The 72,089-nt window shown below is 42.9% G+C and overlaps 2 protein-coding genes across 2 annotated transcripts; both read left to right on the top strand.

Annotated features, from left to right (window-relative positions):
• Window positions 1-24,000: 24,000 nt before the first annotated feature.
• Window positions 24,001-30,235, top strand: API5 (apoptosis inhibitor 5). The gene is made up of 14 exons (XM_053449084.1): window positions 24,001-24,195; window positions 24,999-25,160; window positions 26,442-26,535; window positions 26,735-26,800; window positions 27,404-27,555; window positions 27,667-27,873; window positions 27,969-28,073; window positions 28,175-28,264; window positions 28,563-28,744; window positions 28,972-29,065; window positions 29,362-29,418; window positions 29,496-29,572; window positions 29,729-29,865; window positions 30,023-30,235. The coding sequence occupies exons 1-14, from the start codon at window positions 24,127-24,129 to the stop codon at window positions 30,100-30,102; spliced, it is 1,572 nt and encodes a 523-aa protein (XP_053305059.1). The 5' UTR covers window positions 24,001-24,126; the 3' UTR covers window positions 30,103-30,235.
• Window positions 30,236-33,630: 3,395 nt separating this feature from the next.
• TTC17 (tetratricopeptide repeat domain 17) lies at window positions 33,631-52,364 on the top strand. The gene is made up of 25 exons (XM_053449176.1): window positions 33,631-33,904; window positions 36,960-37,049; window positions 37,172-37,341; window positions 37,473-37,584; window positions 38,275-38,406; window positions 39,270-39,379; window positions 39,724-39,871; window positions 40,005-40,144; window positions 40,573-40,733; window positions 41,015-41,127; window positions 41,723-41,860; window positions 42,227-42,342; window positions 42,590-42,758; window positions 43,356-43,433; window positions 43,976-44,200; window positions 44,498-44,684; window positions 47,852-47,989; window positions 49,033-49,286; window positions 49,539-49,701; window positions 50,127-50,247; window positions 50,453-50,612; window positions 50,860-50,943; window positions 51,353-51,472; window positions 51,636-51,779; window positions 51,990-52,364. Exons 1-25 carry the CDS (start codon window positions 33,668-33,670, stop codon window positions 52,119-52,121), a joined length of 3,642 nt encoding a protein of 1,213 aa, XP_053305151.1. The 5' UTR covers window positions 33,631-33,667; the 3' UTR covers window positions 52,122-52,364.
• Window positions 52,365-72,089: the final 19,725 nt, after the last annotated feature.

Raw genomic sequence — 72,089 nt, 5'->3', positions numbered from 1 at the left:
AAATGGAGTTAATGAGCTCATTTAAATATTGTAATTATTCTAATTTGTCGATGTAACGCGTACAGAACCAAATCACTTAGATATCCAATACCGGAAGGAGAAACAGATGCTTTCGCATCATTTTGTCTCGCAAGGTGAAATGGTGAAAGTAAATGTTTTTATTTACGGAAAATACAAGCAAACTGTCTGTTCAAGCCAAGCTTTTTTTTTTTTTTTTTTTTTTTTTTTTTTTTACAGAAATCGCATTATATTTAAGGCTAATTCTGAAAATAACAATAATGTTGAATTCGGAGGGGAGAAGTGTTGTTGATGGCTACATTTGTCAGGATAAGTGATTTATCAAAACAGCAAGTGCAGACATTCTATTGGGTCAACAAACACTTGTTTTAGGGGTGTGGCTAGAGGCGTAACTGGGGAGGAGCCTAATGAAGACTTTATGTCACTGTGCAACCTGTTATTCATGTAACTGAGGCCATTTGTAACATGATGGGAGTGCTGTATTTAAACAAATTAATTTATAAACCCATTGTCTGTGGTTTCTGTATATGGAAGGAATGCAAGGCAGATGAGAAGTAAGGAAAGAGAAAATGGAGCACAAGAAGTGGCAAGAAAGGAAAGAAAGGATGAAGAAGGAAAGAAAGATGAAGTGGGGAAGGAAAAAAGTGAGGTAGAAAGGAAATAAGGAAGGAAGGAACGACGGAAGGAAGATAGAAGACGGGTGACAGGAAAAGGAAGTGAGGAAGGAAGAAAAGAAGGAGGAAGGAAGTGAGAAAGGAAGAAAGGAAGAAAGGAAGGAAGGGAAGTTGAAAGAAAGTAAGAAAGAAGGAAAAAAGAAAAGGTGGAAAGAAAAAAGGGAGGAATGTGGAAAGGAAGGGAGGAAGGGAAGAAAGAAAGAAAGAAAGAAAGAAAGAAAGAAAGAATGAAAGAAAGAATGAAAGAAGGGAAAGAAGGAAGAGAAGAAAGAAAGAAAGAATGAAAGAAGGGAAAGAAGGAAGGAAGCAAGGAAGGAAGGACAGAAGGAAGGAAGTGAAGTCACCTTTACCAACTCAATGTGAGTATCTGAAAACCCTAATTATACCTAAAAGCCAAGACGATTGTGTGAATCAAGAAGTCGTCACTTTTTATCTCATTTAAAGGCAAATGATATCACTCATTTTCTGCCAATACATGCGCGACTTTGTGTACTTTTCTCTTTGTGCAACAGACGGTGATCTGAGGGAAAACAGCAGGAAGAGTTAGAGGGGATTTACATGTAATTATGAAATGTGCATAATCCTGTGTCACTGGAACATTGTATCAACGATGAGATGAGATGAAGCTTTCCTTGGCGTGTGTAAATATATTGATTTCTATCACCAATATTGAATGGTTCGTTAATATACGTTATTTGTAACCAAAGGATGAATGTGAACGGCGTTCCCAGAGGCGAAGGGGATACACCTTTGGCGCTCGGAATAAAATTCAGAGGATGCGTCCCAAACGTCATTATGCGGCGCGTATCTGTGGAGCCCTAGCCTCCTAAATATCTTAAAATATATTTATATATCATAGTTTGATGTAGTTTCAGATCTGTTAACGTTGCCACATGGGGCTCTAGACCATTGCCCAGTTGGTCTATATGGTTGGCGCTGAAGTTAGGGAATTGGACTGTAAACCCAAGGTTTAGTGAATACACCTCTTGGATGGGGTCGCCGCGCATAACCCTCTCTGGTGATATGCTATATTCTTATTAAATGGTACATTATCTCACATCCTAACATTAACAAGCTTTATATCTAATTGACCGGAAAGTTTATTTTACTAAAACTGCAGGGGCTTACATGAAGCTCCAAGACATATCAGCTGGAGAGTAATCGTCATGGAAACCATTAATCTATCTAAATTAACTGCCCTTTCTGATTTAGGAGAAAGAAAATTAGTATTGATCCGTCTTCATTCTTCATCTGGAATACGGCTGCTCTTTTGTTTTAGATCATAGTCAATTTCTTTAAGTTCCTCGGTGGGAACAGAGAAGATGGTGCTTGGGTCCCACTCCTCAGTCATTACTTCAATCCCCTTTTTTATCAATATATATATATTGACAGGTTCTGGTAGCGTTCCGCGGTACCATTCCGGGAAATGGAAATGCATTTATGTTCTTCTAAAGACTCCAAATTCCCATCAAGATTGAATTCTCTAAAAGCTCTATTCATCAGGCACAGTACGGGTTAACGTGAAAATGTTTAGTTCTAAGTCGAGTCTTTCTCTTTGGGGATTTGAAATTTAGCCCATTGAAGGCTTTGCACGTAAGACATTTCACAGTCAAATACTGCATTTATTTATTCTTTTAGGGCTGTAGAACCCTGCGATCCCCTCATACCCAGCAAACATTCTCACCTCCTAGAAAAGAGGGCATCGGGGAGGAGAGAGGGGCATCAGCGTTCCTGGTTACTCTCCAGGATTCGCCCAGGGTCTCCGTTGTGGCACGCCCACTTCCTCTACAACTCCCTATCACTCACTATTATTCATGCTCCCCCACACTCTCTCGCACACTCACTCTCATTGACACTCTCTAACTCTTTCAATAGTTCTCTACTTTCTCTGCTGACTATTTCCGTGTCCCTGTCTCCTTTCCCACATCCCTGCTTCTATTCTTGTTTCTTCTTGCTCTTCTGTCTTCTTTCTTCGTCCACAATGTGCGCAAGTCTAATGGACATCATCTTCATGCCACCCCTTTGGTTCGTCCACGCTCGGGAGCATCCCGAGGAAACATCTCTATCAAAGGCAGTCCAGAACCAAAAAATGGGGGGGGGGGAAATTCTACACGAGGGAACCAACAACGACAGATGTATGATTCGCCCCTCATGGGCTTTGATGGTGGAGTGCGGTTGGTGTTTCTCTAGCCACCTGCATTTTGGGACCCTGGCGACCTCCAGTATTATCTTCAGAGATGGGTTTTTATTCCAGAGGTTTATTTGTGAAAACATCTTATTATTCATTCAGTTCACAGCTTTGTATAACGGATCTTACGTCCCCTTTAAGACTCAGCAGTTCTGCAAACCATAAACACGAGTCAGCGATGCCTTCTTCAGTAAGTGTGAAATGACACCATTCCTCTTCTTGACAACGCCATTGATTACTGCTAAGAAGATACTTAAAAGGATAAATGTTTTATTCTTATCTGTTTGTCAGTTCTTTGCATGTTGATTAACCCCGGTTCTATGAAATTACCCACGATGTTAAACAGAGGATCTGTGCATGCAGGTCAACAGCCCCATGGACCAGTCTGAAAACTGGAGAACTTTGAAGACTAATGGAGCATATTGTAACTTGCGATGCCAAAGAAATATTGACTTTCTCCATTTATAAATGTGGAAGAGGAAAGAACGGTTGGTAGAAACGAAACACACCACACACCAGTGGCCAAATGTATAGGGCTAGAATGGCTAAGTGGCCCTTCCACTTTAAGGCCCTCGGCCAACAAATGCAGTTTGCTGCAGGACCCAGTCTGCCATTGGAGCAGAAGGTTTGATGCTGAGACTTTTTGCCACAATCTTAGGGTCTCGGTTGAAGGGGTCCGCTCATTTAGAAAGTATGAAGCACAGCATGGGATAGACATACGGCTCCTGAATCTAAGACGAGACCAACGACTGATTAAGGTTTGAGTCTTTACAGCAGGAGAAACGGGCGAGTAGACGGGCCGAGTGGTTCTGATGCGCCGGCAAATTCTAGGTTTCTATGTAAAATTGACTAAGGACGCTGGGATACAACATGACCCTCGGCACTCTTAGTCTGATGGAGAACTGGAAACGTAGACAAGAGCTACACCGATGGAGAAGACCGTAGAAGTTGGTGGCTTAGACGGACCTACTGTAACAATATTGGCTGTGCTGATGTTTTTGGGACTATTTTTTGTTTTGGTTTATTTTAGCGTAAGCTAAATATGAAAATGTATAATGATGGTGCTTTGTTTTCTGTTCTTCCCAACCCACCACTAACGTCTCTTGCCTTTCCCGTCGATCCCACGATGAATGGGCTATGCAGATTAGTCGAACGAAGCCTTTTTTTCCCCCCCGTTAGTAATTGCATTTCAATGCGGGCGCGTTGTTCTATTTGTCTTGAGCCGCCTGTGTTTAGTTATTGGCAGAGTAAGTATTCGTGTGCAGTCTAAACGGCACGGCGGGGGGACGAGTACAGAAAGCCGAAACGCCACCCACACAATCTGATCGCAGGAGAACCGCAGAGCTGAACCGACACGGAACCCACTGGGCTCCGTCGGTTCCCCGCGCCGAAGTCTGCTCAAATGTTATTGCTCACAGTAAGAAAACTCAATCCCGGTTATTACTGTTTCTGTTGTCATCAAATTTACCAGTAATTGTCTTTTTTTAATTTTAGAAACTTTATGATCGACTGGCGGATCTCAGTCAGTATGGGGCGTCTTTAATGTCAAGACAAAGGGGCAAAGGTTCTTAACCCTCATCTCACCTTCCGTCTCGATGACTTGACCTGAAATCGCCCAGAATCACGGTAAAAACCTACGGTAGCATCTCAGAACCCTATAAAATGATATTATTAATTAAATGGACGGGCTTGCTTACCAAGGTCCTGGAGCAGGTGAGGACCTTCCACCATAAGACGCTCCGGACAAAGAGACGTCATAATGTTACTCGTCTTGGCAACGATGACTTTAGGTTTTAAGGATTTGTAAGGAAAACAAAAAAGAATACCAAGACAATCGACTAATAGAACTGTTTCTATTCCTATTCTGTTTACTGCTATCCAGTCGGAAAATAAGAAATCCTTCTAGGTTATTGCTACGTCTATCCATCAAGTATCAAATAAAAGAAGCCCATTATACGCTCTGTTCTGCGCTTTCTATCTCAATGCAAATAAAAAAGAAGCGTCATTGCAGGGTGCCATATTTTACAAAGGATTTTTACATCCAACAGGAAAAATGGAAACCAATAATTTCCATGCATGGCCTACATTTCTCTCCGTCGCAAGTATTGAAAGTGTTAAGACTCCCTATTATCTGCCCGGGATGCATCGAAACTGCGTATGAGTTGTGCTTTAAGGAGAGTGAGATGCATTGTGCCGGCTTTTCTTGATATATAGGTCTTTGTCGGCGGGGGGTCGCAATCGCTGTAACAGCATAGCATTCGTTCCATCCTCTGCTGACCTCAATAAACAGGACCCTTTAAATGAAACTTCCTTGTACATTGTCTTTAACGGTGACGTCGAGCTCGGCTTATGAAGCAGCAGCAGGTAGCATTAAGTAATTTGCCCCAGGCGTTGGAAAATGACATGCTTATTCAATAACCTAACAGCCGGCTTGGCCCTAGGGTACGATGAAAGCACAGCGCTAATTCTAAAGAACTAAAGTTTGCTAATTACACACAGCAGACGAGGACACACTCGGTCCCTGGCGGAGAATCATGCGCTGCCACCGTGCTGAGCTCACCCAGCGAGAGATGCCAAGTCTTCTACTTATATAATTCAGCACTTCTGCTTTTACAAAATAAACCAGGCGCGGGGTAACAAAGGACGGCCGGGGCAAACAAAAACCATTTGTGTTATTTCTACTGACGTTAACATTTACGCCATAGTGGCAGAAGTGGCTGGTTATGCAAAATAGATATGATCTGTTAGCGACTTTGATATCGGATAAGAAGGATTGCCAGCCACCCCTGATCATTCTAGATACTCCATCTATGATGAGCATGGAAGACGGGTTGGCTGGCTTCGTAAGCATTAGGAAGTTCACAAGGATGCAGGCAATGATGGTGTCTCGGGGTCATACGTGTGTTTTAAGCTGAAACGGGGCTTGGATTTAGTTGCTGGGACTATCCTAGCCATTCTGGACTGTTGGAAACTATCTCCTAGATGGTTGTTCAGGAGCATTGTAGTGTGAGATTAGGAACAGTTCCTTTGTTTGAAGATAATTCAGACAATCACCGAGCAGAACTTCACACTATAACATATTGAGCGTATTCAAGCTCTTTTTACGTCCCCCAAGAGGGGACCTTGGGTTTTTAACCTAAGCTGATCCACCAACACTGAATCCCCAGGGGACCACAGCTAAAGACCATGGCTCCCCAAAGTGTCCCAAAAATAGTTAATAACTGACTCATGGAAACTTGGTAAACTTAACTTAACTTGGAAAATAGGGCCCCTAGACACACACACATACATATGCACACACACACATACATATTCACCCCATGGTTTCTCTTCTGCTCCCAAGTGGTGGGATCTGTCACACTTGTAACATTGTATCGCGTCATTGAACCCAACAGAGAGCCTGCCTCTGGAATACATTAACCCGCAGATTATCCATTGGCTGGCAGATTATCCATTAGCCTACTGGGGTCCCTAGGTCATGGAGTCGCGCGCCTAGAACTGGTGTTGTATCACTAGCATGTAAGAGCGGTGTTTGCAGGACTAAGTGATACGTTGTAGCTGTCCAACCTCTTTATAGCATGGGATGTAGGTGGCAGGTGCTTTGCGTTAAGGTTCTATTTCAGATGTAACCGTTCCCTTTTAAGTGTAAGAAGGGGCTATAATTTGGCTCCCTGCCTTATTTCAAGTAAACCTCCATTGCATTAGAACCAAGCGATAACATTAAATAAAGTGCATTTCTTGACCGGGGAACAAATCTGGTATTTGGCAATATGCTATAGGTTATATTTGCATAGTGAATGTTATGCATGAACTGAAACAAGATTAACTGTGGCAGAAAACTGACATCTCTGAACGGGAACAGCACGGAATTCAAAGGAAATAAAGTCACTTCTCTGGCCGAAGAAGATTTAGATTATTTCTCCATGGAGCACCGCGATTTGCTCCTTCTAGATGATCTTTTATTGATGGGCGAGAGATTTTTTTGGAGACTTGTTTTTCCACCTAGAAGAACTTTATTGATAGCTAATGAAAATTATCATTGTTAATTATAATCAAAAAAGATTTGTTTGGCCAACAAAGGTTGATGAGGCAGAAAAAATAAAGAAATATAACAGCAGTGTTGTATTTGCCCTTGGTGCTGTCCTAGGGTCAACCCAGGCCACCGCCGCTAGCTGCCCCTCAACAGCTGCCATTCACACTGTTACACGTTGGGATACGACATCATGTCCCAATGCTTTGTACACAACACCTTGTACTGCGTCCTACGGAGGCTCTTCTGGTTTGGAACTGACCCCCCACAGTTTGGGGGAAATCAGAAACCTCCCTTGTAACTGCCCCATTGAGCAGCGCCACACCATGGGGTGTTATCACCCAAGAAGGCAATTTGCCCCTGGTCTTGTATGAAAGGGACTGTTGCCACCAGCAGAAGACTTTACTGTAGGGAAAACTGAGGTTGCAACAATGTAGCAAGTTTGCAATAACATTTTCCCAGCCAAAAAGTAGTTGTGTGAAGCAAATAGAAGATAATGTGGGGCATCCTACGTATAAATAGTCATACAAATATTCAATATTCCACATTTTTGCACCAAAAACTCATAATTCATAATCATAATTGGTGCTATTATATCTGCAACAGAAGCAAATATAAAGGTTAGTGTGAATAAATGGTATGACTATGTCACAAGCACCATCACATTGTGTTGAATGAACACTTCGTGGTATCGCAGTAATAATAATAATAATAATAATAATAATAATAATAATTTCTAATCTTTTCTCAAATTCTGTGTTTTAAACTTCAGATTTTGAATCCTAGAAGACGTAAGAAATGTGTTTCCATCTGAAAATGCTAAGCAAGCAAATATATTTCTTTCTATAGGGTTGATTACAAAATTAGAAACAGGGTATTATCATTGTGGTGATGAGATTAATTTGCGCATGGACACAAATAGAAACAGACTCATCCTCACCGTTCTTCATTTTCCCGAATCTGACTAATCGTTTAGTTCAGAACGTCATTATTAATAACAAGTACTACATTAGACTCTGCACGCCTCCCATGTATCGAGCCAGCCTGCGCATGTTAACAGCTACCTAATTACTGCTAATTAGAAGAGGAGCTTCATAGGGTTTGTATCTTACTGAGATACCAAATGTTTGTTCTTTGCCTCTGTACCATCCATCACAACGCTGTGTGACAGGGGTGCAGAGACAGGTTCAAATGGGAATATCCCAAAACCCCCACACTGGACACGGTAACAAGTACTGGAAACTTTTGATGTTATGTAGGTAAGTTTGTTGTAGGAACCAAGCGGTATCAGGTAAGACTGTAACAGTTTTAATGGATTCCACTGTGGAGAGTCATCTCTTTTTAGTTCAAAAAAAGCAAAGGAATGCAATATTATTCCTCACTTGAACAAAATAAGATATGTGAAGACTCAAATACCATCAAATATGAAGGAACCGCTGATTATTTATCAGATTCTGCCCTTGAAGACCTCAGAGTTGGCATTGGGATCAAATCCATGGAGTTCAGTGTTGTCTGATGTACCCTGATGGAAGCATCAGTCCTCTTTGACCAAGATGTCTAGAGAGAGGGAGAAGAAGAAGATGCAATGAGATAAGTACAGGCGGTGACGCTCATCCCAAGCATTGAGCCAGCAACCAACATGGCCCATGTACCTTATGTAGTATTAAGAGATAAGAGAGATCTTTCCTTCCAAGACAACTCCATTTTCTCTTGCTCCCTTGACAGTTCACATTACAAGTGACTCAGGATATCACATATGACAGCATAACCCATCACCCAGAGCTTCGTTCATACATAGTGGTGGGTCGGATAAGAGACATCTGTGCCATTTCAGGCTCTATGTTTCAATTATTTGAAGGGCTCCTGTAATAATTTAGTCTCCTTTCATGTGAGACAGAAAAAGAGAGGAACAAAGGGGGAACTCAAATAAAAAGGAAAGAGAGAAAAGAGGAATGAGACAGAGGATGCAGTTGTGTATTATCACCAAGTCCGAATAGGTTTAAGCCCAGGGTGGCCGTTCCAGGGGGCCACATCATGGCGCTCAACATGGTAGAGGTAGGAGTAGAGCAGCGCCCAGCCAAGATACATCTCTGAGAGAATGAGAATGCGGAGAATGTCAAAGAAAAACAAGCAGAGGCAGAAAGATATAATAAAGAATTGGAATTTGAAGAAACTGAGAGAATTACGGACTTTGATAATTAATTTCATTTTGCAGCTGAAGTATCAACTTTTTGCGTTTTTTTTTTCTTCCCTTAGATCATACAGAAATTGCTCGGATTGAAGACAGAATCCCTCCAGACTTGACAAGTTGAGAGACATGGTTTTTAATGTCTACAAACATCACCACAGCTTAAGACCTTGCCTTGACATAAACATGGCCCGTGGCTCCGCTAATTGTTATCAAGTGGAGACACAACTGGAGTTGGGGAATTTGATGCTAATGAATGCGTCGTTTTCCCCTAAGGAGTCAATAGAATGAAAAAGAGTTTTTTTTAAACGGACATGTTTAGAAAGAAACCACCACTGCTACTGAGATAACTGTGACAGCCGACAAATCCCACTAACATTTGTGTTATTGATCTAAGACAGAGCTCTTCTGTAGAACCCCCATCTCCAGTCAACTCCAACAAGCCTCTGTGGAAACTCTAACAGAGCAAGATTCCTAGTGACCGAGGCAAATATAAATCATCCCATTAACAAAGATGAAGCTAAGTTCCACGGATGGTAGTCTTTTTTAAGGGTACTCAGGTTGTCCTCTCATAACAACCAAGATTCAGATTAAGTAAGGAGTTCTGTTGACCAGAAGGGTTGCTGTCTAGTTGATGACCAAGTCCTGGATCAGCAGTAAGGTTGAACTTGATGTACTTCTGGCTTTTATCAACTTAAATGACTATGTTCCTATGACCTTGGCACCTAAATTTCTCTTATAAGTAACCCCACAAAGACTCCGCTGAGTTCTGTAGGTCTTAGTCTTTTTGGTGTCATCTAGAGAACAACCAACTTCAGATGAATTAAGCTCCTTTTTCTGTTTAAAGAGCTTCTGTTGACTAAAGGGTTGCTTCTCTTGGACCAAGACCTTGACGTAAACCCCACATGTCCAAGATCCCCCACTTGTCCTCATTTAGCAAGGGCGCTTGTGAGTTATATCACATGACTCATCCTCAATGATAACATCTCCAGCACTTTTTCTTTGACCTTGGACTCGTCATTAAGGAAACTCATTATGCTTTAAGCGTTACGAAGAAGTATTTTTCTAATATGTATTTTGGCTACGAGGGCTATGTACAAAATGATTGAATTATCAGAACCTCTGTTTAAGTTGTTAACTTTTCTGCTTGTTTTTTTTGTAAGATTTTAATTGGCTTGAGCTAATATTCCTTTTGTATAAACTCCTTCCTAAATTGAAATTGACTATCTTGTTTGCTTTTGATATTGCATTTGTGTATAAGGTATTTTATAACCAAAATCTCGGAGCTCGTCTTTTTTTTTTTTTTTTTATGTAATTTATGCACGGAAGTAAATCAAAATAAGCAAAATCTTAGATCTTCAAAGGCGCTACTAAGTACAAATCAAGGCTAAAAGAGGCATTTGACACCAGGACGTGGGAAAATTCCACCCTAATTGAATTGAGTTGCTGGTACGAGCGCCTGAAATCTGTCTCCGAGTGATCATTTGGAGTGCAGACAGAGCGCTCTGCTGTGGGCTCCGAGCTCCACTCACAGGCTGTGCGATTCTTTTGCATCTGTCAGTTCGAGCGTCTAAAGTTCTAATTTTTGAGAGCCCTGCAGAGAAATGCATTTATATCTTGAAGACGGGATGTTCTGCACCTTAGCAAAGTGCTGAGTACTCCGCAGAACGCTAATTAAAATGATTCATTACCGGAATGTTTTTTAGCATCCAGTGCATTTTTCGTTACCTTGAGTGCTTATTATAAGATCAATTAAGCCATAATGAGGGGAGTAACTACATACATATACAACTTTTACATATATGATATCGGTGTTTGGCATTTGTCAATTTACATTCCTTAGGCCTTCGTTCTCCATGCTTGTCTCTTATTTTCTTATATTTTTATAACTTTCTTAGTTTGGTTATCTGCACTTTCTTTTAGAACCTTCAAGGTAGAACTTCGTGGACAGAAGCATATTCCTAGTGAGTCTCAGCGGTTTTACCCCTTTGTCAGGGTGAATGGGTGAAGTCTAATGGTTTTAACCCCGATGTCAGGGTGTAGATGTGAATTGGTGGATTCTTATGTTCTTTGCTCATCTTGGGGAGAATAGGCAGATTCTTACGGCCATACAGTCTGGAACTAACTCCTTTATATTCTCCTCTAATTTAATGAAATCTGGTCAACCTCATTAAAAAAAAAACTAAAATCCCTGCTCAAATGCAGACGACTTAATTAAAGAATTTCTTTACCACCTGACAAGTCGTGCTCTTCATAAGGACCATCATTAGGACCATTTGGCTGCCCATAATGGTGAGTTCCTACAGTTGAATCTTTGGGATGGGCAATTAAAGGGTTAATATTCGAAGAATTTCAGGGTTGGAGTCCCAATGCATGACAAGAGATGAAACGTCGCCGCTTAATAGTGACACAGAGCTAAGATCCAAAGCTGGAAAATGTTTAAATGTTAATGTAGACTCTCATTCCTCGAGTAACTGAGGTCCACGGTGGTACATTAGATGGTACATTTTGTAGGACACACATACGTAAACTAAAACTTCTTCCCAAGTTATAGAGACACAATCGGTTGGTAGTTTGACGATTGGGTGTGTATTAACATTGTAGCAACATTGTAACACCCAAGGGCTTCGGCATAATGCCGGAAGTTAAAGGCTAATTTATTCTACAAGACTATTGTTAAAAAAAAGACAGAGATCCTTACAGGTCCTTCACGGTACCCACAAATTAAATTAGTCAACTGCGCTGAATAACTAATGACAGTATGATGATATGTATAATTTTGCTTGTAATTCCTGGAATTTTAGTTTAAAAAAAAAAAAAACTGTCTATATATTTGATCCCCCTCTGAGCCAACGAATGACCTCTTTCGTGAATCTGGCTCCAGTGTCCTATTCGAAATAAATGATTCTGCCTTCCAGACTCCTAGACCTTTATCTTTATATTTCATCAGGATGACATTGGTCAAGGTTCTAGAGAAACAGAACGGTGAATATTCTTTAAAGAGGAGCAATCGCCGTCAGAGTTCTTACCATAACTAAATTCGGGTTACAAAACGACCCATAGCTTGTGCCTTTTGTTCGTCGTTGAGTATAATTGTTTTAATTGTTTTGGGGGATTTACCGTTAATTTACCCTCAAGGAAGCTCGAACAGTTTCCTATTTTGAAGATTGTCCTTTCTCCTCCATTTACCATCACATAGGCTGTCTTAAACAAATCACCAGCCATCAGCAACTTAATGGGGAAGAATAACGAAGCAGATCCTGAGAATGGGAAGTTACGGGCTCCCACACATAAGACATGATATATTTATTAAGTAGCTTCTCCAAACCCACTTTAGATGCACCGTGACCAAGTGGACCCAAAACGCTTCGGCAACTCAACAGTAACCCGTGAAGAAAAAACCTAAAATAAATAAATATACGTCTCCAAGGACACATACAGTGAAGAATTCCAAGGTTCTGATTCGGAACGTTAAACATTAATACCAAAGCAACAAAACCTTTACACGTTTAAAGCATGGAAAAATACGCTGGTGCCCCCCTACCCTCCTTCGAAAAAAAACAATAAAAAAGTATATAAAAATACTAAATAAATAGGAATGAGGTATTGTTCTTGCTGTTGACATCTCAACAGGCAAGGAACTGTTGATAAAGAAACCTGCGTACGGATTTTGTCTGATGAACCACAATTTCATAGGAAAGGTAATTTGGAAGATAAATCTCTCCGCTACTAATACAACTTCCCCGCTAGCTTGCGAGGCTTCCGTAATTCATAGACGCCGCCAGACATTAATATTACATGGCAATTCCTTCAGGAAGAAAAATTGTAAAGAAAGCAAAAAAATGGGGCAAGGCCATCTATCGTGGTAATCGCCATGGTAATGGCATCGGGACAGGGACAGTAAGGGGATGCTGCTAATGACCCTATTCTGGGGAATTAATGATCCCTAAAGCAGTATCATTTGGCTCGATGTCAGTGGACAAAGTGCATAATGTGGCTGTTTTCACATTAGTTATAATGCACTATAATTCAAGCGTCCCAACATGTTGCTTTTGTAAAGGTTATGATAATGTGGGGGGGGGGAAAAACACCTGAGAATGTAATATATTTTCCTGGTGGGCTTTAGAGAAATAATAAACTCTTCAGTATGAAATAAGTATTTTTATTTAAAATTCTCCACCGGCCAATAAATCACATATTTTTAATACTAGTCTGCAAAAATACCCAATATTCTGTTAAACTACAAGAGCACCAAAAAACAAAAAACAGCAGAAGAACGCAAAAAACAGCAGAAGAACACCAGCCATCCTATAACTTTAATGAGAGGTTCCTGGTGTCTTCCTTGCAAATAAATGGGGGGGTGCCGTAGAAAATGCTCGTATTGTTTTCATCGGGAGCTCTTTCCTGCCGCTGATTGGCTCCTTCAAGCACTAATCTTGCATGTTTTTCGACATGAGCATCAGAAAACCAATACTTATCTATTTATCCGATAAAAAAAAAAGATAATACTTAATAAAATATATAATTGCAAACAAGTGCGTGACTTAGTTGACCATACGTGGTCAACCATTCCATCGCACATTCCAACACTCTGTAACGGAACTTAACTTCTATTCCTATTTTCTCCCAAGAGCAGGTTGACAACTTTTACCCCATGGCCCAAATAAATGCCCCAAAAATATACTGTCCCAAGATCCCTCTTTCACATAGACAATACAATCAAGTTGAAGGCACATTGTCCAGGCAGATCCAACACAGGAGGTGCAGGAAGATCCTGTAGAAGGAGACGGTAAAAGGTCCACTCACTTGTCCTAATGTCCCCTCACATATAATTCGACTGTTTTCATGTAGATGTTCCTGTGGCTACGTGCGGCATTGTAAAACCAAGGAAATTAATATATCTGCTCATGGTATCCCAAAGTCTTCACATCACCCCGACGGGGTAGTCACAAGGCGAAGACCACAAACAAATCGCAGGGCATCAAAGGAGACCTCCTGAGGTTGAATACAGTAATGAGATTGTTGCCTTTGTATCAAAACGAATGTATTTTCATTTCAATTTGCAACATAGATATGGATGAAAGACTCTGACCTTCTGGCTAAATAGTCGTCTCTCCATATAACAAGACGGCACCAGCTACGTTTTCATAGACTTTAGAAGGTGTTTAACGTTCCTTATTAAAAGAAAGAAGCACCGTTAGTTATATAAAATGCGTTAAATATTGATAAAGAGGTGGATTGAAGTATCATTTTTGACACGTCTGTAATGTATATGAAAATGGAAACCCTCCGCTTGTTACTATCTTTTATAACGTTGTCAGTGGTTGCAGAGGTCCCGCGTAGATGTTGGAGGTATCGTCACCCCTCCCCCCCCATTCATCATGAATCGTAGAAACAGCATTTATCTCGCTAACGCTTTGTGCTTGTAATCTAAGGAACAATTCTCAGCGTTGCCAAAGAAAAAACTGTAATAGGTTGGGGAAAAAAACGGAAAATCATCCGTTTATACTAAAAGATGAAGAAAAAAGTATTTTTTGTTACTGTATCGGGGGGGGGATCAGATTGGGGTCTACTCAGGTGACGCAGACCCCAGCTTGAGGACAGCAATATAGACCACATTGACTATTCCGCCATGCTGTACTGGAGGGGCCGCGTCCATATTGGAGATGGGACTGGTTTGGCCCTGGTAATGGGAAGAGAAAGGGCATAGCGTTGGTAGAACTGGCCAAGGAGTTGGTGGTGGTCAACGCCACATCCATACCTCATCAGCCTTTATACGCCAACTATCACGGCCACATCCAGAGGTGTGAATAGTGGCGCATGCATGGGCTCTAACTTCTACCCTTCAGCTCCTCCGGCTTAAGATGAGAGAGAGGGGATGGGATAGAAGCATTTAAATACTTAAAGGGATTTTACAAAGTACAGGAGGGAAGAAGGAGAGACGTTAGAACAAGAGACCGTAATCTAACTCTAGAGGGTAAGCATGGCACGGCTGTCTCGGGTACGGCCTCGATGCGTGCCGACCTAACAGGAGCTGCTGGATGAAACAGTAATTAAATGGCTTCATTTTAGACTGCGCTGCGTTTGTCTCGCGTGGCATCAAAATCTTGTGTTCCTCTGCGATCACACGCTGCGCTCCAGAGACAGCTGGGGAACCCCGTCTCGTTTCACACGGCATGAGCCAGACACCAGCCTCGCGCTAATGAGTCCCAGTAGGATGGAATTTCTGTGGAAACATGAATTTTTTTGGTCTTGCACATTTTAATTCGATGTGTTAACTAAGAGCTGACAACTTTTTTGTAGTTCTTTAATTAAGTTTTTTTTATATATGTATACTTTTACAGGATGAAAGAGCAGTAATTTACCGGTGCGACAATACAAGAAAGAAAAAGGAAACTAAGGGAAAATGTTTAAAAGTTAGAAGAAAGTATAATATTCATCATCGTAAAGTTGCTGTTTGTCCTGAACTGATAACCTTAAAGTGAAAAAATGGATTTAAAAACACATAAAAATAGCGGGAAAATATGGGGGAGGAGCTATTATTCCAGATTTTCTCCAATGCTAACTTGCATACCTGGGTACTCTCTGCGTTTCGCCCGGAGACTCTATGTCACCGCAGAGAATCTCCGCCCTTTTCTACGCCCATTTCCCCATTTCCAAATGGTTCTGCATTTGGAGCTAGCTATGATGTAATTGGACAGCCCACTGAGGTCATTGAACAGCCCATCAGCATCAGGGGACCACCCACTGACATCAGTAGACCCGCCCACAACACATGCGTCGCTCGAAGGTATAAAAGGATAATAAGTTAGGGATATGTTTGCCTTTCTGCGCTCCCCTAGGCCTAATCCACTTGGTATGGTCCTCTATAGTGTTAATAGGCCGCTTGGGGAGCAATCTGTCCTTTAACCTCCCCATAGAGCTGCACTACAAGGATCCTGTCGGGCCCCTGGACCTGCCACCCTAGGTCTACTTGGACCAGGTCCAAAAGCACCACTGATAATAGCTTTACAGAGGAGCCGCACAGTCTTAAACAATTTCTAGTTGCTGCCCTAGGCAAGAACTCAAGCTGCCCCCAATGTGGCCACCACCCTCACAAGGGAGCGCCCGTGCTGGTGCACAAGTTAATTATGTTTTTATCTCAGGTGCATACCTCCGTCATTGGATCGGGTAGAGCGTCACTGGCAGCGCTGTGCATGCACACAAATTTTGGGACCCCGGAGAATGAAATCGGTCCTGAAGTCTGCTGCCCCGCCAAGCTCTACCTGTGTCCCTCATAGCTCGGCGGGTGGGGGGGCGCAGCATGTCAAAATCAGGGCTGCACTGCGCAAAGTGGGACAGTTGGGTGGCATTGAGATGCGACAATTACCTTTTAGAGAAAATGTACTTACGTTGGACCCATAATAATAACCATTATGCTACAGCAGGGTCGCCCAAGTAACACCACAGAAAGGTGAGATATGGAGAAAAATAGAATAAATAGAATATATATATATATATATATTTTTTTTTTTATTTTTTTTAAATAGATAACTTTAGCACAAACAGCTGTTGGAGTTGGGGGTTGCTATGGCGATTGCCCCACTTTTATCTATATTGCACCAGAATTCCACTTGATACATAAAAATAACTAAAGATAAGTCTATGCTTCTTCCTCAAAACTCGTCTCCTTTGTTCCAGATTCCCAGAGCCCTCGGTCACATCTTGCTTACTTATCAGCTCCTTATCCCAAATGACATTCTTACCTGTTTAATTTCCAGCACCCCGTGGACAGCGAGCATTTAACAAGAACCCTGAATAGCTCTTCTAGGTTTTAATACAATGTCATAAATTCCTTCTTAATCTTCATTTCCTCGGGGTGAAAAAAAAAAAAAAAGAAGAACTTTGTTTATCAAAGGAAAATGCCTTCTTCCCTCCGACGGGTTGGGTAACCGTTCTTAGGATGTTTTCGGCAACTGCCTGTGTTTATATAATTACCTCCGTCTTATCATCTTCATACAGCAAGAGACACTCGCGCAATAATCCAACTGTACATTTGGATGAGCTTATTACCGCTATCTGCCGGGGGCTATATTTTCATTCACTTCACGATGCTGAGCATCGGAAACACTCGTCTGCTCAAAAAAGTATGACATTCCCAAGGTCATGTTTTGCCCATGCGCGTGGTATTTTATTTGCTGCCTTTCTGCATCTTGCCCCCCCCCTACGGATTTTGAATAAGGCAGGTAGGGTTATTCCATCATTCCACAAAAAAATAAAATTAAAATGGTTCTCGGCGAGCTCTTGAACGAATCTGAATCGGTCATTTCAACTGGAGCTTCATCAACGCATCTGGAGGACCAAGTGAGGTCATCGGAACCTTCGATGTTTTATCTTAACTCATTGGAGGCATTCGATACATTGTATATCTCTCCTGTATTAAAAAAGTTAACTTGTTTCCACCCAAACCTGTTAGAGAGAACCAAAGTTGACTTCTTCATTAGCCATGGAGTGCAGTTGTGACCCAATGGGCCATTAAAGTTCCACTGATAGAGACACATAGAACTTTGCACTTGCAGTTGAGGTTCCTCATCCTCAGCGGGTATTTTAAGAAGGTCCCAAAGGGTATACTTAACCCAAGCGTACCAATTTACCAGCCCTTCGCTTGTTCAAAGGGGTAAGTCCTCCAGGTTTCAGGAAGGTCAGGGTGACAAGAGGAGAAGAGGCTCATAGCCCGCTGACAGGTGGGAATTGGTGGAGCGGGGTTCTGGCCTCCTCATTGCTTTACTTTAGTGGTTCTCGTGTCACAAGTAGATGTAAATCACCATAAAATGACATCATACCCCAGCACTCTGAACCCAACTGCACGAGGATGGAGAAAAAAAGACCTCCACTTCTTTTACTGGATCATAAGGGATAAGGAATCCTCGAGTGGCAAGAAGGGTAAGTAAACTAGAAGTGGCTCTTGAAATATTGGAGTGGGGTGGTGGTTATTGGGGATATTGATAGACAGAGGGGAGTGATCTGGACGGTTGTGGGGAAAATGTCGATTGCGGAGGACAAGCTCTGGGAGAAGGAGTTAAAGACTCAATGAAAGGGAGAAACGGGGAGAAGGAAGTGGAGGGATATAGAGAAAAAAGGAGAGCTGCCAGGAGAACAAAGGGGTATGGAGAAAACTGAGGAAACAATGTATCTATACCACAAGGAACCCACCCGGGACCTAATACCTTGAAACCGTACCTGGACCCAAAAGGGGTATGAGACGAAATCCGCATTGGCCTAAGACCATCTAATGAGGAAAACCCATGGGATCTTTGGAGAACAACCCGTGGATACAGATCGGTCTATTCACTAATAAGTTTTAAGCTAGACTATTCACTAACAAGTTTGAAGTTCTTTGTGAGAACATTCTGTTCTTTTATTTCCCTCGTAGCAGAAATCTAAATAGCGTGCCTTAATAATTGATAACTTCTGGTACCACTTTTTAATGAGAACACGCAGACCTCCTGTATACTTCATTTTCGCGTGTTTTCCCGGTAATTACTATGAGTTGTTGCTACTCATACACACAATCATTCACGGCAGAACTTTTAACTACCAGTAATTACACATGGGCAAATAAAGGCAGCTTATGTAAGGAGGAAGGAATTGATGTCCCAGGGAAACATGTTATTTAGAAAAACATAAATAAGTCTTGGCTAACTAGCCTCTTAACGTGTAAATAGTCAAACTGCTTATTAATATGGAGTCCAAGTTTATGGAACCTTCAGCTGATATTCAATGCATGGATTCTTCTGCAAGTAGCATGGGATCCAGAGATACAAATACACTCAGGGCCGGACTAGGGACAACGAGGCGGCCCTGGCAGTTTAAGGCCAGTGGCCACCTGATAGTGTAAGCGTGACCGACTGTATGTGGATGGCCGGGCAAGTTCCTCATGTTTCCAGGTAGCTGGTCCAGTTAATGGTAGTGAATTCCCAAACCAGAAAATGATAAGAAGCCTTACTTTTATTGGAAGTCCAATAGAACACAGCAAGAGAGTCACCGTGGTGGAATAAGCGGTCCAACGCATTTCGATCTCTAGTAGTAATTGTTTAAATGCATGAGAACGTGTAAGGTGCCATGAAGAACATCAAAGCCTGAAGCTCTTTTTTTTTATGTTTCCCAAGATTAAAAGCTGGTAAATTGTGAAATGCGTAAGGCTTATGCTCTTTTTAAGTTAAGAACAGAGGGACAATATGACTTTTAATAAAGTAACAATGTATTAGCCCCAAGAGTATGTCACAAGATTCATGTCAACACAGATTGACTCACTTTGTGAGTGAGTGGACCCAGAGACTACTTAAATATCAACCCTTTACTTATAGCAACATGCTAGTAGTGACAACCAAATGGTCCTTATAGCAGCCAAACTGTGTTCAAGCAGGGATTTCAACTGTAAAAGAAACCATCAGTTGGGATGCTCAGAACTCATTCAAGATAAGCAGAATATGAAGGCATCTGCTCCAGAAGATGTGACCTTGAGAATCTGCCCATTCATCCTAAATCCCTGAGAAATAACCAGGGTATGCAGATAAGGTCGAGCTGCTGAATGGTGAATGAAATGCGTTTTTCATTAGTTTTCTTTCTTTTTTTTTGCATTTTATTAATCTTTTAGTAATGTTTCTAATTATGTTGACAGTATGGAATAATTGAAGGAACGCTCTGAAGAATATCCCAGTGATAAATTTCCAAGATCTGGGAATGAAGTTATAGAAACTTTTAGAACTGTCCAATATTTGAAAATACTTGGGTGCACTTTTTGTATTGTAGGAGAATGGAGGTGAAGGCAAGAGAGATCCTTCTCAGGAGAAGACCATCTGGGAGGTCCACTTAACCTTTAGGTTTAGAAGAACGAGACATTGTGACCTTAGAACCGCTGTACATGAAGGAAACCGTATTATGTCAAAAGATATTTGTTCTTTTTGGAAACATTCCAGTAGACAGCCTCAGGGTTCAGTTCCCATGGTGATGGCTTCAAACATGGTCCCTTCAATTATTTCCATAACCCGGCTACTTTATTGGAGGAACGTAGAATGGAATATTTTAATGGAAAGGTCAAAAGGGAGCTCTGGGAATTGGAATACCTGCCAGTAAACCCAAGTTAGCTCGAATAATCTCCATCATATTGGGACAAAGAGGGTCCACGTAGCCTATTGTAGAGATCCAACTACTAGAAAAATATTATATAGGTTATTATATAGGCACTACAAGGTGGATGATCCTAGAGCACAAACATTCATGCCAAGTATTCATACGTAATGGTGGTCTGGAAGTCAACCACTGGAATTTGGAGGATGGAACAGCGACCATGATATCTCTCCTCATGATCCTTTATGAGATTACGGTTTTTCAGTGGCAGAAGATATCATGATAGAGGAAACCTACGATGGTAGACAAATGTACGCTGCCCTAAAAGGAATTCAAAAGAGGGGCAACAATCCTTGTGGAGGTCGGCATGCTGGAGGTGCACGTAGTCATGTTTGTTGGATAATCGGTGGGAAATGAGCAGGACCGTGAAGGGTTGGCGTTGAGTTTTTGGCCATAACAGAGACCAAAAGTCGGTAATCTGCTGGCTAGTTCCGGAAATGCCTGTAGTCACCATGGCTGGATACCCACAGAGAGCTCTTGGCACCCAAACAGAAATGCCCAAGTGTTTATTTGGCCCCTAAAACTGGCCTTGGTGTTCACCATGAAAGCCCTTCCAGGACCAAGACTAAGCAATCGTCTTTTGGGCTTACAGTTGGAGCCCAACACCAAGGTTTTCTGAATAAAAAGTGTATTTTTCAGCTTATTAAACCCTTCATATTGTGTTAAGGAATCGGCAAGAAGGCCACCTCCGTACGACTGTTTGAATTCAGTTCCTATCAAGCCATGATCTGTGGGCCACGGCGCGTTCACCTCGACCTTCACGGCGCTCCGCATAATAATGGCGGAAGAGAGCGTTTGTGTTAAACGAAATAAGAGTTCGCAGGAAGCAGAAATGACAGCGGGAAGGGACGGTTCGGAGCTCCACGACAGATCGTGTTTTATATTCAGTTTAGGTCTTGAATCTGTTTAGGTTTATATGTTATTGATGATTGCAAATCCCGAGCGCTGGCCTTTGTTCTGCTGTTGCCTTTTAGTGGCCATTGATGTTTTAGCGGTGGAATCAGGATGAATTATCCAAAGCCACCCTCTAAGCAACTAGAAATCTATCAGTAGGTTTTCAGCTCCAATTTATTGAAAGTGACGGTATAATATTCTCTCTCGGAATGTTTGCGGGTTGTTATCCCACAGCGCCATCTCATGGAGTAGCGAGGAACTGCAACGCAGAAACACAGAATATGCCGGCAGATCGGCCCCCATTCGGCCCCCGTCTAGTCTGCCCGTTTCTCCTGCTATAAAGACTCAAACCTTAATCAGTCGTCGGTCTCGTCTTAGATTCAGGAGCCATATGCCTATCCCATGCATGTTTAACCCCCCCCCTCTGTATTAACTTCTACCACCTCTGCTGGGAGGCTGCTCCACTTATCTACTACCATCGCAGTAAAGGAAATACTTTTCTATCCCATGTCTTGATACCGTATATAAATAAAATTTAACATCTAGAATGTAATTATTGTTGGTAGGACTATGACAATGTTTTCTCTTGGTGGAAGAGAACTCTCAGGATGCTCAATAGAGGAAGGGCCAAAGACGAGCTCCCTGTGGCCATCACGCCAACGACATGCCATTAGGCCAGTGGTTTTGTCCCATAGGGAAACCGTCGAGCTGTTTGGCCAGACTCCGGCTCAGAGCTGGACTGCTGATCATGAGATGGCCCCGGCACTTTAAGGCCAGCAGCCTCCTGATGCCGTAAATGAGGCCAATCTGCAGATCATGCTAGTTAACCCTTCACTACTCAACACAGAATATTACATAGTCTGCATATAAAAAGCCAATCAATGAATTGTTTGTAGGTGTCGGAGGAGGACAAATATATTCATTTCTTGTGCAGATGTAACCTACGCCCTTTCTTTTCTGTTTATCGAGACCCCCTCTCGCCCCCGGTTCAGTTTAACCCTCGGTCGCTTTGCATTTTGCTCTCCATAGACTAGTGAACATGTCACGGAACGTGCCAGACACGCTGAGGCGGAGGGGGTAGGCGTGATATTACCCCCCGGGGGATCAGGATGCTTTCTTATTGTTATGCCAAAAAATGTCACAGCTTGTCAAGAGAACGGCACAGAATCTCACATCGAGTCAAAGGCGTTACCTAAAATACCCGCGGGAGGAAACGTTAAGCACAAAATTATTATTATTTAATACGCACCCTTCAAAGGTTCCAAGGTTTGGGGTCACCGAGCTGTTTTTATGGAAAACGGAAATTTCTAGCTGTAACATAATTACAAAAGGGATTTCTAACGATCAATTAGCCTTTTAAACTTAAACTTGGAACAGCGAACACAACGTGCCATCGGAACACAGGAGTGATGGGAGTGATAAAGGGCCATTGGAACACAGGAGTGATGGGAGTGATAAAGGGCCATTGGGACACAGGAGTGATGGGAGTGATAAAGGGCCATTGGAACACAGGAGTGATGGGAGTGATAAAGGGCCATTGGAACACAGGAGTGATGGGAGTGATAAAGGGCCATTGGAACACAGGAGTGATGGGAGTTATAAAGGGCCAGTGAAACACAGGAGTGATGGGAGTTATAAAGGGCCATTGGAACACAGGAGTGATGGGAGTTATAAAGGGCCATTGGAACAAAGGAGTGATGGGAGTTATAAAGGGTCATTGGAACACAGGAGTGATGGGAGTGATAAAGGGCCAGTGAAACACAGGAGTGATGGGAGTGATAAAGGGCCATTGGAACACAGGAGTGATGGGAGTGATAAAGGGCCATTGGAACACAGGAGTGATGGGAGTTATAAAGGGCCATTGGAACACAGGAGTGATGGGAGTTATAAAGGGCCTATGTGCCATTAAAAATAAGCCGTTTCCAGATACAATAGTCATTTACAACATTAACCCCGTCTGTGCTGGATTTCTGATCCATTTCATTTTATTTTAATAGACAAAATGCTTTTCTTTCAAAAACAAGGAAACTTCTAAGTGACTCCAAACTTTTGCATGGTAGTTTAGGCAAATATTTTATATATTTACGTTTCCCATCTATAACAAAATTTTACGATACACGTCTATTATGTGTAAAAATATAAGGTTCTGCACAACACAGTTTTAGGAAATGTGTTTGATTTTTGACGGCTTAACAATTCTTTTCCCCACTGGACTTTTAGTACATGGCCGCAGTTTTGTATAGTTTTATGTACCTTTGTATGTGCCAACCTGTCCATCCTCTGTACCTTATTAATTTTTCCGCCAGCTCAACACAGCATTGAAAGCTAGTATGTGCTGGCAAATCGGCCCCGTTTGACCCGTCTAGTTGCCCGTTTCTCCTGCTGTAAAGACTCAAACCTTAATCAGTCGTTGGTCTATCCCATGCGTGTTTAAATACCCTCACAGTATTAGCCTCTACCACTTCTGCTGGGAGGCTGTTCCACTTATTTGCCACCCTTTCAGTAAAGTAAAACTTCCTTATATTAGATGTAAGCCTCTGACCCTCTTTTAGATTAAAGCCTCTTATTCTATCTGCAATCTCTGTATTATATTGTTTGCTGTCTCAGCATCCCCTGCATTCAGTTGCCCCCACTCTCTAGAACTGTATTCTGCACTCTGTAAGTATTCTGTTCTCTGTGTGTCCACATGGTGCCGCCAGGTGGCGCTGTGGTGCTGTAGTTTAGCAGAGCTCTCTCTCCTGCCTCTCTCCTGCCTCTCTCCTGCCTTGGTGGTAAATGTCCGAAAAACGCCCTCTAGGTGTCGCTGTTCTTCTCCCGCTTAGCTCAGCTCCCTGTTGCCTTTCTTGCCGTTTCTCGGTTGTTTGTCGCTACGCACGCACGGGAGCCCGGGAGAGTCAGAGGCCCGAGCATCAAGGCTAACGGACTAACCAGCGCAGTACACATCGTGGCCGTACCCCAGGCAGCCATGCCTACAGTAGAGGAGCTATACCAGAACTACGGCATCCTGGCCGATGCCAAGGACGACCTGAGCAAGGTACGGAGAGCCGAGTGAGCAGGCCGCGGCGCCGGGTTCCCATGGGAACTCGTACGCCTGGGCCTTACTACTCACCCTACAGACCCCATGTAGCCCGGCGGTACCCCAGTGTTCCTTCCCATCCCGGGACCCCACGGTTTTCCTTTCCCACCCCTTAACACCCCCCCCCCGTGTTTTTTTTCCCACCCCCGTGATCCTCCCAATGTTCCCTTTCTATCTCCGTGACCCCCCCCCAATGTTCCCTCTCCATCCCTGTGATCCCCCCATGTGCCCTCTCCATCCCTGTGACCCCCCCAATGTATTTTTCATCCCTGCGCCCACCTATCACCCCAATGTTCTCATCCAAATGCTGTGCCTCCCCCGTGTCCCCATCTTACCCTAGTGCCCCTTTTGTTCCCTTCCCACCCAGATTGTTATTTCTATTCCACCCCTACACCCATCCCAGTACAACATGTTATTCTCTACCTGCGCAGGCAGAGTGTCCTTTACCCATCGTATCTGGCCCTGCGTGATGCGTAAAGTATAATCTGTTATCTGCGCTGCATGAATAGATATTACCCCCGCACCGCGTCCATATACGCAGCCCCCCTAATCCACCGGTTACGTGCCTATCGCCCGTTCTGTGAGCCGTTTCATACGCCTGCTGTTCCGTGTGATTAGAATACTTATATTTACTTCCTTAAATTCTTTAATATTCTTTGTTCTATCGACCATCGGCATTCATTCCAAAATGTTGCATTTGTATTTCCCGTAAGCTTTATTCTGCGTAAATATCCTTCACTGACTGTTTTTTCCTTTATTAGCACAAAAATGCATACCAGGTTATTCTGGACGGCGTGAAGGGAGGAGCCAAGGAGAAAAGACTCGCAGCTCAATTCATCCCCAAATTCTTCAAGCATTTCCCTGACTTGTCAGATGCCGCTCTCAATGCCCAGCTCGACCTTTGCGAAGATGAAGATGTTTCTGTAAGTAATCCCTGTGTAATTGTTTGGGGTCACTGAGATGTTTTCATGGAAAACAAGGAGATTTCTGGCTGTAACATAATTGGGAAAAGGGTTTTCTAACCATCAAGTAGCCTTTTAAACTTAAACTTGAATCAGCGAACACAACGTGCCATTGGAATCAGGAGTGATGGGAGTGATAAAGGGCCATTGGAACATGGGAGTGATAAAGGGCCATTGGAACACAGGAGTGATGGGAGTGATAAAGGGCCATTGGAACACAGGAGTGATGGGAGTGATAAAGGGCTATTGGAACACAGGAGTGATGGGAGTGATAAAGGGCCATTGGAACACAGGAGTGATGGGAGTGATAAAGGGCCATTGGAACACAGGAGTGATGGGAGTGATAAAGGGTCATTGGAACACAGGAGTGATGGGAGTGACAAAGGGCCCCTGTACGCCTATGAAGAGATTCCATTAAAAATCAGCCGTTTCCAGCTACAATAGTCATTTACAACATTAACCCTGTCAGTGCTGGATTTCTGATTGAGTTAATAATAATTTAATGGCCAAAATTTGCTTTTGTGGCAAAAACAAGGAATTTTTAAGTGACCCCAAACTTTTGGAGGGTAGTGTATATGTTAATGCTCTAAAAGAAATAGCCCTGCTTCTGCTGTGAGGGCATAAAACATAGGTCTATAACATGAAGCATTGTGACGATTTCTACTTTAATGCGTTTACAGATTGTGTCCCCAAATATTTGTTAGGACTCCGTGTCGCTGTTAAGTTGTCCTCTGTGGGAGATTTTTATCCAGCAGCGCTTCAGATTTTTTTGCTCCTGTTATTTTTTTTTCTAATCCCTGTATAGGGCAACCTGATTTTTTATTTGTATTTAGAACCTATATGTTTTACTGCCTAACGCTGATCATCTCCAGCCCTCCGGCGTATGTTTAAGCGATAGAGTTGCTCTCAGCTGTTGCCGCAGCTGTTGACCTGCTGTTCCTGTCGGCTACTCAAATTGTAACGCGGTCGTTGGTCTCGTTTTTAGATTCAGGAGCCATATGTCTATCCCATGCATGTTTCAATCCCCTCACTGTATTAGCCGCTGCCATTTTTGCTGGGAGGCTGTTCCACTTATCCACCACCCTCTCAGAAAAAAAAACCCTTAACATCTCTCCGCATCTGTAAATGTTGAGTGTTGACATTTAATACATAACTGAAAACAATGTGCGTAAGGAGTGCAGGAAAACTTTGCTTTAAAACGTCCGTTTTGTTAAACATTCTTTAAATTCTTTTCTTCGCCAGATCCGTAGGCAAGCGATCAAGGAGCTGTCACAGTTTGCCACGGGGGAGAACCTTCCTCGCGTTGCGGATATTCTGACACAGCTGCTGCAGTCAGGTACGGTATCGATGAGCAATAAAGTGTTCCATTAGGTGCCGGCAGCACTAGCCCTTCGTATGTTGGTGCCCTTTAAGCGCTGAGAATTACGCGGTTCTTTGGTTTTGTTAGTGAATCTTTGAAGTTGTCGAGGTCTGTGCTGTCAAGTTGTGTCTCCTGTGGTACGGCAGTAAAACATTTTATCTTTCTACCCATCTAGATGACTCTGCGGAGTTTAACCTGGTGAACAACGCTTTGTTGAGCATCTTTAAAATGGACGCAAAAGGTAAGAGCCGTTCACATTGCCTTTTATCATCTTCACTTGATCTGGCGTTTTCGATTGGCGTGTGTTCTGCTGGAGAACACGGGAATGATGGGAGTGATAAAGGGCTGTTGGAACACGGGAGTGATGGGAGTGATAAAGGGCTCTGTATGCCTACGAAGAGATTCCATTAAAAATCAGCTGCTTCCAGCTTCAATAGTCATTTACAACATTAACCCGTCTGCGCTGGATTTCTGATCTATTTCATGTTATTTTAAAGGGCAACATTTGTTTTGCCTTCAAAAATAAGTTTCTAAGTGACCCCAAACTTTTGAATGGTAGTGTACGTGGCAATCAGTTACATATTATTTATCATATCATTTTAATTGGAGAAATAATTGCTTTTTAGAAGAGATTTTGAGATCCTAACTGGGCATCTCTGTGACGGCAAAAGCTCTGTCAGTTCCAATAGACTTAAAATAACCTATTCAAGGAATTAGTATCTTTTTATCTTTTTGTTAATTACAGCATTCCTCAGGGTTTCAGGTTTTGTTATTCCCAAATCCTTCAGTCTGTTGTGTAAATAGTTTTTTCTGCATGCATTAACCATTGTTTTACGTTGTGCAGGCACCTTAGGTGGCTTGTTCAGCCAGATCCTTCAAGGAGAAGATATCGTCCGCGAGAGGGCCATTAAGTTCCTTGCCTCCAAAATGAAACATCTGCCAGAAGAAGTTATGACAAAGGAGGTGGAGGATTTCATATTGTCCGAATCTAAAAAGGTAAGAATACAAATGTATCCACAAGCAGAACACGAAGCAGAGATGTAACCGTTCTACTTGTTTCAGAATCCTTCTGTCTGAGAAGAACTTTCATCCGTTTTCTCCTTTCAGGTTCTGTACGATGTTACCGGCGAAGAGTTTGTTTTGTTCATGAAGATCCTCTCGTCGTTGAAGAACTTGCAGACACTCAGCGGCAGACAGCAGCTGGTGGATTTGGTTTCGGAGCAGGCCGGAATGCATCAAACCCTAAACCCAGCAGATCCTGACTCTGTAGACCGCCTGCTCCAGTGCATGCGCCAGGCTGTGCCCTTTTTCTCGGTATAACACAGCTACTAAAATGTTTTTTTTTTAATGTAATTAAATAAGATTACACATATGTGCATCAAGTCAACGCAATGTTCTTGTCTTTGTAGAAAAACGTCCACTCTACTAAATTTGTGACCTATTTCTGTGAGAACGTCCTTCCTGTCTTGAGCTCCATGACCAGTCCTGCAGAAGGCATAGACGTCCAGCTTGAGGTAAGACGGCGCTGTGTTCAAGGTCTTGGAGATGTAAAAACTGATTTCCATGGTCCAGGAACACATGAATCCACATTTTAATCTTCTTATTCTCATCCCAGGTTCTTAAATTGTTGGCGGAGATGAGCTCATTCTGCGGAGACATGGATAAACTGGAATCCAACTTGAACAAGCTTTTTGACAAACTGTTGGTAAGACTTACATTAGTATTTTACTTAAATGAAGTTACAAAATACAAATCAGATACGCGAAGTAAAGAAACGTTTACATGATGCGGTTTCTGCCTGTAGTCCGGCAGGGCCAAGGCAACGTAGGATGGAAAGACTTTCCTTTCCACCGAAATAAAGCTGTTCTACAGAGACGTCTTAACGTTGATATTTCATCAGTAGCTTCTTGTTATAACAAGTTCTTATGGGTGAAGATCCCAAAAATATGCTAATTAGGAAAGACTTGTCTGTGGTTTCACCTTTTTCCACCCTTTGTCGACAGGAGTACATGCCCCTTCCACCCGAAGAAGTAGAAAATGGCGAGAACGCTGCGAGTGAGGAACCCAAGCTGCAGTTCAGCTACGTGGAATGCTTACTCTTTAGTTTCCACCAACTCGGCAGAAAGCTCCCCGACTTCCTTATCGCTAAAGTGAACGCAGAGCAGCTGAAGGATTTCAAAATCAGGTTGGTTGCTCTTTTTGTCACGATGCATTTGCACCTAGAACCTTGGAATTCGCCCCGAAATCTTCCCGGAAAATGATTTTGGTTTCTGTCGGGATTAGTGAGCGCCGTGGCATTTTGCATGAACGCCCTCCGTCGGTTCAGTATGTTAAGATTGAACGCTTGGGTCTGTAACGTTTATCCGTTGGATTTGACGGCACCGGTAAGACTAACTCTATTCCCTTCTGCAGGTTGCAGTACTTCGCACGGGGGCTTCAGGTCTACATTCGGCAGCTGCGCCTGGCTCTTCAAGGAAAGTCCGGAGAGGCTCTCAAAACCGAAGAGGTACAATTCCAAAGTATTTCTTGTTCTTCGCTTAGTCTGTTTAAATAATTACATTTGGCTGAAATAAATAAAAGCTTGTCGGCACGAATCTGGCCAGAGGCTTCCGAATTCTTTCTAATTACAAAAAAAAAATTCAGCATAGTGGATGTTTTTGTAACTTCACCTGGCGTCTGTGTGTCCGGGACTGACCTCCATGCCATTTTCCTTATCGTAGATCCTTTTAGACCATATCACCGCCTGTAAATGTTTTTTTCTAACAAAAGTCTATTTTTTTTTTTTTATTCTGATTTTTGCAGAACAAAATCAAGGTGGTGGCTTTAAAAATAACCAACAATATCAATGTTTTAATTAAGGTAAGTGTTACTATTTTTTTTTTTTTTTTTTTCCTTCTCTGTGATCTTTTAGTAATTTATTCATATTTTTTTTTTAGGATTTGTTTCACATTCCCCCATCCTACAAAAGCACAGTGACTCTGTCCTGGAAGCCAGTGCAAAAAACAGAGACCCCGTAAGTTTGATGGTATTCTCATTTGTAACACTAAGTAGATAAAGAAGTCAGATACAAACTTGCCGTTTTTGGTGCGATAGAACTTCCATAAGGAGGTCCACACACCAAATCATTTACTAGCCATACATCTCTGATCTTAGTTTGTTCCTCTTGCAGACAAAAAAGAACAAGTGAAGAGACTACCTCTAGCTCACCTCCCAAAAAGCCAATACAGGGGCCCAAAAGAGATGCCCGGCAGATTTACAACCCACCCAGCGGCAAATACAGCGGAGGGCTTGGGAATTTCCCTTATGGTAAGTCGGTGGCCGCGTACCTACGAATTTATGCCCGCTATTAAAGTGATGTGAACTGGGTAACGTCGCGGGATGGGCACTCTATTTACTTGCTATGATTCTGTACTGGCCCCCGAAGCTCACTCTGGGATCACTAAACTGTTCTTTCTTCCTGCAGAGCAACGAGGAGGTTTCCGCGGGGGCCGAGGTAGAGGCTGGGGTGGACGTGGCAGCCGCAGCAGAGGAAGAGTCTATTAAAGACGCCGTTTAAAACCGGAGCAGAAGACCTGCCTAGATTTCCACTTGAAGGCTGGACTGATGACAATGATCTGGCGGGGGTTGCCTTTGGCCTACAGACTTTTAACATTAAAAGCATTCTTTCTACCTTTTATGTACGTACTCTTTTTCTATCCAGATGTTCCGCGGCCCCATCAATGCTCTGCCGTTTGGATGTTGCGCACCCAGGATTCTGAGCCGCTTCCAGATTCTTTATTTTGCCCCGTTGGGCTGTTTGCTGCAATTTCCCGTTAATATTTAAAACACAAGAACTGTGAATGGTACCGTATGATTGGCTACAGAGCCTGTAACGTATATAGGGCCAATTTAATGTTTTCGTTTTTGCGGCGATCAACTAATTCTAAAGCTTTTGGGGACGTGTCTGGCAGACTTGAACGACAACTGCGTTTATTATTTTTTAGTATGTTTTTATTGATAAATTTGGTTTCTAGTTTGATGATCCTCTTCTGCCGGCGATTCCCTTTGTATTTTCTTTGCTGTAATGTGTGTAGACTTAGATATAAGTCGCATGACAATTTACTCCAAGCTTCTCTTAAATTCAAGCAAACAAAAGTCTGATTTTTGCATTTCACGCTCCTCCTTCCTTTTAGCGCCATAGACGGGAGCAATGGCGGCATTCAGACGGGAAATGGTTAAATTTACGTTGCACTAGAATTGAGTATCTCCTTCAAACAGTTGCTTTTCCATTTGCAAATTGTTATTCAAGATGAGTATTTTTCCTGTGCAGACTTCTGATTTTTACTACGCTATTCTTAGATTATTTTGACCATTAATAACTTTTTTAAAGAAAACGTCTTAATGGCAACGCGGGGTAGAAATGCACTGGACTCCAATTACAATTATTGTGGCTATTTTAATGCTAGCGCTGATTGTAGATATTTTTAGAAAAATATTTGCGTTTTGGGCTAGTTGTCACTGCACGCGTCTCGCCCGGTCCAGAATGACGTTCAGCTGCCAGGTTTCTGTGAACCGATGTGAATTTAAAGTATTGCCCAGTCTCTCTTTTTTCTTTTTTTCGGGAAGCCAGGCCCAATAAATAGTGCTGTTTTTTTAATTGGAACTATCTACACTTAAGATAAGGGGTAACATTTATTTTTCTGGGTTTTCCTTTTGGAGTTAAAGTGGGTTGACAGAAATTCCAACCTCTAAAACTGCAATTTTTATCCCCCATGAGTAAGTAAAAAATACCGGTTTTTAATGCTTTGTGGGGTTTAAAGACCGAATAAGTTTTGCCGGAACAAAAAGGCAGGGAGTCAAATGTTAGACATCCAGTTTTTCGATCGGACCGATGTAAAGTGTACTGGAGGGTAAGTCTGAGGTCTTTAGGATTGTCCTTATTGTAGGGTAAGTAACTATCCCGCTGTTGGCAACCATGATGGGAAATGCAGTTCAATATCAACCAGGAGCCTTGTTGGCTTCAGCGCCCTTAGACATGGCGCAGGTGTGAAGCACGTCCTTTCCAGTGCAGTATTACCTATATAAAAGTAACCTTTTTTGTTTTGACTACAAATTTACTGCATTTGTCATTTTTAAAGTTGAGGATTAAAAAGCAGCTCATTAGCCTCGCTCCAAATTCCGCTTCTCATCAGTTCCTATAATCTCTCGATCTTAAACCTGCAACTATTCCGCGTTTATCTAAAGCAGCGTGTCCTGTGTCCTTTAGACTTGTCCATGAGATTTGCCCCGCCATAGCACAGCGTTTGCCACCTTATCACTGCCGTCCGATATCGAGGCTGGCTGAGAATGATGGGAGCTGTGGTCAGACCAGCAAGCTAATAGTTCTCTGCTGCCACATAATGATGAAACTTCTCTGAAATGTAATCATTTTGGAACATCTGCATGTCTTATTTCCTTTAAGTCCATCTAAGTTCTCCCGGAGCCGCCATGCCAGGGATAAACTCCTATGAAACTCAAGTCTGAATTCCTAAAAGTTGTGTTTTAACCGGGAAAAGCTTTGATTGAAATGCCATCAACTGGGATTTAATTATTTTATAGACTATCGAATATCGGCCCTGGAAGATCTAGGATAAGTTACCATTTCTTTCTCTCCTTGAATAATAGTGTATTTTAGAGCGTTCACCAATAAATTCGGGAACGTTTTCCATTAATTTCTGAATGTCTGCGGCTTCCTCGCGTCCGATGCAGTTACGGGTCGCTCGGCTATGGCAGGCTAAGTTAACCCTTTAAAGACCAATGCTTGTCTGCGCCGCCGTTAGTCTTGGGTATTCGTGCGTCGCGTACCCTTAATTTGCGCGCCAAGACTGCATAAATGTCTTCAAGACTCTTATTTATTATGAATGAGCGCAAAGGCGATCGTTGGTCGGTGAACCTTTAAAATCTGCCAAACCGTGCGAATGTTAGAAAATGACAAAATACTTTATTTGATAGGAACCAGTAGGTATATTAAACATGGGAAGTACAATGACCGGCAATATTGGGTGTGCATCTTGAAAGGGTTTGAGATTCTGCTTAGAAATCATATGCAAAATTGTCCATTTTATTTTTTGACAAAAAATGAATTGTTTTCCATACACCGTTCTGAACTGTTTTGGGTCGGAGCTCCGTACAATAGAATATCTCTGCTTTCTGCTCTCATTGCTTTTTTTTCCGGTATATTTATTATTTTCTGGGGTTTTTTTACATTTCAGTACAATACTTTCATTTTTTTTTCTTTGTTTCATGTTTTGGAGTTATTGGGCTCAGCTTAAGATGAGAATTTAGTTTTATTTGATATATTTTAGTACTTTTCATTTGAAACTGCGCCCAGATGATCGTAGTCTTCTCCTCTGTTAATAGATGTTGAGGCATGGTTATTTTCCCAGAGTTTGAACTGAATTATATGTTTGTAAAAAAAAAAATGAAAATCAGTTGTGTTCTAAACTATTTGCAATTTTCTTTCCCAATCTGTAACAAATTCTTTGTTGATCTGGAATAAATTTGTTTTGTAACGTGGAGTGATTTGTTTTGCCTTCAAAAAGTCAAGATTTGGTATTTGTGGATTTGATTTTTTTACAAAATAGATGCCAAATAAAAAGACCACATTTTAATTTCTTATTAAAAATATAGAAAAGGCTTTGAAATATAATTTTTATTTTATTTATTTAGATAATTGTTCCAGCTCTGATCTGGAGTAGTTTTCCTCTAACTACATGAAGGGGCTTCCTATTTAAATAGCCATCTCTCCTTGGGTATTTTGTAATCTGGAATAGAATAATTTTATTTTTCTGAGTTGAATTATTTTATTTTTTAATGATTACCCAAAAAACGAACCTTTTAGTGCAGCTACTAACCTTATGTGGATTTGCTTTTGTAAACTATTATAATAAATAGACAATTCTATTCTGGCACGCTATGGGTCAAATTTACCCTTATAATAATAATTAATAATAATAATAAGAAAATATATACTTTCTGGCACTGGGGGTAATACATCAGAAGACACGAAGATCACTTTGTGGCATTAAGATGTTCCTTGATGGTATTCTCCGCGTCGCACCGCTGCCCAGCTGTGTCTGCCTCTGCCAAGATGGCGGAATCTCTTCCGCTTCCGGCTGTGTTGGCGGAAGCATCGTCATCGGGAAAGATGGCGGAGAGCAGGAACGGGTCGTACAGCCCCTCAGAGACTGGGTTCCCGGCCGGTTCATTACGGATTATTAGAGCATGGAGCGGCCTGATTGGGGTCCTCTCCCTGCTCAGCAGCGCCCGGCCCTCCGAGGCCACCACACACTGGGTAGTGACGGAGGACGGCAAGATCCAGCAGCAGGTAGGCAAGGGTTAATCCAGGAGGGGGAGGCGGGAGAGGACTGGACGGTGTGGAGAGTTAGGAAGGAAATAGAGAGGTGTGGAGGGGGGGCAGAGATGTGGGAAAGAGGGGCGCGATAATGGAGAGGTGTGAGGGAGGGGCAGGGTGAAAGGGAGGAGGTAGGAGATGAAGGGTTAAATGGGGCGGGGGAGAGAAGGGCCACAGAGAGCTGGGAAGGAGAGGTGGGGTAACAGGGAAGTAAGTAGAGGCAGAAATGGACATGATGAAGAACTAGAATAATATCTGACCTGAAATTCTGTTTCTGAGTAATAGGAGAGGGAAGAGGGCAGATAAGGAAGGAGAGACAGTGATAGGTGAGAGGGATAAGAAAAGAGAGTGTGGGCTGAGAGTGATGAGAGCCGGAGGCATAGGGACAGAGAGACCTCATGCGGGAGGGACTGGAGAGGGTCAGAAAGGGATCAGGCTCCTAGATCCGGTGGGAGGTAGAGGGGTCAGCGTGGGGTCCTCGACCGGTACGGACCGCCAGCGCTTTACCCCAGATATTCGCTAACAAACTACCCAATAGAACATAGAAAGTGACGACTGATGAAAAAAACATTTGGCGTCCCGTCTGCCCAACCTCTGAATTAGTCCCGGCCTTATCTTACATCTAGCTTAGCCTTATGCTTATCCCATGCTTGCTTAAACTCTATTAACATTTACCACTTCTGGAAGGCTATTCTACTCATCCACTACGCTTTCAGTAAAGTAATGTTCCCCTCTGGCTTCAGACTATTTCCTCTTGTTGTGCTTTTAGTTCTTCTTTTGAATAAACTCTCTTCCTTTATCGTGTATCCCTTTAGGTATTTAAATGTTTCTATCATACCCCCCGTCTGTCTCGTCTTTCTTCCAGGCTGTGTGTATGTATATATATATATATATATATATATATATATATGTTACGATCCTTTAACCTTTCCTGGTAAATTCTATCCTGTAATCCATGAACCGTTTTAGTAGCCCCCCCTCTCTGAACTTTCTCCGTCATGTCTATATCACTCCCAAGCGAGCGCGAGCTCTTCCGTCTATCTACTGCTAATACCTCTCCCTGTACAGCCCGGCGTTCTGCCGGCATCTCCTGCGGCTCTGTAAAAATGATCCCTTTCCTCGCACGTTGAAGTCGGGACAGTATCAGATATTCTATACTTTGGGTTTTTATGCCCCAGATGCATTACTTTGCGTTTATCCACGTTAAACGCCGGTTGCCGCAGTGCTGACCATTTTTCCAGTTTACTTAAATCGTTTGCCATTTGGCTGATCGCTCCAGGAACATCAACCCTGTCATCAGCAAAAAAGACGCGCTTTACCATCAAGACCTTCTGCGATATCACTAATAAAAATATTAAAGAGACCGGGGAACGGGGAATGCCTTCCCAAATCCGGATTCATTCAGGAGGACATGGAACTTGGCCAGTTTTCTTTAGCGTTCTGGAACGGCTGTGTTGGTTTGCGTTGCCGTTAGACGCGGTGGGAGTCGGTAAAATATTCCGTGGGGGTGAGGCGTTAAGACCTGAGTTGTTTGATGTATAGCTTTGTCTGTCCTGGTTCCGGGTCCTGAAGCCATACCCTGTGACGTCAAACACTGTCCTGTATTCTCACCAGGAAGCCATTCCTCTACAATCACAATTGGTGCAAAGTCCGCGCCGTGCTTTTCTGTTGTGCGGTCATAACCCCCGTAAATGTGTTGTGAATTTAATATGCTTTCATGTTCTGTCTGTTCTGAGAATGTCTGCGCTCAGCCTTCTTCACCATTCTCATCGTTCTCATCCCTCTCCTCAGCCTCTCCACTCCCCGACCTACAAAACGCTGCTGCGTCGGGATGGCCAATGACTGCAGATGCAGCTCTCCTGTGTGACGTACCAGCAGAGTATGGGGTATAGACCTCATCTGTGTGACGTACCAGCAGGGTATGGGGCATAGAGCCCACCTGTGTGACGTACCAGCAGGGTATGGGGTATAGAACTCACCTGTGTGACGTACCAGCAGGGTATGGGGCATAGAGCCCACCTGTGTGACGTACCAGCAGGGTATGGGGCATAGTCCCCATCTGTCTGATGTACCAGCAGGGTATGGGGGATAGATCCCACCTGTCTGATGTACCAGCAGGGTATGGAGCTTTTGTGTCTAAGATTGACGAGATTGGGAGATAATGCTTTCTGTAGCCCTTTCATTCCACGTTCCTCGTTTGCACACAAGACACACAATGGTTCTCTATCCATCAATGGCCGAGCGCAATTCCTCTCCGTAACCTTCTGTGCCTTTTCCTTATCGATCTATCTCACAGAGCGAGGTTACCGCTGACCTCGGAGCCGTCTGTAACGGTGCTTCCATGCCGTTCCGCCTGTTAATAATTACTGCCCGATTGCTCAACTCCAGAGAGCGCTTGGCGCTTCGTAAATAAATGCTAATTTCCCTGTGCAGCCTCGTCACAACCAAATCATGAGGATCTCAGCCTATTTTTAAGGTCCTCCCAAGCGGGTTATTTTATGCTCCCTGCTTTCGGGGATATGTGTAGCTGCGTGACATACCTGTCGCGATTATTGTTGCCGTTACTAATCCAAAGGTAACTCCTTGGACCCTGTAGGGTTAAGAAGTGAAGCTAACTTTTTATATATGCTATAGCGAAATTAAAGGGTCTTAATTTCCTTTTTTAGGGGGGGGGGTCTGCTTTATAATTCCTCTCAATAAATGACCTCTTTCCTTGTTGTTGACGTCCCGACGGCTGCCGACAGACTTGATATCTCAAAAATTATTACCCTGCCTAAAAAAAGTCCAAGATAGAGATAGTTTTAATACATGAGTTAGGCTACAAAGTATAACAGCTACCATTCCTTTAATGCTCGACACAAAATATTTCCACGGGACTTCATAGAGGGAGTCGGGAGCAGAGTTTGTGTACCTGTCTAGCGTTTCGGTCTTCATTCCGGAAAAGGGTATCTGTAGAACGCCAGAATTATGATCCAGGCGGAGGTAAATAAACATTTCTACCCCGTGTGACTTTGATTTTGCTCATCAGGTGGACTCTCCGATGAACCTGAAGCACCCTCATGATCTGGTGATCTTGATGAGACAAGAGACCACAGTTGGATACCTCAAAGAATTGGAGGTAACATTTTGAATGCTGCTCTATAACCCTAAATGTCTCAGATACGAAGCAGTCTGTCTGGCTGAGAGTACTGTGTGTTGTAACATCAGGTCTCACTGTTGTGTATTCCTTGGCTGCTGCAGAAACACCTGGTTGCACAGAAGATCCATATTGAGGAGAATGAAGACCGGGACACGGGTCTGGAGCAGAGACACTACAAAGACGATCCAGACTGTATAAAAGCCAAAGTGCCTTTGGGCGATCTGGATTTATACGACGGCACATACATATCCCTAGAAAGCAAGAATATCAGGTACGATATACAGTATTCCGACGCCGACTTTCCTTATCACATTGTTACTGGTCGTTCAGAGGAACCAAGATCGTAATCTTTTTCAAAAATAAGGCAAAATATTTGTGTGATCTTTGTGTGTTTCGTTGCAGCCCTGAAGATTATGTGGATTTACACAGTCCCTTACCTCCCGACTTAATTCAGCCAGACTGCACAAATATCATCGAGCTTCCGTTCAGTATCCATGCCTTTCAGCACCTCCGGGTAACGCACACCTAGAATGCTTAAAGTGGACCTCAAACTTTCCCTCAGCCAACATTTTACAGTTTTATATTCCTATATAATGGCTTTTACAGATTACAGTTATAGTTATATATATATATATATATAATTAGACTTGTGCTTTCGGATTCAAACACATTTTAATTTTAAAGAAATCTGCTAATTTTGTCAATTCGTACAAATGTCTGAAAACGAGGAGGGATCCCAGCGGTGAAAGAGAGGCTCAGAAACGCTCCTCTTTCTCCGCAAATCCGTCGTCGTTATTCTGGCCTCTCACAGTACTTCTGCAAAAGAGCAGAGCCACAGAGATGGCCTCTCCACCATTCCTCCAATGGGAGGATGTGCTCCGGGAGAAGTCGTCTCAAAACCAGAAACGAAACCAAAACTTGGTGCACAAGTCTAATATATATATATAATGTATGGCTGGTTTGGCCAGATCTTCTCATGTAAATATGTGCATTTCAAATATCTCCAAAAAGCCCAGTTGATTAAGTTATGCTAAAAGTTGTGACCATTTTTAGGGGGGTCCTAGCTCACCCCATATGTTATACCAATCTTTCACGTCTTTTATCTCTTTGCTTTCAAACGGCGATATCAGATTCTTGGTCAAAACCTGGTCAGAATTTAAATCATTCCTTTTGTGTAACCTCTTGCATCTTGGGCTTTGTTTAGGGCATCCAGGAGCGGCTAAACCTCTCAGCTCCTTTATTGCCTAAAGAAGACCCTATCTTCAATTCGCTGCCTCGACAACTAGGAAGGACCGTCGAAGACATAGGCCATAGAATTCAAGATGGCCTTCTTAAGGTAGCCCACAATGCTTTTAGACATACAGAACCTAAACTGTAACTTACACCATAACATGATTCGTGTGGCTCATGATTCCTTGTGCCTTGACTGATGTCGCATATTAACTGCGAACTATTTACAATACTGTCTGATTATGTCACACGGCTTTAGAGGATATTAGTACACTACTGTTCAGAAGTTTGGGGCATTTATATCCGTAACATAATTTCAAAAGGGTTTTCTAACGATTAATTATCTCTTTAAACTTAAACTTGGATCAGCGAACACTATGTGCCATGAGAGTGATAAAGGGCCATTGGAACACAGGAGTGATGGGAGGGATAAAGGGCCAATGGAACACAGGAGTGATGGGAGTAATAAAGTGCCATTGGAACACGGGAGTGATGGGAGTGATAAGGGGCCATTGGAACACAGGAGTGATGGGAGGGATAAAGGGCCATTGGAACACAGGAGTGATGGGAGTAATAAAGTGCCATTGGAACACGGGAGTGATGGGAGTGATAAAGGACCATTGGAACACAGGAGTGATGGGAGTGATAAAGGGCCTCTGTACGTCTATGAAGAGATTCCATTAAAAATCAGCCGTTTACAGCTACAATAATCATTTACAGCATTAACCCCTTCTGCGCTGGATTTCTGATCCATTTCACGGACAAAATTTGCTTTTCTGCCCAAAACAAGGAAATTCCTTAGTGACCCCAAACTTTTAAACAGTTGTGTATATTTTGCATGAATTTGCAGTCTTTTTATGGTTATTTTAATGGGCTTAATGCTAAAACAGTTGCCCCAGTTTTCATATTTTTTATAAATGTCTGCAAATATATTTTAAAAATGTATTGTTTTCTCCCCTGTTGTTGCAGAATACCACTTCCTGGGTCCTGTATAACATGGCGTCTTTCTACTGGAGGATAAAGAATGAGCCGTACCATGTGGTGGAATGTGCCATGAGGGCACTTCACTTCTCCACCCGGTAAGAACAGCTTGCTACTTGTCTAGGCAACTTTTTTAATGGCTCTTTCGGCCAAAGAACCCGTTTTCACGCAGAGAGGGTGAAAGGTAAGCCTTCCAGCAGAAGACATAGAGGTTAGTCCAGTTGAAGGGCTTTAAGCATGCATGGGGCAGCCAAAAGGTTATCCCGAACATAAGAGAAGACCAAGGACAAGGTGAGGTTTGAAGGGTTACAGCAGCTAGGGAAGACTAGTTTGGCCAAGTGACTTTACCTGTCCTCAAGTTCTAGATAAGATCTGAACGGCGTTTCCGCCAGCGGGATTTATGTTGCACGTTAACCTTTCTCATTTTTTTTGCTCCTCGCAGGCAGAACAAAGACATTGCCCTGTTAAACCTGGCCAATGTTTTGCACAGAGCACATTTCTCAGCAGACGCTGCTATTCTGGTCCACGCCGCGCTTGACGTGTCCACTGACTTTCTGACCGGCCACTACACGCTGGGGAACATATACGCGGTGAGTAGATAAAGCGAAGCTCTTACCGGACAAACCGTACATTGGATCTAAAACCTACCATTTTTAAATGATATGCCTGACTGTTTGCAGGGGGGGGGTATAACTTTTGTACAAACTGTTGTTGTTTTTGTAGATGCTGGGAGAGTACAATCATTCCGTGCTCTGCTACGACCGGGCTTTACAAGCGAAGCCCGGCCTCGAGCAGGCCGTTAAGAGAAAGCACGCCGTGTTATGCCAGCAGAGACTGGAACAGAAACTCGAGGCGCAGCACAGGTAAGAACATAGCCTGCGATGAGATGGTACTTGGGGTTTAAAGAGGCAGATATTGGCTATATTATACATATTTCGAACCATGTGACGCCTGCTGGTATACTTTATAATTGAATAGGTATGCAGTGGAAAAACATATATGTGTAATATACATTAAAATAATGGAAGCAGTAGGTACGCAAAGATTAGAACAAGAGATCCCTGTCCGGTCGAGCTCTCTATCATGATTTATAATTTATATTTTAACCCAATAAAGTAGCGATATCCAATCAGATCTGTTGTGAGCGCCCCTGTGTCCCCACCTTCTGGTACCCTTATCTAGAGTCAGGCATCTGGTGCCCTGAATTGAAGCAGGTTGCCAGCTTAATCATCCCAGGCTGGGCCTAAATACCGTATTTTTGGATGTTTATCTCCTGTTTGTGTATTCGAAGGTCTCTCCAGAGAACTCTGAACGAGCTGAAGGAGTACCAGAAGCAGCACGACCATTACCTCCGACAGCAAGAAGTCCTGGAGAAGCACAAGCTGATCCAGGAAGAGCAAATCCTGCGCAACATCATCCACGAGACACAAATGGCCAAAGAGTCGCAACTGGGTAACAGAGATGATAACACAGCTCATACGTCACGTACAGGTTTACTCTTTGTAACAGGGGCTCTACTACAGCACATTGTGGGGTGTTTATAGTGTTTTGGGGCAACATATACCAAACACACTTAAACACAGCCAAAAAAACTAAAACGCGTCATAAAGGGTCATGTTTACGTTACAGGTCCGCTTTCCGTACTGTTCTGTTATATATCATTCTAGAATCGTTTTACTTTGAGTTTCCACTCTGTCGCTGGATCGCCTGTTGACATTTTTTTGCACGGATAGGAAACCATCAGATATGTCGTATGAGTAACCAGAAGCAGCGTCTGCACTGTCCGTGGGACCTACCGGTGCGCTATCACAGAGGGGACATCTTCGAGAATGTGGAGCAAGTCTTGGTAAGTGGAACCAAAGCTATATTTAAAGTGAACCCCTTATGGAGGGTAGTGTTTGAATATTTGGTGCACATGGGGGATACTTGTGGTCAGAGTTTGCTTCATCTGAAAGGTTTGAGGTGTATTAGATCTTGCAAAAGTTAAAAAAAAAATCTTAATGGCTTTTCAGGATTCTTACGGGAGAAAAGAACGGTAGAAACCGCCTTTCCTACGCTTTCTGCCCCATGTAGGAAGCCATTATTCTAGACATATTGCTCAGTAACATTTCTTGAGGAACCCGGCCTGGCCTGAGCTACATGATATATATCTTTGTATATCAGTAGGGATTCACCATGATGCTTTCAGATGGGAATATAGAGGAAGATCTCTTGTGTCCCGACGTTGTCACTGATCACAGAGAGCGTTAAGAGAGCTGATCTGTGGGCCAATCTAAACAGTCGCATTAACCGGTTGCTTACATTAGTCGAATAATGGAAGAAAAAATATAAAAAGGGTTCAAAGGCTTATGTTTAGATAATTTTTTTTAAAAACCTGCAATCCTTTGGCTTATCTCCGGTTATTGATGCTGATCAACTTAATCTCCCTTCTGTCTTTCTAGTTCGGTGAAGACACCTCTTCTGCCCACATGATGTCCGTGAATCTGGAACTGCAGGCCAATCAGAGCAGCCTTCAGCAGCGCACCCCGGTGCCGCGTTCCACGTACAAAGTGTGGGACATGGACCCCAGCGCTGTCTCTGTAAGCAAAACCCTAATGCTCATAGTCTTCACACAAGCCTGACGTCCATATGTTATATGTTTATAGGCATGATAATATGATTGATTGTTAGACTACGTATCCCATCATCCACAGCTCATCTCTTTAGAACGGGGTAGACTTGGTTACAATCACAAATGTCTCACCGTGGAATAACGCAGGGCTTTACACAAGCCTTTACCTCATTAAATCTGCCCTCAGTAGCCGTGTTTCACGTAGCCAGGCGTGAGAAGGTAAAGCTAAAGAAGACTCTTCCTAAACATTGGGACGTCATTGCCGCTTGTAACCTAGACTTTCCGTTGGATAGTTTTCGCACTACTTGTAATATGGTATGCTCTTAATCATCAGGAAGACCTGAACAAGCTGTGGCCCAAAAAGGAAGACTGTGCCAATACGTTCCCAGCAGTCCCTTCGCCTGAAGATCTTCCAACCTATCACCTACCTCGTGAACAACCCTCCGTGCGGTGAGTTTGCTTGTTACGCCATAACTCCAGCCTTTCCCCGCGAAGCCACTCCATCATTTATACCCAACGTGTGTCCCACTTGTGCTCTGCTCTCCGTAGGGGTCGTGTAGTGTTGTAAAGGCAAGATGGATACCTTTGTTAATCTGCATTTAGTTTGGGCTTCCCGGATAAAATCACGGGATAGTTTCTGCGTAGATAAACACGTTGCGTGCTTGGTTAGTATAACGTTCCTTCCTCCGTCCCGCAGAGTCACGCCACACATCTCGAAGCAGATCGATGCCGCTGGTGACGTTCAGAGGCCGGACTGCGCGTCGGCCGGCGATGTGCGCAAAAACGAGACTCTGCACCAGCTTCTGGTGGAGCTGGAGACCCGACTGGAGCTGCAGCAGATCAAACCGGACAAGTATGCAAAGCAGGTGAATACAGCCGCCTCCCTACCATGCTTATTATGGGTTTATACAATAGCAACGCTCGCTGATGGGACAGTTTTGGAACATCCTAATTTATGTTTGACTATATATTACTCGTACATATACACATTCTCTTCATATTATTATTTTGTATTGAAGAAATTTTTTTTTTTTTACATGTTAATTATACTCCTTAAAAGTGCCATCGAAAATGCGTACCAGCTGCAGCTTCCCTCTGGTGTCTCAACCAGCAAATATAAATGCATACAAACAATATTCCAAATACGAATATAAAGATGACACACAAATAAAATATGGTGCCCTATGTTTTTATAAAGAAAACGTGAGATTCAGATAGATTCTGTACAGAGCACTGAACTCTTTACCCGCATCTATCTGAATATAATTTTTTTTTTTTTTTTTATAAAAACATATCGCACTTTGTTTTTCTGTTTGACTAGATTTAGAATATTTTTTAATATTTAAGATGCCATTTTTCTGCTATTTATGTCAGACCAAAGTTGTATTAAGCACACAACCCGCTTTGTATGTAGCATATATATTTTTTTTACAATGTTGGAAATGATTTTATTTTCGTCTTAGATTTTGCTCTCCCAGTTCAATAACCTCAGTGTTTCAGAAGACCAAGTTGGAGCCTCTCTCTATCACTCCCTTACCCAGGTAAGTATTTGTTAGAAATTCATTTGTCATAAATATCTAAACTTCTTAAACAGGTTTATTTGGTAGAACAAAGTAGGATACATACAGTAGTGATGGGAGAAAGAGACCTTGCCCTTATACCCCTTTACATTCACAGTTAGGGTATAATTCTTACTATATATATATATATGGGCAATATGTGAATTTTAGGAGTCCTATAGGACCTGTCATAGGGTACGCCGGCATTCCACAGAAGACCCTCTAATAGCTACATCACGTGTTTGAGAGCACTTGTTCCTAGCACTGAAGCTTCCTAATTGTGGTCTATGTATAGGAATGAATAAAGGCATGCGAATGATTTCTTGGTGAGAATGTATACAAATGTAAAATTTACATCATGCCACAGTAAATAAAGTACTATATAATATTAATAACCAATTGCATAAACTATTCTTTATTTTGCATGCTATGCTGTGTCTGTGCATCCTCTTTATTCACACCGTGTGTTCGTCTATAATGTAGAATTCCAAATTCTTCTTTAAACCTGATAATTCTTATTCCAGCCGTCCGGTCCGCTGTGGTCCGTTCTAAATGAAGCTGCTCTGTTCTGGCGCGCAGTGGGAAACTCTACCCAGGCGCTCGTGTGTCTGCGCAGAGCATTGAACCTCTCGCCGCTCCAGAACCAACACATTCCTCTGGTCAACTTGGCCAACTTACTGATGCACCGCGGGCTCCACGCCGAGGCCAGTAAGCTGCTGCTACAGGCAGGGTCTATAGATCAAAAAGAGGTAGGTGTTTCTTCTACCCTTCCGTGCCGGCTTTAACTAACTATCCGTGCGGTTTATTAAGTTCCTTTTATTAACATTGCAGGGTACAGGTCAATAAATTACTTCTTTAGGGGAACACTTTAAAAATATTGTTGTCCTAAGAAATAAAAGGTATAGAGTTCTTATTGGTTTATTCAGAAGCCCAATTTTTTTTTGGATTTTTTATTTTATTTTCTTACATTTGTAGCATCAGCAGCTTTGGTGATCGTCGATCTCCTTTTGATTTGTATTTTAATTTGTAGCATTTTTTCCCCGCAGCCGATAACACTACTGAGCCTAGGGAACAGCTACTTGTCTCTCAAGAACCTGACGGGGGCTCTTCACGTCTTCCGCGCAGCACTGGACCTCAAAACACCGTGCCCCGAATGCGAGGGCAGTTTACAGATGATCCGCTGCTTGCAACTGTACCCGTTCCTCTACAACGTCAGCTCGGCTACCTGCAGCGGTAAGATCCCGGCATTTCTTTGTCCTCACCGTAACCTCATGGACTCCCTATGGATTATATTATTTTATAGAACTTGTTTATTCCCAATAGTTCTCCTTTAGAATATGAACTGTTTGGCCTCTGGTTTCTATGGGTTGATCCATTCTACCAAATGGATCGCACCAGAACCTGTGGAGAAATAACGGCTTGATATAGTCTTGTTTCATGGCTGTAATGGTTTGATGACTGGTAGCTTTAAGCAGGGGTGTCCACACAACACTTTCTAGCACTTCTAGACATCTTAATACTCTCATTGCTCTTAGAAATGATTCTCTTAGCTTCTTCTTATGTATCCTCTAAGCATCAAGTTGAGTTTTTTTGCTACTATTCAATCCATATAGAGATGCGGATTTTGGGGTATTAGGGGGGTGATGCCAAAAAAGACGCAGTAGTGACCAATAATGGGGCGGCACTCAAAAGCCGAAAACACTGTGTTATTCTAGCGTGGAACCATGGATGTTTTTATTATTATTATTATTATTTATTGTTGTCATTATTATTATTATTATATGCATACCCAGGCCATTTCCCCCCCCATATGCCACGCCATATGGGGTGGGTAAGTAAAAAGTATTTTGTTGAATGTAAAGGTGCCATCACCTGGTGGCCTGTATGGAAGGGGGGTGTCATGGATATCCAGTGACCCAGTAATGAATAAATGAACAAGGATACCCAGACTGTTTTTTGGTCCCAAAGCGACAATTGAAAAAATAAAAATAAAAAACATTATTTCTGGATGTTTAGAAAACCTGATGAGCTCTTAAAATACGGCGCGATATCCCATATATATCGCCCACCGTGCCCCCCCCCACACACACACACACACTCTTCTTCGCTCTCTGCCTCTCTGTCTCTCTGTCGCAGTGCTCTCTGCTGGCAACCGAGCTACCCGAGGACGTCATTATTATTCGGGGCACGGCCTGCCTCTCTATATGTAGCAGCGGAGCGTCGTGTGCGCGGCATCTCTAATGAGATTTCCTGGTCTCTCTCGTCTGCGAGCGGGTTGGGAGAGTTAAATTTAGAATCCGTCGTCCGTGTTGGAGCCCAAACAGCGGAGTCGCCGGCGCGCTCTCGCGTCACGAGCTGAGCCGCAGCCAGAGACTGGGAGGGCTGCGAAAGAAATCACCCAGGGGAGAAGCAAAGTCATTTCATATACAATAGGCAGAACCCCATTAATTATTGAGAAAGCTATTTTTAGACCAGCCTCTCTCTCGGATTTCAAGACGTATACAGATTTTTGGAACGATGTCTGTTCAGGGATTACAAAGTCTTGGCACAGAGTGGAAAAAAATAAAATCTGCGGGTGTAATCACCAATAAATCTGTTGATCAAATTATTATTATTTTACAAAAAAAACTTACATAGAGGTATCCGCGTCTGATGTATTATGAATCGGCAGCCCGGGCATCTTATGTTGTGCCCAGAATTTACTGCCCCCAAATATATCTTACGCGTAAATTTGGTTTTAGAGGAACGCGGTATAGAGCAAATACCTACAGAAATCTCCAAAAGATAAGCTAATGCTAACAATAAGGGATATCATCAATGTTGCATTGGTCAGATAATACTGGATATTCACTACCGTTCAAAAGTTTGGGGTCACTGAGCTGTTTTCATGGAAAACGAGGAGATTTCTGTCTGTAACATAATTACAAAAAGGGTTTTCTAACCATCAATTAGCCTTTTAAACTTAAACTTAGATCAGCGAATACAACGTGCCATTGGAACCCAGGAGTGATGGGAGTGATAAAGGGCCATTGGAACCCAGGAGTGACGGGAGTGATAAAGGGCCATTGGAACACAGGAGTGATGGGAGTGATAAAGGGCCATTGGAACACAGGAGTGATGGGAGTGATAAAGGGCCATTGGAACCCAGGAGTGATGGGAGTGATAAAGGGCCATTGGAACCCAGGAGTGACGGGAGTGATAAAGGGCCATTGGAACACAGGAGTGACGGGAGTGATAAAGGGCCATTGGAACACAGGAGTGATGGGAGTGATAAAGGGCCATTGGAACACAGGAGTGATGGGAGTGATAAAGGGCCCGTTTCCAGCTACAATAGTCATTTACAGCATTAACCCCGTCTGCGCTGGATTTCTGATCCATTTCATGTTATTTTAAAGGACAAAATTTGCTTTGCTGCCAAAAACAAGGACATTTCTAAGTGACTCCAAACTTTTGAACGGTAGTGTATGCATTTATGTGTGTGTATATATGTATGTATGTAAGTATATATATATATATATCAAATTATAATAGAATAAGTATGGGTTCCGGTGAATGATCTCATGGGGGTGGGGGGCAGCATCAGGGATTTTAAAGCCATTGTTCCCCCTGTGCTAAACGGTTCTGGGTATTCTGCTGCCCGTCTCAGTCTGATCACTCATTTAGTGAATCTGCCCCCATCTCCAGTGCTCAGCACCACTTACTCCCGCCGTTCACGTAAGGGCCGAGTGATGATCGGCGCGGCCGGCGATGCGTAGTTCAGGCGTGATTGGGACGGCTCCTGCGATAACGCGGGGATGTTATGACACCGACGGATCTGTTAGATGATGAAAGAAAGCAGAGTGTGTCAGCAAAGTGCATCACTGCTTTCAGAATTACGCTTGATGGGAAATAACAGACTAATTTTAGCCGGCAAAACACGGGAAGGAATCGCACGTCAGCGGCTCGCGGATCACACATTGTAGATGCTTTTATTTTTTTTCCCTTGGTATTTCAATTTAGCACAAAACCTATTTCTTTTAAGAATGCGGTGTAGGTGTTTGGGCTTCTCGAGTAAATTAAGATTCAAAAGTAAAAAAAAATAAGGAATGGAGCGTTTCTGTCCTTTTTACATCATTAATAGAGGATACAAAATAAAAGAAACGCAATTCACGGACTTGGAAATTATTATTATTTATTGTTCTATATAGCGCCATCATATTCCGTAGCGCTGTACAATGGGTGGACAGGACATAACAAGTAGTATGTAACATAGCAATTTGACTTATAGAAACTGCAGGTGAGGCGGGCCCTGGTCAAAGGAGCTTACAATCTAGAAATAGTTTCTACTCACAGGAATAGTGAACGCTACGTGGGTCCTGTGAGTTCTATGTGACGTATACATTATTGTCTTGTGTTTTCAGGGCACTGCCACGCCGGCGGTAAAGATGGACCCCACGAGGCAGAAAGTTTCCACAGTTACACGCGGACCTCAAATGACCAAGAGGACAACGGATCGCAGGGAAGCGGAGGGGAGCAGGATTCCTCTGTACAACTCGAAAGTAAGTGTCACTGAGCTTATTCACCTCTTCTAATAAACACACTCAGACTCGTCTATATATAGGAGGCCTTTACAATACCAGGTAGATTCTACATATGGCAGCGGCCCATTGTAAGGGGGCAGAAGCTGTCTACCCTGTAATGAAGAGTTTCGATTTCACGTAATGCTAAGCGCAGTTGTTTTAACCCCTGGGCTGCCCGCTACTGCGTGGACAGGCAGGGGTTAACAGGTTTGCTGATACAGAGAGGACACTTTCACTCAATGGATGGATTCATACGTAAAGTTTATTAACCAAATCAAAATACATTATACGCCTAATAATAAGAAACAAAAGAGCAATTAAATATATTATGCTTACGTCGGGGCTAATGCCAGGCACCAATCCCCGACCGAGGCTCCTCATCGCTGCAAAAGTCCCAATATTTATATCATTTAGCAGTATGTATATATATATATATGTATATATATATATGTATATATATACTTATCTGTATACATAATCATACACCTATTAATGAACTAAAATCTGATCCTCTTACTGTTCTCCGTATTCCGTCAACAACTCGGCGTTCTGAGCTCACGGACTGTTAGCTCTGTTTAACGACACTAGAACTTTCTGCAATACATCGCTTTTTGGTTAAAGCTCCTCTTATGCTTTTATACCGAGAATAACTGAAAAACACCATATTAACCCTTTTCTCAACAATTAACCCTTACACCCACATGCCTTCATTAACCATTTTTGCGTCACACTCCTCTTTCGTGCACTACGACAGTCTAGACCCAATTTTCCCAACTGCCGTTGACCCTTGGCTGTACCGTCAAAGATGTAAATACATTACGTCTTACGAAACCATCACAAATAGACGCTTTTATCGTAATATTGCATGTTTTGGTTAGTAATGATAAGCTTAGATTATTCCATAAATTTTGGCAAATAAGTCTTTTGCTGTTTGTAGAAGTTTTTTTTTCTCTCCTTCTTTTTTATTTTTTATTTGTCCCCGGTGTTTTAGTAAGTAGCTTTCTCTCTATCTCCTTTCCCAGATGTCATCTTGGTGGAAGCAAACACATCAGAGGTGAAGGAGCCGGCAGGGGAAGCTCCGATGTCCGAAGAAATGTTGGCTCTGGTCGACGAGTTCGAGAACTCCTGGCCCCTGGAAGCCTTCGAGGGAGCTCTGGAGCTGAAGGGCCGACGGATGGACCTTCAGGGAATCAGAGTTCTAAAGAAGGGCAACCCAGACGGACAGTCCGGCTCCTGCTTTGGTGACTGTGACGATGATGACGAGGAGGCCGAATGGGTAACATTTTATACTTTCTCCGTGTAATGATGTTTTTGTAGACCTATTAGGTTAGATGGTGGAAAGTTGACTATTGTCCAGCGTGGAATTGTGTTTTCAGATGTGGAGCATCCTTTATACCTGGAAAAGTAGCAACAGGCAGTAGAAATCATTGGAGTCTCATTGGAGACTTGGTAGAGCGGAGTCCATGTTTACAGATCCGTTATTCTTTTACAATCTGTAATGCGTTGGGTGTTTTTATTTGTACCGCAGATCACTTTCCAAGTAAAACGTTTGAAGAAACCAAAAGCTGACGGTTCTCACCCGTCGGACCACACAGACTCCGCTGGAGAGGAGTATCTCGACGGAGAAAGCGATGACTTCCAAGCAGGGCTAGAAATTAGTGGCCCAAAAATACCAGCCCCCGACCCACAAGGTAGGCATGCAAACGGGTGGTCTGTCTAATATAAATGTGTCGTTTATCTGTTTACAGAATCGAGAGGCTACAGAATTGTAGAAGATTTAACTAACTGGAACTAATATTTTTGGAGCCTTCATCACCAGGCTTCTGAGGCTTGTCCAGCGTTGAGGTTTCTGTGGACCCTTCCCTTGTCAGATTCTTGCTTTTCCCTTAAACGACACAGTTAAATTACTACACGTCGCAACTAACATGTAATGCCTTTGCGGTCCTTCAGCAGCAGAATCATATTTTTAATATAAATATAAAATTAATATAATATTTTTAAAGATACTTTAATGCTAATGCCGCATGATCCTTCTTGTTTTACTATTTGCTTGTATTGTTGCTTGTCTCTGTTGGCAATTTTTATTTAATGCATTTTGGGTTGTTTTATTTTCCAGGAAGAAGGCCTGATTACCGTAGCCTTGGATGGCCAAGCCCTGATGAATGTTTGAAGCTCCGTCGAGTGGAGTTGTCCACAGTGGCCAGCACTTGGCTCGCGGTATCTGCTAAAAACATAGAGTGAGTGCAGCGTCAGAACCCTGATTATCTCTTAATTGCCAGTTCCGATGAACGCTTCTGTTTTATGCGTATAGGGTAACCAAATGCCCTCAAAACAAGAACGCGCACCATGAGATGCCGCAAATACTCAATATGATACCAAAGTCTATTTCCATGTGTGATTGTGAGTATCCACTTATTAATAGTACTGCGTTCCTTTTCTCAGCATCACAGAACATGTCGATTTCGCCACTCCGCTGCAGGAGCCGGGAGTAGAACCCCTCTGTAATGCCAACTTCCCTGCCAGCATGCACACGATGGACCATCTGCATGGGATTGCCAACCGTGCCGCGATACACTACACCGGAGAGAGCCAACTCAAAGAGGTAGGCACTCCAGAGCTCGCATACCCACAAGCTGCTGTCCTTTCAACCTGTGCTATGGCATATGACACATCTTATTATTATTATCTTTTATTTATATAGCACCAGCAATTTACGCCGCGCTTAATACAATACATATATTCAAGGGGTATGACAGGACTAGAATTGACAGACTAAGACGGACCGATACATTAGGTGGAGAGAGCCCGGCTCGCAAGCTTACAATCTCGAGTGTCTTCTGCTTTTGTAGGTTTTACAGAATCTCGGAAAAGACAAATACCCCCCGCAGTCACTGGAGCAAGTGGGGACTCGAATAATGAAAGTCCTTGAAAAGGTGAGAACTAATGGTGTCTGATATTAAGTATATAAATATATGTATTATATATATATATATATATATATAATATCCATGTATGGTGTGAAGGGCTTCTCGGGGTCCGTAAATGAAAAGCATTATATATTAGAGCCTTTAAATGAAAATTTTGAAAACTGGTGAAATTTATGCATGAAACATAAACCGTGGTGCTATAAGACGTACCGCGAACATAGAAGCATGCAAGGTATTGCTCATTCGGTTTAATGTGTCATTTACATATTTAGCAGATATCTTGCAATTTTTTTTATTGGATTTGGATGAAATTCTATTTTAATAGCCGCTCTCAGTGACAGTTTCTGCGTGTAAATCTGACAGTCAGTGTGCGAGTTCTCGATTTATTTACTCTTTTATTTTTCTCCCTCACTAGAACCAGACATCGTGGGTTTTATCCAGTATGGCTGCCTTGTACTGGAGGGTTAAGGGACAGGGGAAGAAAGCCATTGACTGCTTACGCCATGCTCTACATTACGCCCCTCACCACATGAAGGTATTTAGCCGTTTCCTGGACTATTGCTCTCTAATCTAGATATAGTCCAACCAGCTGCTCCTCGGGGGCGGAGTTTTAATGTGATTTATGCTTAGTTCTCTCTAGTTAAAGGCCTCTTTCAACTCTTGCTTCCGTTCTGATTGTGTCATTTCTGAATTCCCAGGATGTGCCTCTCATCAGTTTGGCCAACATCTTCCACAATGCCAAACTCTGGAACGATGCCATCATAGTTGCCACGATGGCAGTAGAGATCGCTCCTCATTTTGTGGTGAATCACTTCACCTTGGCCAATGTTTACGTAGCAATGGTAAGAGTTTATTGAGTTCCTGTTCAGTCCTTCTCTTTTATCTGCCATTATACAGATGGTCCCCGGGGGGGGGGGGTTAACACTGTACCCTAACATACCTGTTGGGGTACAAGCATTACTTAACCCTTCTCACTCCAGCCAGTGTTCATGTTACTCATATAGCAGTCCGTGCGCGCTTTGATCTCACATTTCTCTTTTTTTTCCATTTAGGAAGAGTATGAAAAAGCCATGCGATGGTACGAGTCCACTCTTAAGCTGCAGCCGGAATTTGCCCCGGCAAAGGACAGGATCCGTGCCATCCAATGCCATCTACTGTTAAAAAAGGGGAGACGCGCCCCTTAGCGCCACCCGCAGCGTATAGCACATTGAGCTTTTTTACCTCATTCAACTCAACTATTTAAAGTCTGCAGACCAACGGGATGTGGATGAGTAAAAAAAGGGTGTAATTGTTTTTACTCGTACCTGATAAAGGAATATGTGGGTTTCTGATTAAATATTAACAAAGTAACTCCTGTTATATGGAAAGTGAGATCTGGGGCGGGAGGTGGCGGGGCGACCTTTAATAAATATCCATGCTGCCATTAACGTACGTGCGGTGTTTTCATTTTCCCGCGAAGCACTCTTCGGAGGGGCTATGCACCATTATGCCATCGTGATGCACCACGGACCGTCGTAACACCAGAAAGGACGCGTTCCTCTGGTTTTCATGGATTTCCTACGCGTTTTAGTAGCGAGATACAAGACACCTGCCAGTTAGATACCTCACATCAAGAGATAATGTTAAGCGTCTGATTTTATATGCATAAAAGATATAATTTTAACTCGGTAGCTCAATTAAAACTTAGTAGGCACTACTGGCTACAGAAGATAACACCTTCCGCCTGGTAAATTCGCGCCTGGCGTGTCACGTCCAGTTGGATAGATCGCCGCGGGGTCTGTGACTATTCGGGGGGGCAATATTTCAAGCACTGGTAAGTTTGATTCTGTCCGTTAGCAGTGCTTTCCTGCTCTGCACGGCTTGTCACCGATGTGACTGACCTCATCATGCTCTCCAATGCCAAAGGGAACTGCTTGGAGTTGGTTCATCTGCTGACTTGGGTCAGGTTTCCCGTGAGTTAAATTTAGTGACTACGCTAAGTGATCCTAGGTGCGCCACAGGGAGTATCTCATCTCTCTTGCTTCCTGGCTGATGTGGTCCCCGGTATATAAAACCGCAGGTCTTGTGTCATGACCAGGGTTCTCCTTCTATTTTAAGTTAAAATGAGAAGACGTAGCAGGCAACGTTAGCAGAATAAAGGCTGAAATATCCGGGAAAGTTTAAATTGAAGACTCTGCAGCGATAAGAGAATCTTATTTATCATTCTGATTGTTTAAAGGTACAGTGCACTTTGATACATTATATCTGACTATTTTTTGTGAATGCATAAAGGGATTTTTACCCCCAACTATTTTCCTCACGGGCAATGCCTTTCATTGAATGCACCTCCTGCTCAGCCACGTGTGTGGATGGGATACTCGACACCAGCCATCTCCTTTGTTGGCTCGCTCAAGAGGGTCAAGCAGTCTATTGAGACCCCCCACACACCCAGAGACATGAAATCCATGGTGGCCAAAATAGGACAGTGAAGGAAACAACATTCTGCAAGCTTAAAAGCTGTAGCGTAGTAAGTGTTCCTCTGACCAATTCAACCGGGTAACGCCTCTACCCCCAAACCTTTCTTACATCGGCCAAAAAATTCAATAACGAAACGTGATATACATTAAACTGTCTTGGAAAGGCTATTTACATGCCCCATTTTGGGGTGAAAATGGACAAAATGGTATAGTGTCCCTTTTACGATGCACATGAACAAAAAAAAATATGGTTACCCTAAAGTTAGCCCCTTTATTCTTGCATAAGGGGTCCACTGCGGGTACCTTAACACCATATTGCTTGGGTCAGACAGCAGAGCTCCCTACGTTTTAACTCGTTAATCGTAACGATGATTGGGGTTTGGTATGAATTCAATCTCTAGTCTTCTTTGTAGAGGGATCGCGATTTACTTCGCTTAATATATATGCAGAGGATTTCCCAGGTGTAGTTCCAGGCGACAAACAGGAGGAGGCAGTATAACACTACCTATCAGGGCAGATTTTGTTCTATTTGCACTGGTGGGAATCCCCTCCATGTTGTTAAATATAGAATTTATATCCCAACACAGTCCTCCATGTCTTTTTACCAAAATTAACTTTTTTCGCAACGGCGCTAAAACAAGTTGTATACAGATGTAATAAAATTCATGGTCCGGTGAATGATTTTGCAGAACACAGAAAAAAAATGCCAATATCCAAATAATTCTATTACCTAGAATGTTATGTACATTGTGATGTAAATGTTATGTCACGTGATGTAAGCAGCATAACAGAATGACGTCAAGCCCCTGGGCAGTTTTCAGGCTTTGGTGATCACCGGTTTAGGTTGTAGAAAAGATAATATAATATATTTAGAAAATGTAATTCTAAACAAAATCCCCCCAAAAACTCCGCCGATCATAGATAAAAGACAAGGTTTTTGTTCATTGTAATATCGTTACCATGCATGTAATGGCTGCAGGTTCAAGAGGAGGTCCCCCAGTGGATTCCATCGACACAGAAACCTTTTCAGAACACAAAGAAAGAGTCTTAGCGCAACTGGATGGCTCCTCCAGCAGCCCCAAACCCAACGAAAGCGCTCAGCCAACTAAATGCGGGGGCATGATTTGTAAAGACCACCCAAGTGTGTCGACGACCAAACTGTAGATTTGTAGAGACACCAAAGAAAATTGGTGTAAGATATTTTATTTACTTCTCTGCGTTAAGTTAGGACTTCGATAGCGCCTGCAAACGTCATTTTTAAATTGTTACAATTATTATACAATATCTGTGGAATATGAGATGCTCCCTGAAACCTTCATTTGCAGATTGTGTTCATCATACACACGAGACAATGTCTGTTACGGACATGAAACCTGAACTTGCGCAGTCTTGGGTCTATATGTTTGCTGTGGGTTGCTTTCCCATAGAGCACAAAGGGCATCTACCCAGATTCAAGCCCCCCTTGGGGCAATAGTTCTGTCACTTTCTCCCACTCTATCACAAGAAGCCAAGTTGCTCTCTCGCAAATACAGGCCCAGACTGGCCATCTGGCACCCCTGGCAACTTCTTAGTGGATCGCTGCACCCCGTACACAGGAGAAGCGCCGCTATTCCAGGTGGACACCCGAATCCTCTGGGTCGCGGTAGCAGGGTCCTGAAATGCCCCACTGCCCGCCCATTTCGCCTTAAATGGAGGTGTTTCCTGTGACATCAGCGGGACCGGCTATGATGTCAGCAGGACCACCCACTGACGTCAGCAGGTAGCCCTGGCCACATCCCGCAAGAGTAGGAGCCCAAAAGTTCCCAGGTATACCCATATTCACCCGCCTCCAGTAGGGATCGAGTCCTGCCATTTGCGGCCCCTGGCGTATTCCGCCATCAGGCGCACTTACGTCATCAGGCGGCCATCGCTCTTAAAGCGCCAGGCTTGCCCCTCCGTCACCAATTTTCCCCGTACGTCCCCTTTGCATTAACGGCGGCCCGTCCTAACTAAAACGTGCGCAGCCGACGTAAAACACGCACTCCTTTGTTTAAAGCCCTAGACGATATGTTCTATCTCCGCCTGTCACGCGAAAAATGGCGATCTCGTCGGAACTGTCAATAACCTAAAAATATAAAAAAAAACAAAAAAAAAAACACCGAACCCAAATAGGAACCGTCGTCAATCTAAGATTAATCTCTTTAACTTCAAAATATTTGTTTTACTCCCAACCTCTTATCTGGCCGCTGAGAAATGCATCATTAAAAACATCAACATGGGATAATTTGTTACCAAAGTCTACGCCGGTTCCCCTTCGATACATTTCTGCGTTCATAATAATAATAATAATAATAACCCCGCGCCTTGAGCTCCAAGAAATACACATCCGTCTCTCCCCCATTCAATCTGTGTAGTTAGGAAGCCTAAGGGGACCAAAATATTTACCTACGGGTCGGTGTTTGTCATTTGTTTGGATCCTAGAGATATTATTGACTCAGACATATAAGTGTATTCGCCCATGCGCGCACACCTCTCTCGGAAATTGTGTTATTGTGATTGTGTACCATTGTTTGAATGGGTGTCCAGAATAGAGTTTCGTGTGTTTACCTTTCCACGGTCTTGTCCTAATGGTGACAATGAGCGCCAGATACAAACCTATTTTTATATCTCCCGTGACTTAAAAATAACCCAGGCTCCGGAGATGCTTGGAAACTGGCCGGATCGGAACATTTTGGGGTAAAAATCTGGGTTTTTTTTATTTTTTTTTAATTATTATTATTATTTTTAGGGAAAATGAGCAGTACCTGATAGAGTTTAAACAGGTAAGTATAGAATGTGATGTATCAATTCAATTTTTTTTAGCTACAATCCCAAAATACTTGGTCAACATGAGTGCAACATTGTTAAAAATAACCGAAGGGCTAGACATTCTTGGAAACTGGCTTAGACAGAAAATTTGGGCTGAAAATCAAGTTTAAAAAAAAAAAAAAAATAATAATAATGGGGAAAATGTCCGTACGTGATATTTAAACTTTAAACAGAAAAGACTAAAATACTGCGCGCCAAGTTCACTTTTCCAGAAAACCATGTTATAAGCGGAAAGGGTATACCGGGAGTGCATGCGCGCAGGAGAGCCTGAGCCCAAAACGGTTTCCCAGGTAGTGATAGCTTTTAGCGATCTGAGTTCCTCGTCTAAACTACTTTCTGGTGTTGGTTAGAAGGGGTGCAACTGGGGGTGCAACTGGCCCTTGAATCCAGACCCTAAGTCTTTCTGCAAGCCATTGGACCACCTGTCCGTGATGGGCATGGTCTCTGGGGTCACTCATATATAATTCCAAATATCACATAAAATGATTCCACACAATAGGAGTTGGGATTTCCCCCCTTGGCTTTTTCCTTCCCAATATCTCCCGGCTCAGCGAATGGCACCTGATGAGTGAGTGCAGAATGCCAGGGCTGCTGGCCATGGTGCTGAACACACTTAATTCAGCCACTTACACTATATAGACAAAAGTATTGGGACGCCTGACCAAAGACATGGTTCGTTGAGTTTGGGGTGGAAGAACTTGACCGGCCGCACAAAGTCATCCTGACCTCAACCCCATCGAACACCTTTGGGATGAACCGGAACAGAGATCGCGAGCCGGTCGTCTCGTCCAACATCAGCGCCTGACCTCACAAACGCTCTACTGGATGAACGGGCAAAAATTCCCACAGAAACTCCCCAAAAATCTTCCAAGAGTGGAAGCCGTTATAGCTGCAAGGGAGGGGGGGGTAACTACATATTAATGTCTATGTATTTAGAATGTGATGTCATCAAATCCCTGTTGGTGTAATAGTCGGGTGTCCCAATACTTTTGTCCCTATAGTGTATCTAAAATAAGATTCCAAAATGGAACCATTACAGCCATTTGATGTTCGTGATGACATCATTTCCCGGTGATGGAGGAAGCAGAGCCCGGGGAGGTGGGGGTAAGTTCTTCTCTGACTTTAGGTCTTTAGTTTCCATTGTTAACCCCAGCAATATGTTTCATCAGGTATAAGAGAAGTGACCCCTCATAAATGTAAAGTAACACACTTGGCCAAACCGGTAACGTTCTTGCAGGCCGTGATGCATCTTTGGTGGCTTCCTCGTTTCCAACAACCAAAATCATTAGCTTACATCGCCGTGAAATATGATGGCGCTCTATAAATCCCTAAATAATATTTGGGCTCGATGACGTGCGATGCATTTATTTTCCCCTTTTCTTTCCGTTTTCCACCTCTCAGGCGTCTGAGAAGCCACGGATTTAGTAACTAGCTCATGACTACAATTCCCAAGAGCCAGTGTCTGCTGAATGATTTTATGTGGATGATGGGAGTAGTTGTCCACATACTTTGGGTGACTTTTGCGTCGATCACCTTCTCATTGCTGCTTCCGCGTTGATTGTTGTGTCTCAGGCGCCGCCTCCGGTCATGATGTCATTTCAGGACAACTTCTCTATTGTGTCATCGCTCCTCCATCTGGGTGACCTCTTACGCCAGAGGGAGAGCCCCAATATTCCAAATGACCCCAGCAGGGTGAAATAAATAGACAGGGGGTCCCTAGTTCATATCCGAAGTCGTATTAACCCTTCGGGTGCATAAAATCGAAATACATTATATATATACATTATATTACGCACCAACTTGGGAAGTAAATTGCCAAACCTCCGGCTTAACCCGTTCGACGATGGGGAAAAGTTAGACTGCTCTTCATTTATCATTTCCCGGATTTAATAAGGAATTTACCCCCCTCCATTGCCTCATTGCCTAGTTCGACCCCATCCATCCATTCTGCAAACATACAGCGTCTTTCCGTCTAAAAATAAGACAAATATTAAAAAAAACGAGGCTTGGAATGGATATATTTAGTACGACGGATCACGTGTGGCTGAATAACCACGTTATTTGAACATAAATAGCCTATCTTACCCCCCCCCCCCCCGCTCCAGTCTCTTACAGTCTGATGTAAAACGGAATCTGGAATTCTTCCAAACTTTCCTAAAATAGATTCGTTATCAGAAATAAAATCAGGACCCCGATGGAGGTTGTGATCTGCGTCCGAAAACCCCACAGCGACGTTGGTGGAGCCTCCATTTCCCCCATTAATGAAGGCGAAGAACAAATTATTAATGGAGCTCTGCTTTGTTTGGGGTTTTTTTTTTCAATGGATCTGGAATCGAAGGCTTTGAAGGTAGATTATGATGATGATGGGGGGGGGGCGATACACATGAATCAAAAAAAAAAACCACAAAACTCATGATGACATTTTCCTTTTTAACCCCTTGATTGCCAGAGAGACTCCACTTTGGACTCCACTAGGGTTAATGTGCGATGGCGGTAAGGTTGTTGTGCGATAGTCTGCAAAACGGACTTAAGAAAGAAGAATTTGGGGATAAGGACTGGCGTTACCTTAAATGACCCCGTCCAATACTCCAGTTAGCCTTTACTAATACAACCTTTTCATTAAAATCCATACAGAACTGCCCCCCCTTAACACATCAAATGATCCATATCTACTTCCAGTCTCCCCGACTCCCTCCCAATGTATCATAAAGCCCCCCCAAAAAAACTGCAACAAAAATATCCGCATTCAACTAAAGCAGAGGCTATTTTAGAAGAGGAGAGAAGGAAGGGGAGGGGGGAGTGGGAAAAATGGAATCGGGAGGGAGAAGAGGGGGTTTTCAGAGGGGGTGCAAACAGGCAGAAGGATGGGGTAGCTGAGGGTGCTGGGATTGTGTTTGTTTTTGTAGCCCAGCTGTTTTTAAACATTGCAATGTTTGTCTGTCTGGCTGCATGGAAAGGCAGATCTCCGCAGACTCCGCTCCGCTGCGATCCGGCCCGGAGCTTCCCTCCGCCCGCTGAATTAATTTGATACTATTTTTGAAAGTCAGTGTTTCTAAGGGAGACCTAATGACGCAATGACGTCAATGCAGGTCAATAGCACACTGATGGAGGAGAGAGAGAGAGAGGCTGAGCCAGAGAAAAGGGAGAGAGAGAGAGAGAGAGAGAGAGAGAGAGAGAGAGAGAGAGAGAGAGAGAGAGAGAGAGAGAGAGAGAAAGAGAGAGACTGACCTAGGGAAAAAGAGAGATAAAGGGAAAAAGAGAGATAAAGGGAAAAAGAGACAGGGGAAACAGAGCCAAGGTAAAAAGAGGGTAGAGAATGATACATGAAAAAGAAGGAGAGACTGAGTCTTGAAAGAGAGAGAGACAGGGGAGAGAGAGAGAGAGAGAGGAGAGAGAGAGCGAGAGAGAGAGAGAGGAGAGACAGAGAGAGAGAGAGAGAGAGAGAGAGAGAGAGACAGAGAGAGAGAGAGAGAGAGAGAGAGAGAGAGAGACAGAGAGAGAGAGAGAGAGAAAGAGAGAGAGACAGAGAGAGAGACAGAGAGAGAGAGAGAGAGACAGAGAGAGAGACAGAGAGAGAGAGAGAGAGAGAGAGAGAGAGAGAGAGAGACAGAGCAAATAAAAATAACAGAGGAGACAATGGGCCAGGAAAGAGAGGGGGAGAAAGGAAGAGACAGTCTGAGTCTGTAGAGAGAGCAGAAAGAGAACTAGTAGAGCTCATTGTTAAGCTTGTGATGAAATGGGTTTAATGTCCCTGAGCTACATGACACAGAATGCGTTCCTGACCTGGAGGTCAAGAGTTTGACTCAGATGTAAACTGCAGGACAGAGTTCGGGTCTGAGACAGAGGTCACAGCTTCGGTCAGAGTGTGAGAAGGATGATGAGGGTCAGGATTTGACTAAGATGACATAGAAAGAGTGCATGTGTGACATCACTCATCTCCTTGATGCATGTAATACCTCTGCCTCTGGGTCATGAACTCCCTTTGGCTGGACCTCTTCCCCCTGGTTCAATGTCTGACTCTTTTCCTGCAAACCATAAACTGAGTAACCCCAAATACTCCAGTGCAGTGTATTTAAAACCCTCCATAGGGGCATCTTACACTCCGTGGTGTCCTCACATACCCTGGCACAGCCCCATGTCTCATGCTGCACTCCCACTCCTAGCACACGCACTGTCATCATTTATTTGGGGGGGTTTGGGGGCCATGGACAGTGAACAGTGACATGTATGTGTGTGAAGGGGGGATTTGCTGTCCTTTTTTCTGAATTACCCCACCTCTTTAATTTTATCCACCAGCCTCCACTTTGCAAAAGCCCCATCTCATAATGCCCCCTTGGACTTTTCCCCCTGTTGCACTCACATGCTCCTCTCTCATGCCCCGTGCCAGGTGTTCCCTATTTTGCGCTCATTTACCCTCCCTTTTCACTTTTGTACCCCATCACCCTCTGTTTACCCCAAACTCGCCGTACAACCCATACAACTCCTTTCTCTTGGCTCACTCTCTGTTTCCTTTCTCTCTAATCCAATGTTATTTTCCCCTTTCTGTTTCATGTCTTTCTCTGTCCCCCACACTCTTTCTTCCTCTGCTCTATTTCCCTCTCCACTCTCTCTGTTTCTCTCCCTTTCCATACTCTCTTTCACCCTCCCCACACTCTCTCTCACTCTGCTCCCTCTCTCCCTCTCCACTCTCTCTGTCTCTCTCCCTTTCCAATCTCTCTTTCACCCTCCCCACACTCTCTCCCTCTTCTCTCTCACCGCTCTCTCTCTCATTCTCCACTTTCTTTCTCCGTCTCTCTCTCTCTCCTTCTTCGCATCATCTCTCTCCCTCTCCCCTTTCTCTCTCTCTGCTCTCTCCCTCTCTCCTCTCCCCCTCCTTCCTAGTCTACCAGACAACAGACACAGCGAGTTCCCAGTCCCCTGATTACGAGCAGGTTGCATTTCAACCTTTACTTTTGTTCCCCAGAATTTGTTGCACTCCTCTGCTGGTCCTCTTCTGGTCCTCAGCTGGACCTCATTCTCCATGTGGAGCAGATGCCCCCCCTCCCCTCTCCTCTCTTTTAAAGCCCCTCTTCACCATCCCACCCTGGCACCAGGAATCACAGGGCACCAGACAAGGACGAACTGTGACAAAGTGCAGCAAAGGTAGGTGCCCCACTCAGTGGTAATTCAGGGTCTTAGTTGCTTCTCTAACTTCCTATGCATGCACATAGACCTCTTGTTGCATGAAAATCATGTTTATTTTGCTACAGAACACTCTGTGTACTTTGTATCCCCTGGCTGCATGTGTGTTTAATCTGTGTGTGATTTACTGTAAAGGGTTAATGCATATTCCCCCACCCCCCCCAACCCATATCCATTACCTGAAATGCCCTTCCTAGTGCACCATTCACAGAGGTAGCCAACCCTTGGCACAGGAACTACTGTGCACTGCAAATCCAAGAGCCCCAATGGAAAATAACTGAGGATTATAGGAATTTAAGTCAACGACATGCATGCATCCATCCATCCCAGCTGTTGCCTGCCCCTGATACTTTGTCTGCCCTTCTCAGTTGTTATAGTACCTTTAGGACTGATAAGTTCTTCTGTTGTAGCCAAATGAAATCAGGGCTTCCCTGAAAGGGGGTTCACAGTCCATTTACAGAGGGGTCCATGAGGCTGGGGTCTGCAGGAGCCCCCAATTATATGAATGGCCATTGTGAGCCTGATTCTGCCATCTGCAGTGTTTACAGATACATGTTTTCTAGCATGTTAAAGAACTTTAGTGAATCCCATTCTGCTTTCTTTTCTAACAGTCCCCATGAAAATCCATAAGTGATTTATCAACAGGTGTTCTGTATATTTCCCTTTAAGGGGTAGCATCCAGACAGAAAAATGGCTGCTAGTGTTCCAAGTGCACTTATACCATCTGTGCATTAGAGGGCGATGTCTTACCAAACACAACTGACATCATGATTTACAAGCCACTACCAGGGCCTGCTATCTAAATGTCCAGAATTAAGGTGAACCCCCAAATCCAGAAACAGTCACAAGAAGACAGGGATCCAAGAACTCCATCATCAAGATCAAAAAGGTTTCTTCTGAAACAATAACATTAGAAGTGTTCTTACTTTCTTAATTTAATCCATCAAAGCGGTTATGTTAACCCACCTTTGTGGGGTCGTTAATGACTAATGGGGGTATCTTCTTGATGATTTTGATTTTTGACACTTTTAATCATTTGTTTTGTTCGGCAGGTGGTATAACTCAAAACCAATAATCATACGAAAGGCGCCTCTAACCGACCAAGTCCTTTTGGCTATTGGTTTGGGCCAATCTCATAAAAGGCCAAGTTGGCTTTAGAGCAGGTTTGATCGGGAAATACAATAATTCATATTATGGCAAAACTGGATCCAACTCAGAAAGGTCACGCTAACTGGAGAGTCCTTCTGTTATTGAGACCTAGTATGTCCAAAGAGGTGTCCATTGGCAGCTAAGGCCAACAAATGAAGACAGGGAGAACCTTCTACTTGCCTTGGAGTTTCCTCCAGGCTTAGCTGCAGATATCCAAACCCTCCTTGGCAATCTCACCAATGCAGTGGAGTTCTTATAATAATGAAGTCAGATATATGCAGACAATATGTAGTTAAGTTGTGGCCGACACCATTATGTACCGAATTAGACGTGACAGCTGATACATTGTTACCAAACTCCATTGACCGCTGCAGTTCTGATAAATTAGGCTTTTAGATGTTGCCAAAAATCACACCACCTTATTGTGGCGAACAGACACACGACTTGTGTATGATTAAAGACCCTCGAAATAGAGAAATATAAAATAAATTAGCTATTGATACATTTGCCACTTGAGTAATGAAGCCATGCTCATCATGTAGAGTATCTGAGGTCCTGCTTATCGGGGTAGATTGTTTTCTGATTTTTATTTGGAAACATTCTATTGATTTTCTGTTTAAAGAGTTTCCTTTAATACATTTACTTTCATTTTATTTCCAATAAATACCAGTGATAAGCCTCACAGAACCTCCTATCGGAGAAATCTGACAGTCGACATGCTGTTTTCTTTTCTCTTCTTCTCTAGGTCTCCTGATCCAGAACATTAATGGTCCCACTAATTCAGGTAAGATGGATCCATTGCCGAATGTCATTTACTTTTGAGTTTTAGAACTCCATCCTCTGTGTCCCTCCTTATTCCATCTAACATTTCTTGGTCTGGTCACCAACATGAGCAGCCATACCAGGATTTTCCACCAGGTGTCTTTATAAAGTACAACTATTTAACCCATCGATGGATTCACATATCCATACATTACACAAGTTTTTCAATATAGACAACTTTATATTCTTTCATTTTCTTTGCCATCATCTTTTCTATTCAGTGGCATCTACCTTGTTGTCCAAAAAGAATATGATGGTCTTTTTTTTGGCAAATCGTTTAATTCCTCAATATTTTAATTCACATCACAACCGTTTCTGATAAAGTTGGGTATTTAAATTGGGCATCTAAATGGCAGATCGGACCAATAATATTTTATGAAAGAAAAATGCAGAGTAGCTATTATTTCAATACCCATTCCCACGGAAGAAGAAACATAAAGTTTGCTGTAGATCGGCCCCATCCGGCCCCCATCTAGTCGCCTGTTTCTCCTGCTGTAAAGACTCAAACCTTAATCAGTTGTTGGTCTTGTCTTAGATTCAGGAGCCATATGCCTATCCCATGCATGTTTAATTGCCTTGCTCTACCACTTCTGATGGCAGGTTGTTCCATTTATCCACCACCCTCTCGGTAAAGTAATAACACATCATTGTTTTCTATTGGTAAGTGATGTTGGAGGTATTTTGTTTTAAATGTTGTGTTTAGTCTAAGACTAAAATTCTGAGATTTCCCAAATCTATGGCCCTTTTCTGTCTGAAATACACATTTAACCCTTGTATTACACTAGATGCATCTTTATATTGCAGTAAACATGTTCCTACAGTTAAAGGTCCTCATGGAAAACCCAAAAGTACACATTTTCAGGATCTGCTCACATGAACCCAAATGGTTGAATCAGTAATTCTGAGATTGTCCAGGATAAGGATAAGTTACCAACCCCCAGCCTGTTCCAAAATGAAATATTAACTATTTAAATTCTGTACAAACTGGTTTATTGATGTTCTTCCAATACAGTCCAGTATCCTTGGCCTGGAAACATTTGGACCAGTATGTGCATCTAGTGTATATCATATAAATAAATCTTCCCATACAGTTCCTTTACATGATATAGTATAAATGTATTTAACTGGCTCATGTTGTATGTTGTATACATATAAAGCACATGTAAAGTACACGTCAGTTGCATTTACCCAGGATTCTACATACCTTATCGACTATAGAACATTAAATGAAATGGAATATAATGAGATCTTAAATCCTAGCAGGAGTGGGACATTCACATCACAGCTGGAATCAGAAAAAAGTAAATAATAATAATAATAATAATAATAATAATATAAACAACAAAAATAATAATAATAATAATATTAAAAATAATTTATTGTTGTGTTCAGGGAGGATATACATTTCACCAAGTAACAGAACCATTAAGTATACATTGACCAATTTTGATTCAGTCATCATTTTTCAGATGTTGGCAGAACTTCAGGTGGGAGGTAGAACCTTTAATATCACTCTTTTAATAGTTATTGAAGATCCTAAGAATGGTTGACAAGATCCAATGCATGCAAAAAAAAACTATTCTAAAGTGGCAACAGTTTCATTGTAATTCCTATAAATTGTGGAGATCCATTTGGAAGCATTGGGTGTTCTTTCAGCACCACAGACAGCTCTTCCTTGGCCGCGTATCTCCGCATGTTTGTGTATCATATTGGTGATATCTGGCAGAAACCCAACGCACAAACACACACACACAAAAACATATTGATCCCCGCTAGTCCATCTGTAGAGTTGTTAAATATTTCCAAGTTTTGGGACAGATCTCCGGCTCTCATCCGTAGAATGTTAGTAAAATAATACAAATTTCATGATAAACCTCTGGCAGCTCCTGACCTCGGACTCCTGCTGGAACACTCAGGTGAGTTAATTCAAAGTGAAATGTTCAAACACATCACCAAAATGCACACAGGCATTAACATTCATTCATCTTGTTGCCATTAAGTGTATGACTTATCAACCAGCAACTACATTCAACAACGCCGTCTGCACTGATTATAGTGAAAATCATTAATATATTAATTTTTACCAATGTGTGGGCAGCGCTGGGGCAGGTAAGGGAAAGCAGAGACACGTTACACCACATGTAAAATATGCTGATGTCGTCTTTTCATTGAACACCATAAGTCATTACTAGGTCGTTGCATAACTTGGCGAAGAATAACTGGTTTCAGGCATCAACAGAATTCATTTTAGGGTGAACTCTGTTTAAAGTCAAATATCCAGTTATTCAACACACTGTGTTCAAGCAGGGAGACCTAGATAACCTTTTTGAAGAGCATGTTTGAACAACAACAAGAGCCACCAGAGTGGATCATCTAGTGGAGGTGGGGAGGATGTCCTTAGTGTGGTTCCACCAGGCTTTGGAATACAATGTATCACATACTAGCCACTTTTTTTGCATGTATCAACAATTAAGAAAGAGCAATAATCACCATCAGTGATCATCCTCCCATTAGAGAACCAGGAGATGGGGTCATGGGTAACACTGGGCAAGCATGAACCAACTGTCAAGGTCTGGCATGCATTAGAGAACATAGCAAGCCATCATGTTTATTCCTTATTGTAAGACCAGCCAGGCCCTTCTCACTCCAGCTTTGGCCATTGTAGCCAAGAACAACCCTGGTTTAACACTGGCTTGGCTTTACTTCAGAAATGAGTGACCTACCAACTCGGGGGCCTTATAGCACCAGACTCCTTATGACTCCTATAAGAGACAGCATTGACAGAACCTATGTGGCCCATAGTAGGACCTGGATGATAATATACCTTACCGTGGTTATTCCTCTCTATGTGATTCCTCCAACTCTATTGAAAATAGATTCTATCCTTCTTTTATCCTTGTTTTAACCAAATAGCTGGTAATTTGGAGCAGACACGGTACCTGGCATGGGCATTGAAATTGAAATGTTATTTTTTTTGTGTGGTCCTTATTGAATTTTACACCATGAAGGACAGCTGCAGAGAAAACAATGTCGGAATTAATTTTGATTTTCAGGCACCAGTTGATAATTATTAGCTAAACTAATAAAAAATATTATGTTCTAGAGGGGCTATGGTTTCCATGATACTGTTGGTGTATAAATAAAGGATATATATTCTTGGATATGTATAAATATATATATGGTATAAGCATTTCATTCACATAGATGAATCTGATATAATTAAGAATATGATTAAAAAGACCCAAGCTCTCAAGGAAATGTTGTGTCAGGGCAACCTCATCTTATGCCATCTGTTTGTTTATTCAGTGTATTTGTTGTGTATTAATTAAAATTGTCACAATGCACAATTTCCACTATCCATGTGTGCCTTCATGGTGGAAAATTCTTCTGTGGCACATGATAGTGAATTCATTCTTTCCCTATGGTGTTTTTTGAAGTAAGAGAGTAACACACATCCTTTAAAAGCAACAGGTGGCGATGTGGATTGTTATGTGTTTTTGTGTGGATTTTATTATTTTGTGTGTGTGAGTGTGTGTGTGTGTGTGTTTATGTGGAATAAAAATAAGATGCCTACCCATTTGTGCATCAGCAAGAGAATATGTATGTTTGCTAAAAATGATAGAGACAGGGAGGGGGATCCTCGCAGTCTGGGAGTATGTGCTGTGTTGATTCCGTGGGAGTCTGAGTGGATTGCGTGGGCTCAGAATGCAGGAAGGTAGAGACATATATTCTATTATTTGCGTCACCCTGGGAGACCAGTGTGTTTCTCCTGATAAATCTAGAAGATGGATCCCTGTCTTCTCCAAGAGCCCCTTGAAAAATACTGCAGTGGGCATACAGATCCCCCCATATCTGGATGCATAGAAATATATATAAATATTATATAAATATATATATATATATATTCATATAGAAAGCCATTATTGCTTGCATATCTGCTCTGTAAGATATAGAATCAAATATCTCCCTCTATATATAATATAACAGGCACATTCTGAGAATCAGAGCCATTTTGAGCTAAATCTCTAAGCCTTCCCCTCTTGCCAGCAGCCAGATCCTCTGAAGAGGGGACTCTGAATGTGACGTCAATAGCTGGGAACTGACGTAGCTTCCAGGGGAAAATCAGGTTGGATGCAGGCACACTGCAGTGTGTACTGATTACCCCCCTCCCTACCCCCCCCCAACCCTCACCCTGCATCCCTTGAGTAGTGGTTTACTGGGACATCCCTCCCAAAATGCCTTGTCTCACCCACCAGAAGCAATGTTCCCTTTATAGAAATCTCTGAACCCAAAAATACAAATAAAATAAAATGAAACTGCAGAGAGAGAGGGGATATCAGGACAGCTGATCTGTGCTCATTGCAGCCCAGGAAAATCCAAGAGAAGACGTATAGGGTGGTATTCGGGTTATAAAAAAAATATTAAATAAAAGCAGGCATGGCAACAGGGGTGAAAAAAAAAGAGGGTAAAAAAAAACAGAGGGAGGGGGGGATTCTCTGCTCTGTCTGGGATTATTATCCATATTTTCAGTAAATGCAACATTGTAACTGAATGTTTACAAAACAGAACGTTCGGAAGGAATAACGCTGCCCGGTGACAGAGCTGTGTGTGTGTGATGGGAGTGTGTGTGATGATGAGTGTGTGTGTGTGATAGGAGTGTGTGTGATAGGAGTGTGTGTGTGTGTGTGTGTATTTTTTTTTTTCTTTTTTTTTTCTGGTCTAAAAATAGCATTCAGGGTTTGATTGTGCTCCAGAAATAGACGAAGAGTTTCACTGATATAAAAAGACAGCGCAGTCAGAAGACACCTGATCCTCATCTTAGACATTTTCTTGTTTTTTTTTTTTCTTAGAATTACTGCCTGAAAAAATAATTGTTGGATTTTTCCCCTCTTTTCCTTTCCTCTTTTCTCACTCATTCTCTCTCTTTCTCTCTCTCATCGTCAGTCTGTTTTTTTTCCTCCTCTCTCTCTCTATACACAGGATTTTCCAGACACGGTAAGTGATTGAAATGCATTTGCTGTAAAAACCATGTCCTTTCTGTTGTTGCATTCGATTTTTTTTCTCATGTATTTACATTTTATTTAATACTTGGGTGGGGTGCGTGGAAGGGGGGTTTATGTCTGTCACCTTTCCACAGCTGTGATGTAGTTTGGGGGATGCAATTTTTTGATGCATGTATAGAATGGATGAGGGGGAATTCTTTGGAATAAGGGATCACCTCATACTACAGATCTGAATCAATAGAGTATCCACGTCTCTCCCACTTTCTTCAGCCTGTTGATGCTGTGGGGTCATCAGATATTTATATTTTTTGGTGGAATTTCAGTATTTTTCAGATTTTTTTTTAATTAGTACATCTTTTTTATTTTCTCCCGAAGTAACTGGAGTAGGGAGCTGTCCAGTCTCAAGAGTGCTGGAAAACTTACCCCACTCGAGTCCTGTAGTCACTTTGTATTAATTACTGTGGGGTTCCCCCAATAAATATAACTCAAGCCCCCACCAAAAAATAATGATTATAAAAAAAAAAGATCAAGGGCTTTCCATTTTATATTCCTCTGTACAGAAACCTCTCTTCCCACCCTGTATTCGAATGACTTAGTAATGGATGGTTTGTGACCCCCCCCCCCCAAAAAAGTGTCATTTTGGTTGTTTTTTTATAAATCTCTTCTCTTCCTGTATATATGTATATATACATTTTTTAAAATTTAATTCTCTTACATGTTCTTTATGTAATGATTACACATTCTTTTTCTCCAGTTGGGTAGGATGGATGCTTTTTTTATAGAAAGCATGTTATTTGATCATTTAGATACGGGATGAGATGTTTGGTTCTACCTGACACTTTTGGAGAGACTAGGTCACACAGTCCTACTATATTTTTAAAGGGAGAATAGATAGGGGGAGAGACATCATGACACAGACCTGAAAGTTGGGCTCCATGGCTTCTGTTTTCCACATGTTATCAGATGAAACACCGCCTTATGGGATTAACTCCTTCATCGCCTGCAGTTAGGCTCAGATGCAGAAGACTGATGAGTTTTGGAACAACTGTGACCTAGGGTAGATGCAGCTCCTTAGGTGGCTGGAAGGGGTTAAACGCAGCCCCATTCGAGAGGAAGGCAAAGGTCCAAATCATCACCTTGGCTGGGTAGATGTGATATAGCTAAGGAAAAGGGAGCCAGATGGAAGGGAGAGGGAGACACGGAATGAAGGAGAGCAATGAAGGGGAGGGGGGTAGAATTAAAGAAGGAGAGAGAGGGGTGGAAGATAGAGGAGTGGAGGGGTAGTTAAATGCAAAAGAACATTCCACGAGAAAAGCAAATAATCCTATATCCATCTCCCAGGAAGGGATAAAAAGCACAGAGGGTGATAACGTCTGGTGGTTGGGAATTTACAGCAAGCAAAACACCCACTGATGTCACTGTGCACATTACTGAAATTCCACGCTGCGTGGTCGTATTTACAAACGGATCACATTTTAAACCAGCAACAACACGTGCGGTGAATTACTATTCGTGACTAGCTGTGCGCTGCGTACAGACGGGCTATTTATAAAAACGCGATTTAATAATATCGCTCGCAGAAATAGCCAGCGCTGCAACTACTCCCCCCCCCCTCCTCGCTCCCCAACACCCCTTTCTTCCCTGGATACAGGAGGGTGGGAAAAAAAACATAAAGACCCCTTAAGAGGAGCATCTCCTTCAGCAACCAAGGGGTTAAGAGACCCTTCTATTCTCACAGACACCTTGGAGACAGACACGAGTTACCCCACCCGGGATCCTGTTTAATAATTGAATGGTGGTGGAGGTAATTTGGGTGGAAACAGCACGGATTTCCAAGTCGTGACTGTGGAAGGGAATAACGTGCGCTGTCTGCGTCACAGCCACAGTCACAGTTCACTCAAAGTGAGCTTGAATCGTGACTCCCACGACACGTCCCCTCCGTGAAAAGAACACCCAATGAGAGGCAGTAAATGGAAAGGGGGGGGGGTGAGGGATCTGGAATAATGGGGTATCTCTGAGAGCAGGTGGCAGTAGTGGGGAGCTGTGGGCATCCGGACTGGGATCCCAAAAATTCTTCCTTGGTTTCCTTTTTTTCCTTCCTGTTGAAGAAGTTGAAGAAAGAACAGTTGAGGAAGGGAATGGGTTAAAGACTATAGGAGATCGTGACCCTCCCACTCAGTATAGTAACTTATATAACATACCTGGAGCAACTGGGAATGTGGAATTCCGATTTTTTTTTCATGGAACCCAAACAGAAGACTGGAAGTGGCCCCTAAGAGCCAAGTAAGTGATTTAACCCTTTCTCTCTTTACTTCTTGTCCCAGCACTTGCTAAAAAGTCTTAGTCAGTGATATTAATCCCCCAGATTGTTACTTTGTCCCTAATGTTTTGAAATATTTTTTATATAAATAAGAGAAAGTAATTACTGGGATGCACACTTGACCTAGCTTCGTTAGTAGGGCTTTCCTCATACGACTGTCAGCTCTTCTGCCCAGTGCAAAGGGATGTAAGATACTAAATTGCACATCAGTATATTTTGTACTGGAGAGTTGGTGGTGGGGGTAGTAGGGTTGTATCCGTCAAGGGTAAATATCTAAAGTCACTTACTTGTAGTCAGTGGTGATTTAAGCCAAGGAACTCCAAATACAGATGTTCTACAGAGGGATGAGTGTGTGCAGGGTCTGGAAAACACTGAAGCGTCTGATAAATCTGAAAGATTCCATTGATCTTTCCTAATTCATTATTATAAAAACACTTCGTTTCATTAACCCTATAATCACATATATTTAAACACATCCTATATTCGGCTTTATGAACACATGAACTGATACTAAAGTCTAAAAAGAATAGAGTGACACCCCCAAAAGATAATCAGGGAGGCAGTCCTGCCCCCTATATGATTGTGTGAAGCCCACCTCCCTTGTCAATACATCTCCTCCTGAGGGTCTGTTTAATAATAATTATTATTATTATTATTATTATCAGACATGGAAATGCTTCTTATTTTTCCTCATCATCCTCTCTCTCTCCCTGTCTGTCTCTGTCCGTCGGTCTGTCTCTCTCTATCTCACTCTCTGTCTCTCTCCCCCCTCTCTCTCTTTCTGTCTCTCTCTCTCTCTGTCTCCCCCTCTCTCTCTCTCTCTATCTCTACCCCTTTCGAAAACAAAATGGGATGTGAGGATGCTCCTTATTGGTCGATGACGATTTTAGCCCCGACCAATGGGCTTGCTGGCTGGTCTGTATTTATTTAGTGCTCAGGGGGAGAGTCGCCTCTTTACGCAGCGCCCGAGTCCGTGCGGGTGTCTGTGCGCGCTGTGTACGGAGCGGCGGGCGCTGCTGTGTGTGTGAGCCGGCTGAGCTGGAGCTCTCCCGCCCGGCGCTATCCAGGGAGCTGTCCGCGGCCGCTGGTGCTGAACTGCCCGGCGCTGTCTGTAGAGCGGGGATGCTGGAGCTCCGCTGCCCGGCGCTGTCTATAGACCCAGGGAGCTGTCCGCGGCCGCTGGTGCCGAACTGCCCAGCTTGCTGCATGAACATAGAGGGGACCCCGGCTTGGATGTGGGGGGTCAGGGTGGGCACCGTCCGTGGAGAAGCTGCTGGAAGAGGATCCCGATCAAGTCCTTCGCGAATCTTTTTGCGGTCTGGGCTTGCTGTATGTGAATACCTAGCCGGGAAGCCCTTACCCCAAAAAGCATTT

Source organism: Spea bombifrons, chromosome 10 (genome assembly GCF_027358695.1).
Source record: "Spea bombifrons isolate aSpeBom1 chromosome 10, aSpeBom1.2.pri, whole genome shotgun sequence".
Lineage (NCBI taxonomy): Eukaryota > Metazoa > Chordata > Amphibia > Anura > Pelobatidae > Spea > Spea bombifrons.
The sequence above is the reverse complement of the archived record's forward strand: the minus strand, read 5'-3'. Positions and strand labels throughout refer to the sequence as shown.

What these genes read in the sequence shown, in the direction of transcription:
- API5 (XM_053449084.1), top strand. Translation starts at nt 24,127, where the DNA reads ATGCCTACAGTAGAGGAGCTATACCAGAACTACGGCATCCTGGCCGAT. An exon ending in AGCTTTTTGACAAACTGTTG is followed by an intron (nt 28,265 to 28,562) that starts GTAAGACTTACA and finishes CTTTGTCGACAG; the next exon opens with GAGTACATGCCCCTTCCACC. An exon ending in AGGCTCTCAAAACCGAAGAG is followed by an intron (nt 29,066 to 29,361) that starts GTACAATTCCAA and finishes TGATTTTTGCAG; the next exon opens with AACAAAATCAAGGTGGTGGC.
- TTC17 (XM_053449176.1), top strand. Translation starts at nt 33,668, where the DNA reads ATGGCGGAATCTCTTCCGCTTCCGGCTGTGTTGGCGGAAGCATCGTCA. An exon ending in TTCAAGATGGCCTTCTTAAG is followed by an intron (nt 38,407 to 39,269) that starts GTAGCCCACAAT and finishes CTGTTGTTGCAG; the next exon opens with AATACCACTTCCTGGGTCCT. An exon ending in AAACTCGAGGCGCAGCACAG is followed by an intron (nt 40,145 to 40,572) that starts GTAAGAACATAG and finishes GTGTATTCGAAG; the next exon opens with GTCTCTCCAGAGAACTCTGA.